The following is a 72,089-nucleotide window of genomic DNA, read 5'->3' on the forward strand; positions in this document are numbered from 1 at the left end:
AGTAATATGTAATGTTATATATGTAATATGAAAGCTCCAGGTTTCAGACAAATGTGAGAAAAATCTTCTTAAAAATTGGCAATATTCACAAATGGAATGGGTTAACTTGGGAAGTATAGAGTCCTAAATAAGTAGAGGTGTCAAATGATATCTCTGTGATCATCTATCAGTAATGTGATAGATAACTCTAAGGATTTTTAAGCCCTTGTTATCAATGATTTCTTTGATTGTTTCTCTCATCCTTACAAGCTGTGGGGACCAATTTTTAATTGGGGAGTGCTAGCTAAGCAGCTCACCACAATATTGGGGCAAGGAAGGAGACTGACAGCCTCCCTCAAAACAGAAGAAGATTTATTTTAACAAGAAGGAACTTTAAAAAAAAAAAAACACAGGGGGCGGCTAGGTGGCACAGTGGATAAAGCACCGGCCCTGGATTCAGGAGTACCTGAGTTCAAATCCGGCCTCAGACACTTGACACTTCCTAGCTGTGTGACCCTGGGCAAGTCACTTAACCCCCATTGCCCCGCAAAAAACAAAAAACAAAAAACAAAAAAACACAAACAGGATCAGTAGGATCAAGGGAAAGGAAATAAAATGGGGAAAGAGAAATTATAATACCTGAAAAAATACTACCGCCCAGGAATCAGCTGAAAATACGCAGCAGAATGCCTGTCACTTTCCATCTTCCACCTAGAATGCCCAATTCTCCTCCCCCAAACCTAGAAACACCCCCACACAGTCCCAGACAATGGGATGGCCGCTCTGACAGTCACATGACTGCCCTCACTAGGCTTCCAATCATTATAATTTTGCCAGGCCCATGTAGGTGGCAGGGAGTGGTGATGACATGAGGTGCCAGAGCCCTGGCAACAGCTACAACCAGTGGGTGGAGCACCGTGGGTTTTGCGGAGCCCCAGGCCAGTGCTCGCTGAGGCATAAAAACCTCAAATAACAATTAATTCTTTACAAAGCCCTTACCTGCTTCTCTTCCTTTGAGAAATGTACCTGAAGAAAATCGTATCATATAGTCTCTAAGCAAAACGACAGCACTGAGAGTTTGTAAAGAACAATCTTCAAACCAACAATAACCAGCGAACTGAAATATAATGTGTCTTGAAACAGGCAAATTAATTAAGTGATGTAATAAATATAATAAAGTGGAATAAAATATAGCAGGCTCCAAAATAGATTTTAAGAAATTTTAAAATCACATTTAATTCTATATCAGTATAAATCCTATTGGAAAGTAACAAATAAGGTACTTGCTCTGGTTACTGAATGTTTATTGTCTGATACAAAGTCCTAAGTGAAGCCAACAGCCTAGGTTTTTTTTTAATCATAAAAGTATTTTATAATTTTCCAGTTACACGTAAAAGTAGTTTTCAACATTTGTTTTCATAAGACTTTTAGTTCCAAAATTTTCTCCATCCCTCCTTTCCCTCCCCCCTCCCCAAGACAGAAAGCAATCTGATATAGGTTATATATGTACAATCACATTAAACATATTTCTGCATTGTCATATTGTGAAAGAAGAATCAGAACAAAAGGGGAAAACCTCAAAAAAGAAAAAAAAAGTACAAACAGTATGCTTCAATCTGCATTCAGAATCTACAATTCTTTTTTCTGGATGTGGAGAACATTTTCTATCATGAGTTCTTTGTAATTATTGTCTTGGATCATTGCACTGCTGAGAAGAGCGAAGTTTTTCACAGTTGATCATCACACAGTGTTGCTGTCACTGTGTACAATGTTTTCCTGGTTCTGCTCATTTCACTCAGTATCAGTCCACTTAAGTCTTTCCTGGTTTTTCTTAAATCTGTGTGCTCATCATTTCTTACAGCACAATAGTACTCCATTATATTCATATACCAGAACTTGTTCAGCCATTCCCCAATTGATGGGCATCCCCTCAAATTCCAATTCTTTGCCACCACAAAGAGAGCTGCTATAAATATTTTTGTACACATGGGTCCTTTTCCCTTTTCTATGATCTCTTTGGGATCAACAGCCTAGGTTTTAAGCAAGGTAAGAATTAAGATCCAGCACCTTCTTTGCCACAGTGAGCTTAGTAATTTTTCTTACATAGCAGCACACTGTTATAAAGATAACAGGGCAGAGTTTTGTTTTCTCCAGACATTCACCAAGTTGGAAAAGTATCAATTCTCCAGGAAGTCTTTCAAGGGAGGTGAGGGTCAATGAGATCCCAGGGATATCTTCTAGGAAAACTTATCTTCTAGGAAAACTAATCCCTGTTGTTCATGTAGGGTGGAAAATTGATAAATACTGTATTTGTCAGACCTGGCTACACACACACACACACACACACATCTGTATATGACCATGTCTTGTATCCTATTCCTCTACCTTCTAAAAAAAGACAGGCATATCAGGCTGGTATGTGGTATTAACAATGTTATTGTGAAATGATATTGTCAGGATGCACTTGTATAGGGAGGTATAGCAAATGTAAAATAGGAATAATCAATGCTTCAGACCAGGAATGCTACCTAAGAATGAAGTTTATTAGTAGCTAAAGACACAAATATCAATGACAAGAAAGAGGAATTATATTAGAAACATATATGGGACCTATTTCCCTTGATTTAAGTGGGAAAAAAAACCTTTGGAACAGAATCCTGACAGGCACTACAATCACCAACTAAGTATAGAGTAAATTTGGAGGGAAGGAATGAGATAGGAAGAAGATGGCATGTGAGCTGGGAAATATTTCCTCATTTAGCAAGAGAGCAGAATTTACAGTCACCCAATTTTCTGCCAGGGGCCTTGTAGAAGTCTTTTTACTAAAGGACTTTAAAAATGGCGTGGTTTAAATGGAGTTCAATTGGGATGGATTCTAGGGGAATGAGTTAGATGATACTGTGGGATTTTTCTCATGTGTAAGATTTTATGAAAACAGAGTCTGGTTCCAAGGTGTCAGCTTGTTTTTTTTAAAAAAGCATACACATCTGATATTAATCTCTAGCAGTCTCATTTCCACATTTGGAAACTGCCACACAATTAAGTAAAGCAGAGTTGACTATATTTAGTTTAAATAAAAAAGTCCCTTTAATGAAGAGCGGGCCCTCTGATCTCAGGGAATGAGCCAAGTCAATCATCTATCTGGTAGAGATAAATTAGGGAGTTATTGGAATAGTATCTCATGTTTTGCTGAGACAAACATTTTGTTACCAATACTACCCAACCTTCAGAAGCTTCAGATTTTCTTAGCATTGTTGTTATTCAGTCATTTTTTATTCATGTCTGACTCTTCATGACCCCATCTGGGGTTTTCTTGCCAAGGATACTGGAGTAGTTTGCCATTTCCTTCTCCAGCTCATCTTACAGATGAAGAACTGAAGGAATCAGGGTTAAGCGATTTGCCTAGGGTCAATCAGCTAGTAAGGATCTGAAGTCAAATTTGAACTCATGTCCTACTGACTCTACAGCAGGCACTGTATCCACTGTGCCACCTAGCTTCCCTCTCTCTCAGAATTAACAATCAAGTAAAGACCTGCATATGATCTGAAAGTTTAACTATTGTCAAATATTGTGTGTCATTTTGTCCCAACCTTGTGATGGATACTTAATTTTCTTGGGGAAGCTGACTTTAATGGTTATTCAGAGCTGAAAAATAACTCAAAAAGCCTAAGACAGCAGACTTTTTTTCCCTTAAAAATAAAAGTACAAAGTGACATATCTCCACTAAACCTCTTGCCAAGAACATTTGTGGCCTTGAGCAACAACAAAAATGACACACATTTGCCAGTAACAGGCTGTGCATTTAAAATTAATATATTAAATCCCTACTGTTGCTCAGCCAAACAATTATTGACATGCGGTATCATCACAATATGCTTGCAATATCAACTTTTATACTGTAAAACAGGATTGCCAGAAAATCAGAGGTTTGTGTTGAGAGCAGCCTCCCTGCCTTTGTTTGCCAACCTCCACTGGCATCCTGGGATAAAATCATCATATGAACCTCCTTGCATTTGAAGTAAAAAATTACTTCCTAAGTACTATCAATTTGTAAATGTCCAAGAGGAATTTAATTTTTTGTAGTGGTGATGACTTATTATGTGTAAGAGGAACTCAAAGGCAAAACTTAGTATAGAATTCTTTATTGTACATGCAGTGTCAAGAAAAATGAGTTATATTGGGTTGGTTTGCCTGCTGAGGCAGATAATCTAATGCAAAGAACATAGAACTTGACTTCAGAAGATCTAAGTTTGAATCCTGACTCTGGCACTTACTTATTAGTTATATAACCCTGGGCATATTATTTAAATAAGTTTCTGAACCTCAATTACATCATCTGTGAAATGGGATTGGTAATCCTGAATAATTTCTCACAAAAGGTCTTTGTGAAGAAAACACTAGGCAAACTGACAAATGATATGTGAATGTGAACTCTTATAATAATTGTCATAAAGTAGATACAATTTAGTGTACTGGATGTAGTGTTAGCCTTAGGACTGGAAAAACATGGTTTAAAGTTGATTTCATATTTTAAAAATCTAAGTATTAAAAATTATGATAAATGAAAACAGGTGAACTGTTATTTTGTGTCTTTGGGGAAAGAGAGAGAGAGAGAGAGAGAGAGAGAGAGAGAGAGAGAGAGAGAGAGAGAGAGAGAGTAAGTAATTCGATATTATTTAGGCACATTATAGCTAGATCCAATTGTCTATATTCACCAAATCAACTTGCTGGGTCAAGTACTTGAAAACAACATTAACTATTGCTTTCACAAAAGATTCAATTTTAAACAAACCACATACAAATATTTCACAGAATCTTAGAGTTGAAAAGAACTTCAGAAGTCATCTAATTAATTAGATACTTTAATAAAGATAATAACATTTACTATATGTAGCTTTAATAATTTTTAAAATCACTCTACATACATTATCTTATTTGAGTCTCACAACAACCCCTAGAGGTAGGTAATACAAGTATTATTCTCCCCATTTTACATATGAGGAAACTGAGGCTGAGAGAGGTTAAATGATTTGTCCATTGTCGTATAGCTAGGGCCAGTGTCTGCCTGACTCTGGATCCATTATTCTTTTCTGCCTATTATATTTCCCTGTGCACTCTTAAACTTTCAGTACATTAAAGTCCAGATCTTTATTGCACAAACTACTATACCACCATGTTTCCCATTTAGAATTTATCAAATTATTTCAACCCAACAGTAGAATTTTACATTTATAGCTATTAAATTTCATCATACTTAGTCTGTTATTTTAGCTTGTTGAAATCTTATTTTTTTGTATTCTGACTCTGTCATGCAATGTGTTAGCTCTCCCTCCTAGCTTTTTGGTACCTGTGATTTGATGAGCTTGTTTTTTATACCTTCATCAAAGTAATTTTCATTCATGCCATTATGTATTTGAGAAAAATGTTGTAGGTGATATATTAGTACTTTTTCTGCTCAGAGCTAGATGTATGACTGTGGAGAAGTTACTTAGCTCCTCTGGTTTCAATTTCCTCATCTATAAAATGAGAGGATGTGTTTAAGTGATTTATAAAGGTTCTTCTAGCTTTGAAATTTAGTGATTCTATGAACTTGGCATTTTTCAACTATTGCAAACGTTTTAGTTGGTAAATTTCCCAGTTTTGCAAGTATTTTTAAAATAAACCACATTGACTTTCCTACTCCTATGTGGGCAAATCTGAATGTGCCTTTTTGTCTGGGGGCACATTTAGAGGTGCCCAATTTCATGATATGGCCAGAGATATTCTTGCCCAATATCTGTTCTGACTAGAATTAATTATTAAGTGGCTTTTTAATCAATGACATTTGAGTAAATTAATATAATATATTAATTAAACTTTCTTGAGAAGAGTAAAAAGGGAATATCAATAGGGAAGAATGACCTATATATACCATTTTGGAAATAAGAGATGGCAAAGCATGGGTTATCCCAATTAATTTTGCCTGACTATAATATAAGTTGACTGATGAAGGTAAATAATTTGAGGAGGAAAGGTAGGAACTTTTGCATGGAGCAGATACATAGAAAAAGCAAACAAGGGATAATGCTCAGTAATTGATACAGGATAAAAATCAGCTAGGCAATAAAGCATCAGTTGTCAATAAACTGAAATGTAAGTTACTTTTAGGCAAAGAACTCTGGCATTTAGGAGAAGTTATGCAATAGGGGATTGATGCATGCCTAGACCATTTAAAATAGCACCATCCACATTGTGTGGAGATTAAGAAGATTCAAGAGACAGTTTCTGGGAAATTTAATCATCTTATTAATAAGGCCTGTGCATTTATTAATAAAAAGTCATTCAGCCATCTCTCTTAGACCAAAGACAATCATGGTGGTGGACTCACAGTTTAAATACTCTTTGAAGAATGGACATACCCCAGAGTGGAAATCAACCATGACTGGTTAACAATTAATGAGAGGGGGCAGCTAGGTGATGCAGTGGAAGCACTGGCCCTGAATTCAGGAAGACCTGAGTTCAAATTCGGACTTAGACACTTGGCACTCACTAGCTGTGTTACCTTGGGCAAGTCACTTAACCCCCATTGCCCCACAAAAAAACAACAACCCACCAAACAATTAATGAGAGAATAAATATTACAATGAGGGGTTGAGAGTGATATCATATCACTTTTGGATAGTTAGACTACCTCTGTAACTAGAGCACCCCCAGCCTTGGGCAATTTAGACAAAAGGGTCTGTCTCAACCAAAGCTTGATTGAATGGAATTCACCTTAGACTAGAGATTCTTTATAAGGTTGGATGAGGTCTGATGGAGAAGGCTAACTCAAACTTCAGAGACTGAGGTCTTGAAAATAGAAAAAAAAAGAACTCTAAATCTCCCTAAATAATTAGTTATTAATAATAACATCTCTCATTTGGAAGGCATTTTTCAAGTGTCACATGAGGCATTTATGTGACTTTTACTACATTTGGGAGGGAGGGTAAAAGCAACTCCTTTACTCACAATTGATGAGACACAATTGGTAAGGAAGAAAACACCAGGGCCTCTTTAAAAAACAAAACAAAACAATCATATAGTTCGGTCCTTTATTGTTAGAAAACTCCAATGAACCATTTAGCACAAAGATATTAGTAAGTAAATTAGCACAAACACTAAAATGAGAAAGATGCTTTCAAAGTTTCACAATATCCAGTGGCTTTCCTTATGGAATCTAGACTGTCTGCATCATTGTACACGTTATTACCGAACTCTAGCTATTTCTGATTGAAAATCCATCCCATTATCCACCTGACATTCTCCCCTATACTTAATCTATTTATCAATACCACTGTTTAGTACATATAGTTTGTATATTATGAATTGTAATTATGTATGTAGTCTTCATAGTTTATCTTACTACTTCAAAATAGTTTGTCTTTGAGTCAACATTTGCAGGGTATTAGAGAATTCTGAGGTCTGGCTCTGAGAGAGTGGGGTCAGAGTCAACCATGTTATACTAGACAATTTGCATGTCTTTAAAAATGTAGAACATATTTATCAACATGGTTTGATACTATCTTGATTATATGACTATCAGGACTTGTTATATAACAAAGGCTATTTAATCATAAAAATCTGGAACCTGTTGGAATTGTTAAGGAAAAGCTTCTTGAGGGCAGCTAGGTGGTGCATTGGATACAGCACTGGCCTTGTATTCAGGAGGATCTGAGTTCAAATTCGGCCTCAGACACTTGACACTCACTAGCTATGTGACCCTGGGGAAGTCACTTAACCCTCACTGCCCCACAACAACAACAAAATAATAATAATTTTTAAAAATTTAAAAGGAAAGAAAAAGCTTCTCAAAAGCGAGGTTGTAAAATCGTCATTACTTTTCAAACATCAATGAAAGTTATTACTGCAGCACTGGGATGGACATAGGGAAAGAATATATTTTACCAACAAAATGGGGAATTTTGTTACTATCATATTAAATTTAATATGCACTTTAAAAAACCTCTATGTAATAGAAGTTCATTTTTTGGTATACTTTTCTTTTAAAGTGTGCTGTAAAAACTATGTAAAACAAGTTCATTATTTTATATAATTTTTTCTTTATATATTAAATTGTTCATGTTTTAAAATTTTAAAATGCTCTATCAGTTGCTACATGGATTCGAAGCTAGGGAATCACAAGCAGGATAGGGAGAAGAAATTCTTGAAGGATGTTTTAATGTGTTAGTAAATGTTACCACAGAACTGTGGACACATAAGAAACAGACTAATATACCAATTAAAAGAATGAGATGATTGCTTTTTTTTTTTTTTGGTGAGGCAATTGGGGTTAAGTGACTTGCTCAGGGTCACACAGCTAGTAAGTGTCAAGTTTCTGAAGCCAGATTTGAACTCCAGGGCTGGTACTCTATCTACTGCACCACCTAGCTGTCCCAGTGATTCCTTTGGATGAAAGTCTGGGACTGATTTTTTTAAAAAAATTTTTGCAGGGCAATGAGGGTTAAGTGACTTGCCCAGAGTCACAAAGCTAGTAAGTGTCAAGTTCCTGAGGCTGGATTTAAACTCAGGTCCTCCTGAATCCAGGGTTGGTGCTTTATCCACTGTACCACCTAGCTGTCCCCCTGGGACTGATTTTTAACTATAGATGCTTTGCAGTAAACCATGGCTGTCTGCAGCTACAAATAAAAGACCAAACTTCATGTCTACATAGTCAGAAAAGGACTTTGGCCCCAGTAAGAGTTTTTGAGAATAATGAGACATTGAAATGTCTATCACTATTATAATTGTTGAATATAAAGAAATATATTTGATTTATATGTATGGAACTAGGAAATGCTGTGAAAAAGGAGCCAATTCCTGTCCGTTAGACATAGAAATAAGTAAGTTCTATATTGACCTTCCTCATGATTTTCAGCTGTTTACATAATGTCTCTTGAACACAATTTCTTAGTGCCCACAAGATTTGGAAGACTGAGTAAAAGCTGCCCTGAATTGTTCCTCCCACTTGATCTCAGTGGGGCTCATGAACACAGAATGAAATAGCTGAAAGGGGTTTTTAATCTAGGAAACAAGCTTCCTGCTGCTATAGCACAAGGGAGTTACAGAAGAGAAAGGAAAAACTAGAAATGAATGTTTTCTATATTTTTAGGCAGGATGTATGAAATAACAAAAAAACTGACATCACTGCATCTACTTGTTCTGTTAAGTAACAAAAATGGTGGGGGGGGGTTATCATTTCCTTTGACTTCTACAATATTTTTCATTAAAAAGTTACAGCTATCTTTTATCATCTTCATTGATAAATTTGTTGCCCCCTCCTTTACCCAGAAATTTATCCCTTATAATAAAGAATTGCAAAAAAAGGAGGCAAAGGTAGTTCAAGAAAATTAACTCTTTATCTTTAGGATCAAGCTTGATTACATACTATTAATTTTCATTTTTTTTGTTGTTGTTCTTTCCATTTACTCAATCAATAGGCAAGCATTTATTAAATATTTCTTACGTACTATCTGCCTTGCTAAGCACTAGGGAGATTAAGAAAAAGTGAAAACAGTCATGTACTCAAGGAACTTAACATTTTAATAGCACATACCCCCTATAAACATAAACATATATTTTATATATATATAATTGTATATACATATACATATAAACACATATATTATATGTGTGCATTTATATATATATATGTATTTGTATGTATACACACACAAGTATAGTCAAGATGCATATGAAGTAGATATAGGATAACCTTTGAGGGGAAGGGGCATCTAGTTGGCACATTGGATAGAGTGCTGGGCCTGGAGTTAGGAAGACTCATCTTCATGAGTTCAAATCTGGCCTCAGATATTTACCAGCTATGTGATCCTGGGCAAGTCACTCAACCCTGTTTGCCTCAGTTTCTTCATATCTAAAATGAATTGGAAAAGGAAATTTCAAACCATTCCAGTATCTTTGCCAACAAAACCCCAAGTAGGATCAAGAAGAATTGGACATGACTGAAATGACTGAACAACAACAAACTTAGAGGGGAATGCATTAGTATCTGGGAGACTGGGAGAGGTCTTTTACTAAAGGTGGTGCTTAAACTGAGTTTTGAAGGAAAGAAGTGATCATAAGAGGTCAAGATGTGTAGGGAGAGCATTGCAGGCATGGGGAACAGTTATTGAAAAGACAAAGAGGCAATGCATAATTGTGCATGGAAAGCAGCAATTAAACTAGTATGGCTGAATGCTAGAGTTCATGGAAGGGAATGATGTATAAAAAGACTCATAGATAGGAAAGGGTTAAGAAGAGTTTATCTTTTATCTTAGAAGTAATAGAGAGCTATGGGGCTTAGTGAATGGGGAAAGGTGGGGAAGGGAATGACATGGTCAGACTTGTACTTTTGAAAAATCATCTTGGCAATTTAATGGAGGATGGAGTGGAGAATAACTAGAGGCAAGGAGACAAATTAGGTATTTATTATAATAGTCCAGGTAAGAGGTGATGAGGACTTGAATTAGGGAGGTGAAGAGAATTAGTGAAGAGAAAGAAACATACAAGAGAGATGATGAATAGACAGAAACATCAAAATTTGTAGCTGATTGGATAGATCTATGAGGGGAGTGAGAATTAAGATTTAAGAATGACTATAAACAGTCATTGAAATGCTGCATAAGTGGAAGGGTGTTGCCCTCTATTGTAATAGAAGAGGAGTGGAGTTGGGGTGAAATATAATGAGTTCTATTTTTGACATGTTGAGTAAGATTAAGAAGGTTGATGGGAATAAAATAGAGTTGAGGTGTGGAACAATGTAAGAAGTGATAGGAGAAGGATTAAAGAGTAGAGGGTGATGTTTGGGGTCAAAAATGGAAAGGAATGTATGCAGACTGAAGGTCAAGGTGAGAATGAAGATTGATTTTAGGCATAATTAGGAAAAGGAAATAAGTTAACATATATGCCATTTTCCTGGTTCTGTTTTCTTTTTTTTTTGTGTCAGTACATATACTTTTCCATGCTTCCCTATGTTCTTGATATTGATTTTTAAAATGATATAGTAACAGTCCATTATATTTTCAGGTACCACTGTGTGTTTAAACATTCCTTAATTGATGAGCATCTACTTAATTTTCATGTTTTTGCTATTTTAAAAAGGTAGGTAGGAAGTTGCTATAAAAATGTTGGTGTAGGGGCAGCTAGGTGACGCAGTGGATAGAGCACCAGCCCTGGAGTCAGGAGTACTTGAGTTCAAATCCGCCTCAGACACTTAACACTTACTAGCTGTGTGACCCTGGGCAAGTCACTTAACCCCAATTGCCTCACTAAAAAAAACAAAAAAAACCAAAAAAAAATGTTGGTGTACATGAGGCTTTTTTTTTCTTCTTCCTTTTGACCTCTTTGAGGTGTATGCTTAACAGTAGGATTTTTAGTTCATTTTAGTTGCTGTCAGCATAATTCCAAATTGCTTTCTAAAATTCTTGGATGAATTCATAGATCCATCAACACTGTATTAGCCTGACCTTCTTTCTGCAACCCCTCCTATGTTGGCTCTTTTTATCTTTTGCAGGCCCATTACAACTTCATAACTTGACTCAAATATATCAACTACAATGACTAAAGAAAAATATATTTGGTCATTATTTTTGCTTAAAATAGTTTGCTGTTAAAATAAATAAGGTAGGTAAGGCAGTTCATTTTAGTCATGTAAGTTATGATTTCTTTTGTATGTGGATATTTGGTTGTTGAAAGGGGATGAAAAACAACATTTGTCCAAAGAAAATGATAAGAATCAACTTGTGAACAAACATACTCTCTCAGATAAAATGACGAGGAAAGAAATAGACTGTCTGAGGACCAGATAGAAAACTGCCTGTTAGATGAATTACTGAGAGAACCTTTCTGAAGTCAGAGCAACATCCAAGGTAACAATGGCTACAGGGCAATATAGTACATTAATTCATTTGCATGTGACTAGTTTTAGAATTTTAGAGGTGGATTTCTTGAGTTGTTTTTCATAAGACCCATTTCTGACCACCAGGAGGTTATGATTTGAGGCACTGAATAATATATCAGAGACCAAATTTTGAGAAGTTATAAGGGGAGATAAACAGAAGAAGCAGAAGAATAAGTTGAGCCTAGGAGGAGTTAAAAGAAACTGAGGACAGAAGATAGAAGGCTTTAAGCTAAGACAACTTACAAACAGTGTATTGGACTCAGAGTCAGAAAACTTGAATTCTAGTCCCATCTCTGAACTCACCAGTTATGTGATTCTGAGCAAAACACTTAACTTCTTTGATCTCAATTTCCTTGTAGGTAAAGTGTCAATAATAAATCTGTAGTTGGAACACTTTGGTTTCTGCTCCTTTTTCTTGAAATATAGACTTCTGAATAAGTGTAATATATTTTCCTTTAGTAATGGTAACACTGATAATACCACCAGTAACTTATTGATGATAATACTAGCTTTCATTTATATGGAGGTTTATACTTCACACAGAACTTTGCATGTGTTAGCTAATTTGATGCTCACAGCTTGTGAGGCAGGTAATATAACTGTTACCACCTGCATTTTGCCTGTGAAAAAACAAAGTAACAGTAAGGGAAGGCAATTTGCTGAATGTCACTAAGCTAGTAAGCAATAGTGCTCAAATCCAGGCCTTCCAAATACAACTCCCATGCTCTCCCCACTACAGTATGTTGCTTCTATTATGACCTGTAACTTACTCAAATAAAGAAATGTTGTTGTTTTTAATAGTCTGATGCCTTTTACCTCAGTCAGTTCAAGAAATAACCTCCTACCCCCTTCAAATCTTACCCTTCCTGTTATAAAGAAAAACAACTAAGCCAAAATACTCAACACACTGACCACATATGACAATGTATACAACATTCTTGTCCAGCATACTTTGAAAGAAGGCTTATAGTAGTGATAACTTCACATGACTACTTATGGGTAAAACTACAAACATCTTAGGGGGCAGCTAGGTGGCACAGTGGATAAAGCATCAAGCCTGGATTCAGGAAAGACCTCAGTTCAAATTTGACCTCAGACGCTTGACACTTACTAGCTGTTTGACCCTGGGCAAGTCACTTAACCCTCAGTGCCCCCCCCCAAAAAAAAACCCACCAAACAAAAAAACCCTAAGCAAACAAAAAACCTACACACATCTTAAATGGCGTTATGCCATTGTTGGTCTTTGTGAATGTCATTTTGATAACTTTGAAAGTCACAAGGTATGGGGCAGCTAGGTAGTGCAGTGGATGAAGCACTGGCCCTGGATTCAGGAGGACCTGAGTTCAAATTTGACCTCAGACACTTGACAATTACTAGCTGTGTGACCCTGGGCAAGTCACTTAACCCTCATTGTCCTACTCCCCCCCCAAAGTGAGCATTTCCACTGTAATAAGGTTTTAACATCCTTCAGTCATTTATTTTCACAAACTTGTAATCATATCCTTGAGTTTTCCCTCTTACTCATGCCTCCTCTCTAATCAGTTGCCAATCCTAATGGAGTATCATCACATACTACTATTGACTAAACCCAGCAATCTAGCATGGAAGAGTGGGGTTGAGTGCCACACTTGAAAACTTGGGCTTACTGTGTGACCCTCACACTTTATGGAGCAAGTTACTCAATCTTTCTGAGACTTAGTTTCATTTTTAAAATGGTGACAATTATCCAGCCTCTCTAAAATCAGTAAGTCTCTTGGCTGACAGACCTGTACTTCCTATTTGGTAGAATTTGCCTGGCCTTACTCTGATTTGGCCTTGGAAAACCAAGGTTCACATTTTTACCATGATGAAACTTCAGTGTAAGGTTTTAATGGAGACTTCATTTTCATCTGAGGGAAAAAACACCTTAACTTCCTGCTTATGAAGGTAGGATTGCATTCAGAAGCACAGAAAGGTTTTGATTGTTATTCAAGGACCTTTTCCACAGGAAACTAAAATCAAAATCATTTCAATGTCTTTTGGAATAGCTTCCCAAGAAAATGAAATAAATTTAGCTTCTCATTCTAGTTAATTGTACAAATTATACTTAAGAAACTGTTCCAGCCATCACTTCAGTTATTACTTTCCTGTTTCTGCTCCGATGTCCTAGATCTTCATCAGTCATACTTAAAATCATGTACTAAATGTCATTAGTTCTGTCCTGAATTGAAATTTTAAATTCCAGACCATCTTTTAAAATTTTAAGTTACTAAGATACATCTCTTAAATTGAAACATCTAGGCCTGGGGAAATACTTGTTCTTTCAAGTCACTTATTTATTATCATTAAAAAAAAATCTTAGTATATCTAGCAGATGCTTCATAATTTTCTTGGGGGGGGCTATTTTGTATGCTTTGTTGAAGACTGGATGTAGGTTGAGCAAGTCTAAAGGCCTATATCATTCTTGATATGCTTAAGTACTTCTATCCTTGGGTTAAAGGGAGTATGGCGAGGTTGAAAGCACAGAGAATATGCCAAATGGTCCCAAAATTTGAATTCCCAAACATCAGGACAAGTCATTTAAGCTGTTTGAAATTCTAGCCCATCTTGAGCAAAGTGCTTTGAAAACTCAAATTAGTTAAAACACATTTTTTTTTTTTTGCTACCTAACCCATAGTCTCTTGGAATGAAGAATTAAGGTATACTATTACCAATGCATTTTTAAAAGCCTTAATATTCTCAATATTAGTCTCATAAAAAGGCCTAAGCAAATGCTGGTTTTAAATTTTAAAGGAAACCTTGCTGCTAGCAAGGTAAATGGCTACCAGAAATTGTATCATCTTTTTTTTTTTTTTTTTTTTGGTTACTGAACTGGAAACCAGGAAGCCTAGATTCACTATACGGCTATGTTACTAATTGGTTGGTTAGCTGTTATCCTTTGATCTCAAAGAGAACCAAAATGACATCACTATGTTAGAATCAAATTACGGTGTCCCTGACTATAGCTGACCAGATCTATATGACTTTGGAATGGAATGTGGTAGCATAGGACAGGTACAAATAGTCCATGTGAATATTTGGGTTGAATTCACTTAATTTGCACATCTAGCATTTCTTTTGAGCTATTTCAATTCTGTTTTGCTTACAATTCACTAACTATAACACATGGAATCAACCTTTCTGGGTCTTGCTTTCCTTTTTTAAAATAAGGTGCTTAGCTTAGGTTAATCTCCAAAATTCCTTTTGAGGGCTAATATTCTACAATTCTCTAAGGTCTACTTTCATGAAAAGAAAAAACTCAACATATTTTACTTTTGGTATATTAGCCAGAGATAATTTATTTTTCAACAGTAGCCCTAAACGATTTGAGATAAATATGCCATGTAAAAGGTTCCTCTTTGTTAAAATCAAGGTGGATAAAACATTTTCAGAAGGTATTAAATGTGGCAAATTTTAAAACTGGAAACTTAGTCATCACAAGAGTCCTACTTGAAGTTCTGAATCACTTATTAAAGAACAAATATAAATGTAATGAAAAAAAATTCACGTTTTGATGTCATTTATCTTTAATGAGAATATGACAGATTAAAACCTAATAATGTAAATTGTTTCATTGCACCATTTTATTTTTCTGTAGCACATAAATGCAAGCATATTTTGTCCTACAAACAGTATTAAAGTATAAGCATAATTAATTGGAATGCTTAGGGTATGGGTCTGTGTAACTAATGGTTAAAGTTTAATTCTTCTAGGTAAAAACCTTTCAAAAATATATGTTTACTTTTTTGTCTAAATTTTACTGCCTTTGCTAAGCTAAACACATTGTGATAGCTAAGTATCTTACTGCACCTTGGTCATAATTAAGATCAATCAAATCTAGCTTTCTAATGTTATATATACCAAAAACATCCTTCAGAAAATACACATGGCTAGATAATTGTATTTTCTCATAAGAATCTTTTGCCTTTTCAATGAGCATTAGGTCAGAAACAGGAACATCATGGGATGATATTACTGTGTATACCAGCTATGTTAAAAAGTAACAAAGAATTTAAGGTGCTTTTGTTTTTGAGCCTTGATTTCATACAATGTATATGAGCCAACATACTAAGTATCATGCCTGTGCAATACATTTTCCTATTACAACCCATTTCCTTTTCTTTTAAGGGTTTATCTCTTCTTTTCCTTAAAGGTTTTTGGAAAGGCAAAGATGTTTTATCCTCTACAGTAGTTAAAAGAGTATATACTTGGCTCTCTTCTGCTGCTTGTTTACACAATCTAGTATTTACTTTTTTCTTCTCCACTCTGTTGCTTTGTTTTTCCTCATTTTGACTCTTCTGGCATTCATTCTTTATCTTTCTGGTTTTTTGTGGGTCATCTTGGTGTTACTTATTTCCTGTATGATTTGCTCCTTTATTTCTCTCCTACCACTCTGATTTTAAATGGACTTTTCTGTTTTCAGTGATCATGGTGCTTAAACTCTATCTTTTTCCCTGTCAGCCCCCATGAACTTTGAGTTCAGCACACTAACAGGTAGATCACGGCACTTTCTTGAGCTTTGAATGATTTCAGGTCTTCTCAATGGTATTCATTCCCTTTCAGACTTCAATTCAGAATTTTCCATATCAAAAGAGCACAATTATATGAGAGTTCTTAGAACACACTCATGAAGGGATGAATTCAGCAACAGATATATTCCCACTAGCAAATTCAATTCTGCAGGAACATAGGTAGACTAGCTGGTGTGAGATATTATTTTCTACTATAAGAATAAGTTCATATTGTTCAGTTGATGGTATTTCTGAGTTAACTGGAAATCCAGTTGTGACCTAGAAAACCCAAATAATAATAAACACAAATATTTATGTGTTAATTTGTTCATCTGATAGTTATTTTAAATTGTATGCAATATATACATATTTATTCACCTCTTTCTATGTTCTCTGGCAATTCTTATTTGTAACTCAGACAAATGATTTAATCTATGGTTGACACATGATTTGAAATTCATGAAATTCTAATTTTCTTATTTTACCAGGAAAGATTAGTTCTCAGTAATATGATCTTTGTATTTTAAAATTAAATCAAAACTCCTTTCATAAATGTAGTGAGGTAGCAGTGGAGAGGTTGGCTTCTTTCTTAAGGCAGCAGATGTTTTATTCATAGGATTTATTCCTTCTTTAATGTCATAAGGTCAGTGTCCTTATAGGAGTAGACACATCAAATTGTAGACAGTCTGAATGCAATGTTACAAAATAAATACTAATGTTTATTTGGAAATATGATGGTAACTTTCCCTACAGCTGAAATTAACAACTCCCAACACGATCTCTAGGAATTATTCGTAGTTCTGAGCCATGCTTTAGGAAAACATTCCCTAAAGAAAAGGAAAAACAAGGTTAGGTATGCATATAAGATAAAGTTTTATATACCATGCTATATAGGAGCATAAGACAACAAGTTAAAATCAAAATTAAAGATTTTATAATAATTAATGAAGCACATTTTAAATCAAAATAATTGTCTAAAACAAATGTCTCATTTTTATTATATTAAAAAACTGATTTCATTTAGATTTTTTTTCAGTTCTTCCCACACTCTCACAGTCCAACATAGCAATTTAAAGCAGAAGTACCAGGAAAGGGAAAAAAAAAACCCCACACACTACAAAATGAAATAAAAAAATTAACAACTTGAATCATGAATGCTTTATGTACGACAATAGAAACCAAACTGAGGAGCAGAAAAATAAATAAACCTAAACTTTAAGAAATATGGAAGTAGTTTAGAATTTTCCGCAATTATGGAATGACAATTTATGGAAATATTTTTATTCATTCCAAATTTTGTGCATTATTGAATTTTTAATGTCATTAAATCAGGCAGCATACTATAAAAATATATGTATATATATATACACACACATACTATATATAGCACAGCTGCTATAGACATTAATACAAATGAACTATTTTTAGTTTAAAATTTGAATTGATTTCTACCAATAACTTTTAACATATCTATACAATGAGGAGAGTATTTTTAGAACTTTCAGTTTTATAAAAAAATGATTCGTTTTGAGCCTAACACTCATCAGAATTGCCTCAAAGACCATAATCTCATGAGAATTGGCTCAAGATGGGAATAACATACACACTCAATTGGGTGGAGTAATCTAACCCTGCAGGAAAATAGGAGGGGAAGGGGATAAGGAGCCAAGGAGAAAAAGAAGGGAGGGCAGATTGGGGGAGGGGGCAGTCAGAAGCAAATCCCTTTTGAGGAGGGATAGGGTGAAATAAGATAAATAACAGAGTAAATATCATGAGGAAGGGAATAGGATGGAGGGAAACAGTTAATGATAGTAACTGTGAAAAAGAGAAAAGGGAAAAAAAATTGTACAAAAAATATTTATAGCAACTCTTTGTGGTGGCTAAGAATTGGAAATCAAAAGAATGTCCATCAATTGGGGATCGACTGAACAAGCTGTGGCATATGATTGTAATGGAATATTAGTGTGCTGTAAGAAATGACAAAGCAGGATGATTTCAGAGAAACCTGGAAAGACTCATATGAACTGATGTATAGTAAAGTGAGCAGAACCAGGAGGACATTGTACACAATGACAGCAGTATTGTGATCAATTGTGAATGACTTAACTACTCATCAATACCATGATCCAAGACAATCCCAAATGGTTAATGATGAAGCATACTATCTACCTCCAGAGAAAGAACTGATATTGAATAAACACAGACTAAAAAAGAAAAAGAGTACTGGTGGACTGTATATTATATAACCTATATCAGATTGATTGCTGTCTTGTAGAGGGGAAAGGAAGGGGAGGGAGGGAGAAAAATTTGGAACTCAATCTTATTTTTTAAGATTTTAAATGTCATTTTAATGACATTTATTTAACTTGAAACTGAAAACAATGGCTAAATGAATAATAATTAAATTTAAATTGTTCTGATTGAATCACAAAGCTTTGTTTTATTCATGTAGTGAGTAACAGTCATTTAAATTCGGAAGAGTATAGAACTTAAACTAGTTAAATGTTTCATTATGTAATGTTAATTATTTTAAATGACTATTGCCAAAAATCGATTATGACGTATCAGACATGCTAACTTTCAACAAACACAATAGCTAGATTTTTTGAAAGTGCAAAACTAACAAAGTTACCTACTAAATTCATTATATTATAAATATAATAATAATATCATAATATCATAATATTATAAATATTATAATATTTCTGTATAAACTAGATCATATGTGACAATTTTTATAATAAATCTATCTACTGGTAGACATATGAATAAACACACACAACTATATCATGTCCTTGCTATGTAAGCTGACATTCTGTTGGACTCTTTAGGTGATAAACAATTGAAGAGGAATTTTATTTAATGTAGAATGTCATGCTTTAGGTATGTTTTCTGTCTTAAAAAATAAGGGGGAAATATATATATGGGAGAATTTGATTAAAAGGCTAAATTCCATCTGTGTAATAATGCACGCAACGAAATAGGTTAATGTGGACAAAGAGTAAGAGTGCTATAAAAAGAATTAATGGTTACAAAATAGTTGTCAAAAAGCATATCTGATATAAATAGAAAGTAAAACTACTAAGCATTTTAAAGTAGAATTTTCAGACACTTACCAGCAGTCTGTGCAGGATTTATTCCTATTCCATCTATAAAACAGTTTTTAAAATCAGATCAAATGTATGTAGTTTCTCTAGTTAGACTAAGTTTCCAAGTATCTGCAATAGATTTACTGCTAAAATAGCTTAAATATGAAAACATAAATGTCCACCTTTCAGGTAATCACCTAACTGCTCAAATTAATCATGATTATAAATTTATAGGTACTGAAGAGTTGGGTCTTCTGTCAATTATAGAAATAATTAAGTTGCACAATAGAAATTCCGAACATCTTGCAATGTACAGTAACAAATCATATATAGAAATTTTATTCCACTTCTAATAATTTAATTAGCATTTCAATATTCCTGTTAAGCACAGAATCTTAAGGGCAAAAGAGATTTCAAAGTAATGTATATCAATTCCATGAATTACAAGAGTGATTTAGCCTTTCCTGAATATTTCCAAAAAAGATTCCACAGTAATATTTGATACAAAGAGTATTTCAACTGTTAGCATGAGTTCTTTTGAAAATCCTTCTAAATGCAGGGCAAACTTTTTCTCTCTTACCCTGTACCCAATGGAAATTAAGTTACCCACTACACTACTTGTAAAATTTTTATGGTATTCTTGAAAACTGGTTAAATACTCCACTCAGCCTTTCTACTAATCCATTTTTGGTAGCTTTTATTCATGCAGCCGTAAAGGACAGAGTGGCAGAAGAAGAACAACCTTCTGACTTAAACCATGATATAGTTTCAATTATGAAAAGAAATGTGTCAAAAGGAAAAATAAGCTTCAGAAGTTTTGCACAGCAACCTTCCCCCCCCCCCCCCCCCGGAGCAATGAGGGTTAAGTGACTTGCCCAGGGTCACACACCTAGTAAGTGCCAAGTGTCTGAGGCTGGATTTGAACCTCCTGAATCCAGGGTTGGTGCTTTATCCACTGCAATCCACACAACCTTTTATCTTCAAATAGTGCCACAAAACATTTAAAAATTGACTGGACTGTGCCAAAACCATGGAAAGACTGACAATTGATAAAATCTTTTTCTAGACTTCTATGATTCCTGTACTTATCCTTTCTATCAAAAAAGAAGACAATTACACTTATATAGATTAGAAGAGTGTATGTTTTAAACCAGTTTAAATAAATTTTGTCTCTTTCTACTCATTTACTGTAGCTGTTATAATACATGATTTTAAAAAGAACTCTTACCATTTGTAATTATAGCACTTGTTGCAGCAGGAACTTTAAACTAAAGGAGAGAAATGGTAAATGTTATTTTTACAAACAAATCATCTTAAAATCTGTAATAATAAAAACTGTAGTGTACAAATAAAAAATCCTGATGATGCAAACTAGAACTACAGAAATTAATAGAGAAAATGCTTTAATTTGCATCTGTCAAGTACTTTTCACATTCTCCAAATATTAATCTTATTGGATAGCTGACATCTGAAAGTTTTAGTTTCAATATCTACTGATTTGTAAGAGTAACTTGTGTGTACACATGTAAAAACAATTAGAACTTTGTAGACTATTATGTACTGCTTTGGAAATTAAAGTTTTACCTAAAAGCAAACTGAGCTTACTATTTGTGAGATGATTTTCTAATACTATACATTTTTCTTAGTTACAACATAGTTTATTTTAAAATTTGAAATTTCAAACAATAAATACTATACAAAAGGAAAAGTCAAAAGTAATTCTAGATCCAATATATAATTAGAATACTTGAAACTTTTTTTGAAAAACACCTTTACGAACTTATGAATGAAGTCACAAAGAAATTTGCTCAAATACACACTTCAAAATCCACTTCAGAGCCTGGAAAGACTTATATAAACTGACATACGGTGAAGTGAGAGAACATTGTACACAGTGACAGCAATATTGTTTGATGAAGAACTATGAATGACTTAACTATTCTTAGTAATACAATGATCCATGACAATCTCAAAGCATACTATCCAACTCCAAAGAAAAAAATGATATTGATTGAACACAGACTGAAGCATGTTATCTTTCATTTTTTTCTTTTATTCAAGTCTTTTAATACAAAATGACTAATATGATAATATTTCACATAATTGCACATGTATACCTATGTCTGCTTACTGCCTCAGGGAGGGGTGTTGGGAAGGAGGGAAGAAGGGATAGAATTTGGAACTTATAACTGTAAATAAAAAAGTTCACTATCAAAAAATAAATAAATGAAAGGTCAACAACTTTTTTAATTTTTGGGTGAGGTAATTGGGGTTAAGTGACTTGCCCAGGGTCACATAGCTAGCAAGTGTCAAGTGCCTGAGTCCAGATTTGAACTCAGGTCCTCCTGAATCCAGGGCCAGTGCTTTATCCACTGTGCCACCTAGCTGCCCCAACAATTTTTTAAAAGGCACTTCAGGTTAAAAAAAAACAACCCTGGGTTATAGAAGAAGCTTAGTACCTTACTGAGTCTCACTTTCTTAAATCACATTCATTTTAAGGAAAGGCCATACAATTTTCTAAGTCACACCAGTGTAGGAAGCTGATACTAGTTCTTGGCAATGTATCCCATAGTTATTAACAGAAAAGCAATCATTGTCATTTTTTTTTCTTTCTGGGAATGAGGTAGTAGCAATCAAATTAAAAAGAAGAAAAAAACCACTATACTTTTGAAGTAATAAATTCATCCTGAATAAAGAACATTTTTATGATTTCTTTCTCTATTCCTTCCCTCCTCTACCTCCCCAGGCCTTTTATTTCCTTTCTTCTTCAAGCTTGACTTAATGATACCACAATCTCTTCTCTGGCTCTCCCAACACTTCTCTGAATCTCCATACTTGATTACAAGAATTTAAACTTCAAAAGACTGGGTGTACTAGCCACAAAACATTTGGGGTTGAGATTTAATGATATCACAAAGACTCCCAAATGATCAGCTACTTGTCCCCCTGTCCCAATTCTTCTGTCATCACCTTAATAGTTTCAACAATTAATGGAATCAGCAGAAGCACATATAAGGATGAAATTATCCAAATAACTCTGAAAGTACCATTTATGTTCCATCCACAGAGCATGGAAGAGCAATCTGCCTTTTGTGACAATCTCCATTAATATTCTATACCTGTGGCATGTCCAAACCACCTCTTCCTGAATTATCGTCTCTATTTTAATCATCCCATCTCCTTCCAAGGTCCCTTCCTACCTACTTTATCTATGTTGTTGTCTAGCCCAGGGTCACACAGCTAGTAAGTGTCAAGTGTCTGAGGCCGGATTTGAACTCAGGTACTCCTGAATCCAGGGCCAGTGCTTTATCCACTGCGCTACCTAGCTGCCCCTCATGGTTCTCTTCTAAAGATATCACACTCCTTACAGTTTGCTCCACTGGAAACCTATTATCCCAACATCTGTGACTCACACCACCAGGTGGGAGGCTGTGTATATTCTTTGTTCTCCATAGCTATTTTGAGGTCATTTCTCTATTAAGTGAACTTTCGTCTTCTGAAGTCATAAAATCTGTGTATAGCTCCATATTTCCATCTTTGTCCATGCCTTCAGAACACTTACTTTAATTACCTCCTCCATCTTACTGAAGCCACACACACTGACACCTTTACATATTAGATTCCATTTAAGTACATTACCTCTTACATGTGGAAATTTGAAATTCTACTTAGACCACAACTTTCTATCTTTCCAGCTCTTTTCCCCTCAAGATCTCACTCACACTAAACCTCCTTTTTGCCCAAATCATGAGCTCCAGGCACTTAATACTTCTCATTCTCCGAGGCCATATCATTTACTCTAATGCCATTTACTTTTATGAGTGGTCTTCATCATTTGGTCTGACATGTTCGTGTTTTGAATTTTCTACTGTCTAACACAGCTCTAGACAGAGTGCTTAAATTGTTGAGGAAATTAAGTTTTGAATTTTATTGTTGTTCCCCACTTAATTAAATAATTTAAAATACATAACAATATCTTCTACTACATGCACATGAACTATATTAACATGGGTTATATATAAGCTAACACTTACATAACACTTCAGTGTTTTCAAAATGTTTTACCTATATTAACTCATTTAGTTTTTACAACAACTCTGTGAAGAAGGTGCTATTATTATTCCTATTTTGAGGATGAAGAGGCTGATTTCAAGTGACTTTCTCAGGGTCACATATCTATTAAATGTCTGAAGCAGGATAAAACTCAGGTCTTCTTGACTCCAACTCCAGCAATCTATCCACTAGCTGTGATATCTCATGTGTCATATCACATAATTCAATTTAACTCAACAAGCATTTACAAGGAACTATGCTGGGTGCTGAGGGTACAAAGACAAACTTAAAATTGTCTCTGTCCTCAAGGAATTAAATTGTATTTTTAATTCAAAGTTTGAAAAAAAAAAAGTTCACTGATTCCAAATCAAATTTGTCATTATCATGAAAATGTTTAGTATTTGAAAACGTTAACACTAGCTAATATCCTCAGTAAAAATGTAATTTAAAATTAATTATAGTTCTTAGATTTATACTGTCAAGACTAATAATTTAATAACTATGGTAAGACTTTATTCCTTCATCAGGTATGAAAATGAAGTAATGGCCGAACCATATTTTAACATCAACTTTTTTTTTTGTGAGGCAATTGGGGTTAAGTGACTTGCCCAGGGTCACACAGCTAATAATTGTTAAGTGTCTGAGGCCGGATTTGAACTCAGGTCCTTCTGAATCCAGGGCCGGTGTTCTATCCACTGCGCCACCTAGCTGCCCCTGAACCATATTTTAAAATTGAAGGACATATAAGTAACTCTAATTTAGGGAGACCATCTTACTAAAAATAATCCATATATATTATCCATACTTTTCTGCTAGGATATTAATAAGTTTTAGTCTTTGGCCAGGATATCATAATGTCAAAAAACAGGTATGAAATTTCAAATATAAAGTATTTAATTAAAGCAACCTCTTTTCCAATCTTAAGGTCAATTCTCATTAATAATCATGATCTTTGATTATCAAAGAATTTTGTGGCTAAAAAGAATCCTAAAGACTGTCACCTGACAAATGAGGAAAAAGACTTAAAAGAGGTTAAAAGACTCATCCATGGTAAACTAGTAATTAGGCAGAGCAGGGACTAGAAAACATAGATCCTTATTTCTTGTTTTTCTTTTTTTTTTTTTTTAGTGAGGCAATTGGGTTTAAGTGACTTGCCCAGGGTCACACAGCTAGTAAGTGTTAAGTATCTGAGGCCAGATTTGAACTCAGGTATTCCTGACTCCAGGGCCAGTGCTCTATCTACTGTGCCACCTAGCTGCCCCTAGTCCTTATTTCTAACCTAGTGCTCTTTCCATTAGTGATAATTTTATTACCTAATTCATAAGATGAAGACAATAATCTGTGCTTCTTAATAACGATTTTATACTTACTTCTTCTGCAGCAAACTTTAGTACTGCTGTGAAAGGAGTATTTTCAGGAACACTGAGTCTGGAAGGAAAGAGCAACAGATTAGGAAAAAAGTGCAGTTCATTTCAGCTGTATATTGAGTATATCAAGTATACTGAGATGGAATTGCTAAGGAGCTCTGCTGAATAATGACTGCCAATACTCCAATTTGACTTCAGTATTCTTTCATTCTAAATAAATTTAAACTTCCCTTATGAAAAAATAAGTTAGGACAGTGGCCCTTGGCCACTAATGATACTTACTTCTTTATTGTTGCAATAAAGCTATTCAAAAAACAGTATGGGGAAGGATAGTCAATGATAAAGCATTTGTGAAAAATAAACCCACAGTAGTGGGCAACTATTTGGCTTTAGTATTAGGTTTCAAATTGTTTAATGTACTTTTTTTTTAGGGTATTCAATTAATCAAGCAATCAAGTACTTTAGCATTTTGGGTACAGCTTAAAATGCAAGATTTTATTCCTAAACTCTGAGCTGGCCTTTACAAGGAAATTTCTGGCACCTTGAGTTCTTAGTTGCAATATAGAAAAGAATTTGGAAATAACTTTGACTTATTAAATTAAGCATCAAATACCTTTTGACTAGGATTCTATCTGTATTACATTAGTATTACTGTTAAATAGAGAATGCTATGAATACATAATGAAACCTTATATGCTTAATGAATACTGCAAATAAATTATCCAATTTATCAAATACTTATTAAACACCTAGGATGTGCAGTGGTTAGGTAGTGTGGAAGTAGTGAAAAAAATGAACCCTCTCTGTCCTTAAGACTAGGGAGAAAAAAGCAAAGGAAAGATTAAAGTTTTATAATATTAGAAGACAGAGTGCACTAATATGTTGAAGGAATCAGAAAAAGCTTCTGTAGGAGTAGCCCTTGAGCTGATAAGGTTTTCGAGAAAAGGAAGTACACTGCAGGATTGGGGGAAGGCCGTGTACATGAGCAGAAATGGAAGACAGCAATATTGATGTCAGTAAACAAATAGGACACTTTGGCTGGAAGGAAGACTACTTAAAGGGGAATAATAACATTCAAGCTTAGGCCAAAGAGGTTGGTTAGAGGCAGGTCTTGGAAAACTTAAATGCAAATCTTAAATTTGCCTTTTTTTCCTAGAGATGATGGGGATCCATGCATTGAAGGTTTTTCAAAATGAAATTTTGTTGATAGTTTATTTTTACATTACATGCATTTCTCAATGTGTTTTGCTTCTTTTCTCCCCTATGTAATGATTGGAATGATGTCACCTGCTGGACACTTACTGTAGGAAAGCTACAACATGAGGAGAGGGCCTCTGAGGGCAGGACCATGTGGCTTTTCTTTGGTGTCAGGAAGTGATGTTGGCTTGTGGGAGGAAGAAGGGGGAGGCTGGCGCTCTGACTTGCTCTCTTTCCTGAGGACTCTGGTGGAAAAGGGAGCTAGAAATGTGCTCTCTCTTTAATAGATAGATGAATCTAGGCCTCTCTCTCTCTCTTTACCAAATTCTTATTCTTCTTAATAAATGCTTAAAAGTCTAACTCTTGCTAAAGCTTATAATTTATTGGCAACCACTCATTAGATATTTTAGACAGTATATGTAGAATTTTTGACCCTTATACCTACCTCCCACCTCCATCAATCTCTTATTACAAAGAATAAAGAGGGGAAAAGTTTTTCAGTTCTGTTTTCTTCTGCTTATTTTAAAAAATGCTACAACTCGGGGCAGCTAGGTGATGCAGTGGATAAAGTACCAGACATGGATTCAGGAGGACCTGAGTTCAAATCTGGCCTCAGACACTTGACACTTACTAGCTGTGTCACTCTGGGCAAGTCACTTAACCCCAATTGCCTCACTCAAAAAGAAAAAAAAAGCTACAACTTTCTTTTCCTTCCTTCCTCACTGCTATCCCTGTTGATAGTCCCATTCTCCTTCCCAAGAAAGAAACCATCTTTAAAAGAAAAAAAAATAGTTAGGCTAAAACTACTTCCAATTGAAGGTTCAGTGGAAGCTCCTCAATTATACAGTTAAATGGACTTTGAAATATGGAAATTTCTTCTGCACTTGCATTGAGATCTGAAAAATTCTCCTGGAACTATAGTTTGAGCTCAGAAAACATGTCCTCTGCAAATCTGTGTGGGAATAGAGATATTCCTTCTTATTTTAACTTTCAACAGGAAAGGAAGTGTATAAAGTAGGTTGATATTATGTAATTCAAATTTGTTGTTGAATTGACTTTACTGTAGTAGCATGAAACAGACTAGATAGGTAGGCTAAACTCAGTCAAAGAGACTCCTAAATGTTTTGGTTGAGGGGGAAGAGGAGTTGCTTTACTTCATCAGGCAACTGGGGACCAGAATAAGAAGATCATAGTAGTTCATCATTAAGATTATTCAATTTAAAAAGTATTATTAAGTCCTTACTACATGCAAGGCACTGTGATAGAACATATAAAAAAAAATTTAAAAGTATCCTATGATCTAAAGGAGTTAACATTTAACTGGGACAGGAGAAAATAGACTGGAATCAGGGAGACCAGTAAGAAGGCTCTAACAGTCCAGACAAGAAATGATGGACACTAGAGCACTGTATCAATGGAGAGGAGAATCAAGTTTTGATATATATTTCTGAGGCTTGGGTAGCTAGCTGACACAGTGGATAAAGCACTGGCCTTGGAGTCAACCCAGACATGTACTGGCTGTGTGACCCTGGATAAGTTACTTAACCCCAGTTGCCTTAAAACATCTGGGGCCATCTCCAGTTGTCATGGTGTGTATCTTGCCACTGGACCCAGATGGCTCTGGAGGAACAAGTAAGGTTGGTGACCTTACATAGCCCTCCCTCACTTAAATCCAATTCAGTGTAAGTCATGACATCCCCAAAATGTCACGGTCCTCTTAGAGAATGAAAGACAAGCAACAACAATATTTCTGAGGTAGAAGGAACAGAGTGTGGCACTCAATTAGTTTTAAGAGCCAACTGAGGATTAGCGCCTGGGATGGTGGTGGTGGTGTGGGGAGAATGAAAACTCCTTAAGGACAACAATGGTTTTCAATCCTTTTGTATCTGTATATCTGAGCAGTCTTGTTACTGGACTCCAAAGACTTTGGAAGAATAAGGCTCATGACTTTGCACAGCCCTGCCTCACAGATCTAATTCACTTTCAAGTCAAGACATCACTCTCCTGATGTCATTGGTCCTCTGGGAATGAAGGATGAATAATCTGTGAGGAGTAGTAGCTGCCCCCCCCCCAGGGACCCAACAGACCAGTTCCAGTTGGGCAATGATGCTATTTCTTCTCTTATCTTCCTCTTCTTCCTCTTCTCCCTCTGTCCATGTGGGGAGTCATACCTTACATGTAGGTGCTCTGTCCAAAGGAAATTTTGATCACTTATATTTCACAAGATACTTTGGGGTTTGGAGGCTGGAATTGTTTTTTCTTCCCTATTTATTCATTCTATCATTTTTTTTTTCCTGGAAAAAAAAAAAACTGGGGCAATTGCCTTGTCTTATATAGTTATCATGTATGATTTCTTGAAATACAGTTCTAGTAAACCAGGCTTTGATAAGGCCCATTGGTATTCAAATGGAGCTATTAGACTATGCTCTTAAATCCAAATTACTTTGGCTTTCACTGACTGGCCAATAGGTCCCGGCCCCAAGGCTCATTTACTCATAGTTTGTGTTTTGATTGTGCTCAGTGAGTGTAAAAAGCAATTGTTTCTGTTGTAGCCCAAAACTCTGAGGATCTTCCCTTCCCAGGCTGATTTTTTGTGAAGAAAGTAGGCCATCTTTTGCCTCCATTCTTACCTAGCCTTTAATCACCGGGAAAGACCTTAGTTTAAAAAGGACAACGTTTCCCACTGCATCCCAGGCCATTTCCAGTTGTCCTAACCTATATCTTGCTACTGGACTCCTATGATTTTGGAGGAGAGAGGGAGGTGGATGACTTTGCACAGCCCTGTCTCACTTAAATCTAATTAACTTTTAAGTGAAGACCACCTCCTGATGTCATTGGTCCTCTTTTAGAACTAATAAGGAACCACAATCTTTGTATATCCAGAGCCTAGCATATGGCTTGAAGCTGTGGTTTCAGTGGAAATTGTTCATCAATGCAAATAACCAACTTATTGGTCTGACAGGTCAAGTGACTTGACTACAGTCACACAGCTAATATGTTTCAGCATCAGGGCATAAATCATTCTCTAAAGAACAGTCTGAAACCTATCTTTATGGTCTCCTTTGAGGAAGTTGGTCAGAGAGGTTGGAGTGTCTCTAGGCATCAATGGAAAGAACGCTGGTTCATGAAGCACTCCCTCTCCCTAAGTCAGATTCTGATGGCTATTTCTGTTACTATACTCTCAGTGTCTGGCATATAGTAGGTGCTTAATAAATGGTTATTGGTAAATTAGACTTAACCTACCTAGGGCTTAGTTTTCTTCCTTGTATGATGAAGGGGCCTGGACTAGTCGGATTCTGAGATACACTCTTGGAGACCTAAACCTAAGATCCCCATCATCAACATCTGGATATAGAAAGGAGGGAGGGTGAGTGTCACAGAACAGGCACACCCAACTCCGCACCATCATCAGCGAGAGAGAGAGAGAGAGAGAGAGAGAGAGAGAGAGAGAGAGAGAGAGAGACAGAGACAGAGACAGAGACAGAGACAGGAAGAGTAGAGTCGCACGGCCCCCAGCCCAACGGCTACGTCACTCACACTTTATACGGCAACCGCGGGTCCGAGGTCAGCGTGATCTTAAAAGAAACTTTCGACCTGCAGAGTAAAGAGAGCAGACGGCGAATTAGAGGACGGCGGCGGGGGCGACGGTTGCAGGGCTCTTAGGGAGGGGGCGGACGGGTCAACTCGTCACGTCACTCACATAGTGAGGCCGTGGCTGGACTTAAAGGAGCCTCACGGCGATGCTCGGATCCCTCAGACAGTTCAATTCTTGGCAGTCTCCTCAGCCAAAGCCGCGGCCCTCGCTTCCTTACTCTCAGAGGGTCCACGTCTCCTGCTGTCACTTGAGGACCTGGGGCTTTCCTCTTAGAGGCTGCCGACAATATTGCCTGACAAGCGGCTGTTAAATCTGCAGCTCCTCAGCCAAGACCAAGGCACAGACCACTCGGGAACCCTCAGTCTTCTGCTTTTAGGGCCATGGTTGGGTCTGTACGGAACGAAATTATCCGCAAGTGAAATACGCTGTGGTTGTTTTAGGTCAGGCAGCTCCGCAGTAGGCTTGAAGAAGCCTGGCTGCCCGGAAGCGGGCCCGAGGTTGGCTCCTCCTAGGGCGGAAGACGCAGAGAGGGAGAAGGAAGAAGGAAGGAAGAAGGAAGTAGTATAGGCTTGTGGAGGGTCAGAGTCAGATCCTCTGACCCACCTCCCAACCAACTGTGTTACTTCTAGGCAGATCCACCCTCCCTGACACGTGAAGCCTGATTGTTTTCCTGACACCAGACTTCCCCAGCGCTCATTGATTGATGCCGAGCTTGTGACCGACCCTTCCATAGTGTGTGTTGGTCATTTCTTTTCCAGCTATCAAATTATGGGATTGTAAAGAAGGGCTAAGACCTTTTCAGTTGTATCTCCCATGGAGATAGCCACCACCTAGAATTGGGCTGAGTTTACAGTAGATCACATGGCCATGGATTCCGAGCTAGACAGCACTTTAGGGGTCCAACCTTTAGGGGTCCAGCACTTTAGCTAGTCCAACCCTCTCATTTTGCAGATGAGGAAATTAAGGCCAGAGAGGTCAATAAATAACAATAAATAAGACCATCTCAAAGCGTTTGCCTCATTTACAACTATACTTTTTATATTTTATGTCGTGAAGGCGGTAGGATAAGCTTATCTGCCAAGAAGACCCGAGTTCAGGTACCACCTATGTGACCCTAACCACTTAATGGTCTAGACAGCTTTTTGAGAAAGTACATAATTGGTATATTGGTACAGGTGGTTCTTTACCTGGGTGTTTTCTAAACCAATTTAATCCAATAAACATGTTAACCACCTGCTATGGGCCATTCACTATGCTAATCACTAGGAATAAAATAAATAAGACAGTCCCTGCCCCCAAGGGGGAGGGAGAGACAATAAACAAAAGAAGACAGACAAAGAGTGTAGGGACCTGCTTGTTTCATGGAGTTATAAAACCAGGAAGAGCACCAGATGCAAAGTGGAAAGAGCTGAAAGTACATTTTCTACCCTCTATACTTTTCTACACTCATCTAGTCTATTACCCTCCTCATTTTACCTATAAGGAAAAAGGCTCCAAGAGGTTACACGACTTGCTCAGTATCACATAGCTATGTCCAGATTTAGAAATCAAATAGTAGAGCCCGGATTTATACCTAGAATCTGATTCTAGCATGCAGAATGAAGCTCAGACATTATGAAAAGACACAACTTTAGAATTTCAGGACATGGTGATTAGTTGATTGGTTCAATCCCAATCTGACAGATTGACACATGATTGTCAGTTGATAAACATTTATTACCTGTGTTACCTTGGACAAGCCACTTAATCTTTCTAGGTTTTAGTTTCTTCACCCATAAATTGAAGCTGTTTAGCAAAAGTTCCTTCAAGCTCTAAGACATGAGCTCTAATGTCCCTGGCAGCACAAGATTTCTATGATACCTAGTTAGTGACTGAATCAGTGCTTATTGGATTGGGTGGGTTTTGTTTTTGTTTTTGTTTTTGTTTCTTTGGTGAAGTAAAAATGCCATACAAGACACCTATGATCAGGAAAGGAAGTGAGCCAATCCTGTAATAAGATCCACCTGGCATACATAAAATTTTATTAAAAGACCTAGAAGACAGCTTTCTTATTGCATCAGGTAGGTCTGTGGAAAGTATAAGGATAAAAATCACTTGGAATGAAAATGTTATCTAGGTTACAATCTATAATTATGGAAGACTTCCATCTCTAAATCTATGATCCTATGATTAATACACAAATCTGTTAGAAGAGCCTGAAAACAAGGCACTGTGTATCAGTGTAATGTCTCCTAATGACATACACCAGAGACTGACCATATCAGTTAGCTTTATCTATTGTATCTCCTATAAATACCTGGCATACTGCTTTGTAAATAGGTACTTGATGACTGTTGAATAAGAAAATTAAAACCATCTGTCCTCAGCACCCCGATGATCTCTTTGTTCACATTTTAAAACCTCTCAATGTTCCCATCCCATATCTTTTCCCTCCCTCTGGTCTCAGGACAAAGTAATCCATCTTGCTGGCTTATCCTTGATTATAATAATGATTACTATTTATAGCATTGTTAAGGTTTGCAAAACAATTTACCTGAAATATTTCATTTGATCTTAACAGTTCTGTGAGGTAGGTACTATAGGATATTATATCAATTTTGTAAAAGAGGAAATAGTCATAGCAAAGTTAAGTGACTTGTAGATGTGGGGACCAATTTTTAATTGAGGAGTGCTAGCTAAACAGCTCGCCACAATATTGGGGCAAGGAGACCGGCAGCCTCCCTCAAAACAGAAGATTTATTTTAACAAGAATGCACTTAAAAACACACACACACACACACACACACACACACACACACACAAACAGGATCAGTAGGATCAAGGGAAAGGAAATAAAATGGGGAAAGGGAAATTATAATACCTGAAAAAATACCACCGCCCAGGAATCAGCTGAAAATACGCAGCAGAACGCCTGTCACTTTCCAGCTTCCACCTAGAATGCCCCATTCTCCTCCCCCAAACCTAGAAACATCCCACACAGCCCCAGCCAATGGGATGGCCGCTCTGACAGTCACATGACTGCCCTCACTAGGCTTCCAATCATTATAATTTTGCCAGGCCCATGTAGGTGGCAGGGAGTGGTGATGACATGAGGTGCCAGAGCCCTGGCAACAGCTACAACCAGTGGGTGGAGCACCGTGGGTTTTGCGGAGCCCCAGGCCAGTGCTCGCTGAGGCATAAAAACCTCAAATAACAATTAATTCTTTATATGGATGATTACACAGCTAATAATGTCAGAAATGAATTTTAATCCAGGTCTCTCTTGACTCCAGGTACAGAACTCCTTTTAAACCATTTTTCAGTTCAACTGTCAACTCTTTCCCTGAGTCCCACCTTGAGTAAATTACGTTTTCCTCTGTAGGTCTCCCATGGTAGTTTGTTTTGTGCCTCATTAATGAACTTACCATATAATTATTTTGTAATTTTTTAATCAGTCTGCTCACCCTGCACTAGATGCTACCCAACTTGTCCAAGTACCTTTGAAAATAAGACTTTTGATTTAAAACTGAAAGCGACTGTGATGTCATCTAATCTAGTATGTATCAATAGATATATGTCTCTTATTTTACTTGATTGTAAGCTCCATGAAGCTGGTTACCATGTCTTACTGAAAAAATTCTATCTTACCCACGGTCTAGTAAAGTGCCCTATGCACATTAAGTGATTAATAAAACTTTTTTGATTTTTTTTGGGGGGAGACAGGGCAATGAGGGTTAAGGGATTTCTCCAGGGTCACACAGATAGTAAATGTCAAGTGTCTGAGGCCACATTTGAACTCAGGTCCTCCTGAATCCAGGGCTGGTGCTTTATCCACTTTGCCACCTTGATGCCCCTTGCTTTTTAAATTTTAATTGAATTTATCTCATCCATTTTCAATTGTAGTGACTGATTGTATACAATCATTTCCAGATCTATATATTCCACCCGACTCTCTCCCCATTCTTCAGTTCCTAATTTCTTGTTATGTGCTTTATATCTACACTTGAATGTCCTTCTAGCACCTTAACTGTGACATGTATAAAAAATGAACTTACCTTTTTTTATTTCCCCCCTTTATTTTTTTCTGAATAGAATTTTATTTTCCAAAATATATGTAAAAAACCCAAATTTTGACATCACTTTTTTATAACTTTGTGTTCCAACTTCTCTTCCTTCTTCCCTTCCCACCCCCCCACCAACAAGAACTCAAGCAATTCAAAATAAGTTATACATGAGTAGTCATGGAAAACATTCCCACATTAGATAGGTTGTGAGAGAAAACAGTTTAAAAAACCAAACTTCAGGGGCAGCTAGGTGGCTCAATGGATAAAACACCAGGCCTGGATTCAGGAGGACCTGAATTCAAATCTGACCTCAGACACTTGACATGTACTAGCTATGTGACCCTGGGCAAGTCACTTAACCCTCATTGCCCTGAAAAAAAAAAAAAACAACAAAAAAAAAACAAAACAAAAAACCCCTGAACTTCAGATTAGGGAACTGTCAAAAAAAAAAAAGTGTTTCCATCTGTTTTCAGATACCATCCATCAGTTCTTTCTCTGTAGATGGATTGCAATTTTCATAAGTCCTTCAGGGTTATATTGGATCATTGCCTTGCTAAAAATAACTACATGCTTCCCAGCAGATCATTTTACACTATTGCTATTATTTTGTGTACAGTACATTTCACTCAGCTTCAGTTCATGTAGGTCTTTCCAGCTTTTTCTGATAGTATCCTATTCATCATAACCTGTATATAGTATCTTTTTTTCTTCCTCTTTTTTTTTTTTTTGGTGAGGCAATTGGGATTAAGTGACTTGCCCAGGGTCACACAGCTAGAAAGTGTCAAGTGTCTAAGATCAAATTTGAACACAGGTCCTCCCGATTCCAGAGCCAGTGCTTCATCCACTGTGCCACCTAGCTGCCACCTGTATATAGTATCTTAAACTTGACAAAGAATGTTCTTCATAATAGCTCAGCAAAGTAGGTATCATACGTTTTGCCATTATAATCAATCATCATAACTATTTCCCTCCATCCTATTCCCTTCGCATGATATTTACTCTATTTTCTATCTTCTTTTAACCTATTCCTCCTCAAAAGTGTTTTACTTCTGACTGTCCCTTCCCCCGCTCTGCACTCCCTTTTTTCACCCTTCCCTCCCTATCCTCTTCCCCTCCTACTTTCCTGTAGGGTTAAATAGATTACTCCTACCACTTGGGTGTGAATATTATTCCCACCTTGAGCCCACTCTGATGAGGTTAAGGCCTTTGAGCTAATTCTGTGTTCTAAACTTTTCTTCCTCCCTCCCTCCTCAACCCTCTGTATGAAATCAAGCAATTCACTATGTTATACTCGTGCAGTAATGCAGAACATCTTGACCTTGAAAGTGTTTTGCATTTTACTGCTCTCTCCCCCAATCTGCTCTTCCCTCCTCCCCCTCTCCCCTCCCCCCCCCACACACATTTATCTCCTTACCCTAGCTCAGGGCAAAAATATATTAATATACCTACTTGAGTATGTTAGTCACACTTTTGGCCAATTCTGATGATATTAAGGTTCACTAAATCCCTCACTCCTTCCCCCACTTCCCTTCCCCTCCATAAGCTTTTTTCTTGTTTCTTTCTCATGAATTACCTCTCCCTAGTCCATCTCTCCCCTTTGCCCTCGCCCAGTCTATTTGTCCTATACCTCAACCCTATTTTAAAGATGTCATCATGGGTTAGTTAGGTGGCACAGTGAACAAAGCACCAGCCAGAGACCCATGAGGCCCCAAGCCCAAATCTGATCCCAGACATGACACCCCACCCTGTTTGCCTCACAAAGAAAAAAACATAAATGCTTTACAGATATCATCACTTTATATTCAGTTCAGACCTGTGTCTTCTGTGAATTCCTTACTGAGAAAGTTCTTATGAGTTTGAAGTATTATCTTCCCATGTAGGAATGTAAACAGTTTGATCTTTTAATAGCCCTCATGAAGTCTTTTTCCTGTTTACCTTTTTTAAAAAATGTTTTTAAAAAGTTATTTATTTATTTTAGTTTTCAACATTTCTTTAGATAAGATTTCCGATGTCAAAATTTTCTCCCTCCCTCTACTAGACAGCTGGTAATCTGATATAGGTTTTATATATATATATATATATAACATTAAACATTTCTGCATTAGTCATATTATATGAGAAGAATCAGAGCAAAAAGGGTAAACCTCAAAAAAGAAAAACAACAGCTCCAAAAACAAAAGAAATAGTATGGTCCAATCAGCGTCCATATTCCACAGTTCTTTTTTTTCTGGATTTGGAGAGCCTTTTCCATCATGAGTCCTTTGGAACTTTCTTATATGGTTGGATAGGTGAGAAGAAACTAGTCTATCACAGCTGATCAACACATAATGTTGATGATACTTTGTATAATGTTCTCCTGGTTCTGCTCATCTCACTCATCATCAGTGCATGCAAGTCTTTCCAGGTTTCTCTGAACTCCTCCTGCTCATATTTTCTTACAGCAAAATAGTATTCCATTACATTCATATACCACAACTTGTTCAGCCATTCCTCAATTGATGGGCATCCCCTCAATTTCCAATTCCTTGCCACCGCAAATTAGCAGCTATAAATATTTTTGTACATGTGGGTCCTTTACCCTTTTTCATGATCTCTTTGGGAAAGAGACCCAAAAGTGGTTTTGCTGGATCAAAGGGTATGTACAGCTTTATAGCGTTTGTGCACAATTCCCAATTGCTCACCAGAATGGTTGGATCAGTTCACAGCTCCACCAAAAATGCATTAGTGTGGGGGTGGCTAGGTGGCACAGTGGATAAAGCACCAGCCCTGGAGTCAAGAGTACCTGAGTTCAAATCAGGCCTCCCACACTTAACATTTACTAGCTGTGTGACCCTGGGCAAATCACTTAATCCCAATTGCCTCAATAAAAAAAATTGCATTAGTGTTCCAATTTTTCCACAACTTCTCCAACATTTATTATTTTATTTTTTTGTCATATTAGAAAATCTGATAGGTGTCAGATGGTACCTCAGAGTTGGGTACCTCAGAGTTGTTTTAATTTACATTTCTCTAATCAATAGTGATTTAGACCATGTTTTCATATGGAAGTAGAAAGTTTTGATTTCTTCAACAGAAAACTGCCTGTTCATGTCCTTTGACCATTTCTCTATTGGGGAATGACTTGGATTCTTATAAATTTGATTTAGTTCCCTATATATTTTAGAAATGAGGCCTTTATAAGAAGCAATGGCCATAAAAATTGTTTCGCAGCTTTCTGCATCCCTTCTAACTTTGGATGTGTTGCTTCTGTCTGTACAAAACCTTTTTAATTTAATGTAATCAGAATCATCCATTTTGCATTTCATAATATTCTCTATATCTTGTATGTTCATAAACTGTTCTCCTTTCCAAAGATCTGAAAGGTAGACTATTCCTTCTCCTAATTTACCTATGCTATCACCTTTTATGTCTAAATCATGTACTCATTTTGACTGTAACGATTGGAATAACGCCACCTGCTGGATACTTACTGTAGAGGAGTTCTGCCCATGAAGGGAACGTCTTTGAGGGCAAGACCAGGAGTCAGGAAGTGACGCGGACTAGTGGGAGGAGGAAGGAAGAGACTGGCGCTCAGTCTCGCTCTCTTTCCTGAGGACTCTGGCGGAGAAGGGAGCTAGAAATGTGCTCTCCCTTTAATAGATAGGAATCTAGGCCTTTTTCTCTCTCTTTACCAAATTCTTATTCTCCTTAATAAATGCTTAAAAACCTAACTCTTGCTAAAGCTTATAATTTATTGGCGACCACTCATTAGATATTTTAGACAGACTAGCTAGAATTTTAGCCCTTAACATGACCTTATTTTAGTATAAGGTGTAAGATTTTGGTCCATGCCTAGTTTCTGCCATACTCTTTTCCACGTTTCCCACCAGTTTTTGTCAAATACTGAATTCCTATCCCAGAAGCTGGAGTCTTTGGGTCTATCAAATAGTACATTACTAATGTCATTTACTACTGTGTCTCCTGTGCCTAGCCTATTCCATTGATCCTCCACTCTATTTCTTAGCCAGTACCAGATAGTTTTGATGACTGCCGCTTTATAATAGAGCTTCAGATTTGGTACAGCTAACCCACCTTCCTGTGCATTTTTTTCCATTATTTCCCTTGATTTTCTTGACTTTTTGTTTTGACAGATGAATTTTGTTATTATTTTTTCTATCTCTATAAAATAATTTTCAGATAGTCTGATTAGTATGGCACTGAATAAGTAAATTAATTAGGTAGGATTGTCATTTTTATTATATTAGTTCTGCCTATCCATGAGCAATTGATTTCTTTCCAATTATTTAGATCTGATTTGATTTGTGTGAAAAGTGTTTTGTAATTATGTTCATAGAGTTCCTGGGTTTGTCTTGGCAGGTAGACTCCCAAGTATTTTCTGTCATCTACCATTACTTTAAATGCAATTTCTCTTTCTATCTCTTGCTGCTGGACCTTGTTGGTCATGTATAGAAATTCTGATGATTTATGTGGATTTATTTTATATCCTGCTACTTTGCTAAAGTTGTTTATTGTTTCAAGTAATTTTTGAGTTGATTCTCTGGGATTCTCTCAGTATACCATTATATCATTTGCAAAGAGTGATATTTTTGTTTCTTCTTTGCCTATTCTAATTCCTTTAATTCTTTTTTCTTCTCTGATGGTTAAAACTAACATTTCTAGTACAATATTAAATAATAGAGGTGATAATGGTCATCCCTGTTTCATCCCTGATCTTATTGGGAAGGCCTCTACCTTATCTCCATTACATATGATGCTTGCTGATGATTTTAGGTAGATACTCCTTACTATTTTAAGGAAAAGTCCACCTATTTCTAAGCTCTCTAGCGTTTTTATTAGGAATGGGTGCTATATTTTGTCAAAAGCTTTCTCTGCATCTATTGAGATAATCATATGATTTTGGTTAGTTTTCTTATTGATATGGTTGATTATGTTAATAGTTTTCCTAATGTTGAACCAGTCCTACATTCCTGGTATAAATCCCACCTGGTCATAGTGTATTATTCTGGTGATCACTTGTTGCAATCTCCTTGCTAATATTTTATTTATGATTTTTGCATCAATATTCATTAGGGAAATTGGTCTATAATATTCTTTCTCTGTTTTTGCTTTGCCTGCTTTTGGTATCACCACCATATTTGTTTCATAAAATTAATTTGGTAGAATTCCTTCTTCAACTATTTTTCCAAATAGTTTGTATAATATTGGAATTAATTGTTCTTTAAATGTTTGGTAGTATTCACCTGTAAATCCATCTGGCCCTGGGGATTTTTTCTTAGGGAGTTCGTTAATGGCTTGTTCAATTTCTTTTTCGAATATGGGCTTATTTAAGGATTTTATTTCCTCTTCAGTTAACCTGGGCAATTTGTATTTTTGTAAATATTTATCCATTTCATTTAGATTGTCAAATTTATTGGCATACAGTTGGGCAAAATAGTTCCTAATTATTGCTTTAATTTCCACTTCATTGGTGGTAGAATCACCCCTTTCTCTTTTGATACTGGTAATTTGGTTTTCTTCTTTCTTTTTTCTAATCAAATTAACCAGTGGATTATCTATTTTATTGGTTTTCTCATAAAACCAGCTCTTAGGTGTATTAATTAATTCTATACTTTTCTTGCTTTCAATTTTATTAATTTCTCCTTTAATTTTCAGGATTTCTAATTTGTTCTTTTTCTAGCTTTTCAAGTTGCACGCCCAATTCATTGAGCTCCTCTTTCTCTTTTTTATTGATGTAAGCATTTAGAGCTATAAAATTTGCCCTAAGGACTGCTTTGGCTGTATCCCATAAATTTTGTTATGGTTTATAATTATTGTCATTCTCTTGGATAAAATTATTGATTGTTTCTATGATTTGTTGTTTGACCCACTCATTCTTTAGAATGAAATTATTTATTTTCCAATTGATTTTCAGTCTACCTTTCTCTGGCTCTTTATTATATCTAAGTTTTATTGCATCATGATCTGAGAAGGATGCATTTACCATTTCTGCCTTTCTACATTTGCTTATGATGTTTTTGTGCCCTAATACATGGTCAATTTTTGAATATGTGTCATGTACTGCTGAGAAAAATGTATATTCCTTTCTATCCCCATTCAATTTTCTCCAGACATCTATCATGTCTAACTTTTCTAGTATTCTATTCACCTCTTTCTTATTTATTTTGTGGCTAGATCTATCTAATTCTGAGAGGGGAAGATTCAGATCCCCCACTGGTATAGTATTACTCTCCATTTCCACTTGTAGCTCATTTAACTTCTCCTCTAAGAATTTGGATGCTATACCACTTGGCGAATACATGTTTAATATAGATATTACTTCATTATCTATAGTACCTTTTAGCAAGACGTAGTGTCCTTTCTTATCTCTTTTAATTAGATATATTTTTGCCTTTGCTTTGTCTGAGATAAGGATTGCTACCCTTGCATTTTTGACTTTAGCTGAAGCATAATATATTTTGCTCCAGCCTTTTACCTTTACTCTGTGTGTATCTCTCTGCTTCAAATGTGTTTCTTGTAAACAACATATTGTAGGATTCTCATTTTCAATCCACTCTGCAATTTTCTTCTGTTTTATGGAAGAGTTCATCCCATTCACATTCACAGTTATTATTACTAGCTGTCTATTCCCTTCCATTCTATTTATCCCTTTTGTATTTTCCCCCCTCCTCCACCCAATTCCTCCTCACCAACGTTTTACTTCTTACCCCTGCCTCCCCCAATCTGCCCTCCCTTTTTATCACCCCACTCTCTTTTCTTTACCCTTTTCTCCCTTGCTTTTGCCCTCCCTTCTCTCAGTTCCCCCTTTCCCCTTACCCTTTTACTTCCCTAAAGAATAAGCTAAGTTTATTTATCAAAATGAATGTATATGTTATTCCCTCTTTGAATCAAATCTAGTGAGAGTAAGGTTGAAACAATGTTCACCCCTCCCTTCTTTCCCTCTATTATAATAGGTTTTTTTTCACCTCTTCATATGATGTAATTCACCTCATTCCACCTCCCCTTTCCTCTTCGCCCCATAAATTCCCTTTTTAAGCCCTTAATTTTCTTGATATCATCACATCAAAGACAGTTTATATTTATACTCCCTGTGTATAATCCTTCTGTCTGCCCAAATACATATACCGTTCCAAAGAGTTATAAGTATTATCTTCCCATATAGGGATGTAAACAGTTTAACCTTATTGAGTAACTTTTTTCCCCTATGTTTACCTTTTTAAACTTCTCTTTAATCTTGTATGTTAAGATTGATTTTATATTCAGATCTGGTCTTTTCATCAGGAAACCTCGAAAGTCCCCAATGTCATTGTATGTCCATCTTTTCCCCCAAAAGGGAATGATCAGTTTTGCTGGGTAATACATTCTTGGCTGCAATCCAAGCTACTTTGCCTTCCGGAATATCATGTTCCAAGCCTTGCAATCCTTTGATGTTGAAGCTGCCAGGTTCTGAGCAATCCTGACTGTGGCTCCATGATATTTAAATTGCTTCTTTCTGGCTTCTTGGAGTATTTTCTCCTTCACCTGATAATTCTAGAATTTGGCTACAACATTCCTTGGAGTTTTCCTTTTGGGATCTCTTTCAGGAGGTGATTGGTGGATTCTTTCAATGATGATTTTATCCTCTGATTCTATAATATCAAGGGAGTTCTTAATATTTTCCTGAATATGGCATCTACACCCCTTTCCTGATCATGGATTTCAAGCACTCCAATGATTCTCAAATTGTCTCTCCTGGATCTGTTTTCCAGGTCAGTTGTCTTTCCAATGAGGTATTTCACATTTTCTTCTATTTTCATTCTTTAGATTCTTCTGGACTTATTCCTGGTGTCTCAGGGATTCATTAATTTCCAACTGTCCAGTTTTAATTTTAAAGGCATTGTTTTCTTCAATGATATTATGTGCCTTTTTTCCATTTGGCCAAATGAATTTTTTAAGGCATTGTTTTCTTCAATGAGATTATGCACCTTTTTTTTCCCATTTGGCCAGATGAATTTTTTAAGCAATTGTTTTCTTCAGTCAGTCTTTGTGCTTCCTTTTCCAAGCTGCTGATTCTTTTTTCATAATTTTCTTGTGTTGCTTTCATTTCTCTCCCCATTTCTACCAATTGATTTTTAAAATCCTTTTTGTGCTCTTCCAGGAAGGCTTTTTGTTCTTGAGACCAATTCATCTTCCCTCTTGAGGCATCACATGTAGGCAATTTGGGAGTATTGTCCTCATCTGAGTTTGTGTTTGCCCATTCCCTGTTGATACAGAAGTTCTCAATGGTGAGAGCACTTTTTTGTTTCTTGTTCATACTGCAGCTTTTTTTTTTTTAAAGTTAAGGTCTGCTCTGGGGGTATCAAGATCCCTGTTTCAAGCTTCTTGTGCTGGGGTATAGTGGTTGTGTCACTGGCTTTCTACACTGAGGCCTCTATGGCTTGTGGATTTCTCCCAGCCCTGGACCTGCTAGCTGCATACTGGGATCTGAAGGCCTGGTCAGGCCTGTCATATAGGTGGCTGCCCAGCTGGCAACCTGCCTTCCCGGCTGGTGCAGGTGGGTTTTGCCACTGTCCTGTTGCACCACCAGCTTGTTGAGGCAGGATCTAGGGGCCTCAGTTGCTTAGCTGTGGCTCACAGCCTCCTTTTGACTTGTCCCAGCCCCTCTGTGCTGCACTGAGCCTCCCTTTTGTCCCAATGTGACCAACCTTTCCTGAATTCATCTAAATTATCTCTGGTTGGAAGGCTGTATCTCTGTCTCTTTGCAGGTTCTCTAGTTTCAGAATCTGTTTAGAGGCTTGATTTAATGTTCTTTTTGAGGGAACAGAAGGAGAGCTTAAGGGATTTGCTGACTACTCTCAGCCCCCACCCCATCTCCTTTTTATTTTTTATGCTTTTCCAGGGTCTTGTATTTGAAAGTCAAATTTTCTATTCAGTTCAGGTCTTTTCATCACAAATGCCTGAAAGTTCTCTTTTTCATTGAAGTCCCATTTTTTCCTCTGAAAGTTTATACTCACTTTTGCTGGGTACATGATTCTTGACTATAGTCCCAGTTCCTTTGTCCTCTGGAATATCATATTCTATGCCCTCCAGTCCTTTAATGTAGATGCTGATAGATCTTGTTTTAGCCTTATTGGAGCTCCACACTATTTGAATTCCTTTTTTATAGCTACTTGCAATATTTTCTCCTTGACCTATGAGCTCTGGAATTTGGCTATAATATTACTGGAGGTTTTCCTTTTGGAATCTCTTTCAGGAGGTGATTGGTGGATTCTTTCAATTTCTATTTTTCCTTCTGCTTCTAGAATATCAGGGCAATTTTCTCTGACAATCTCTTGCAGGATGGCTTCTAAGCTTTTATTTTGGTCATGGTTTTCAGGCAGTCCAATGATTTCCAAATTATCTCTCCTGGATCTGCTTTCCAGGTCAGCTGTTTTTCCAAGGAGATATTTCACATTGCCATTTGCTTTACTGTGTCTTGGTTTTGCATAAAGTCACTAGCTTCCATTTGTTCAATCCTAGTTCTTAGGCAATTATTTTCTTGAGAGAGCTTTTCTATTTCTTTTCCCATTTGGCTTTTCAAACTGTTTACTTTTTTCTGATGATTTTCCTGCATTGCTCTCATTTTTCTTTACATTCTTTCTTCCATCTCTCTAAATCTTCCTTCTATCTCTCCTACTTTCTCTTTAAAGTCCCTTTTGAGTGCTTCCATGGCCTGAGACCAATTCATATTTTTCTTGGAAGCTTTGAATATTGGAACTTGGACTTTATTATTATCTTCTTCTTCTGAGGGTTTATTGTGGTCTACATTTCCCCCAAAGAAGTTTTTGATGGTCTGCTGCTTTCTTTGCCTACTCATCTTGGCCTCCTATTTCTTGTCTTTTAACTGCTTCTTAAAGTGTAGCGCTACTTCCAGGAAACACTGTTTGAGCTACAGAATGGCCCATGGGGTGATTTGGCTTCTTCTCAGCCTGCCTGGCCTGTGAGTAACCATGGCTGCTTTCTCTTTGACCCAGAAACAGAAGTCTGATTGAACTTTGATTCTCTATTGTCAGAAGCTTGGTGTGCCTGTGACCTTCCCCCACTGGGCCACCACCACTTGATTCAGCCCACTGGTTCAGAACCAGCGAGCTTTGCCCCAACTCCAGCAGAGACTGAATCTACTTCATTTGAGCCTACCACCAAAGTCCCTCACCCGTTTGTGATCAGAACCTTAGAAGCTGCTGGTGCTGAAGACTCTGAGGCATTCTAGAAGCACTGTCTGTTCCTGGCTGGTTCCAGACTGCTTGCTGAGCTGTTCAGCCTGATCAGTAGGTAATCACAATTGCTCTCTTTTGCTGAAAAATAGTCTCACTCTGTTCTTATGTGCATTAGGCTGCTCTGTGTGTGTGTGTGTGTGTGTGTGTGTGTGTTTTTAACCGCATTATTTGGGAATGAGTAATGAACAGGTTTATCTGGAACTTGTGTGAATCACAGCCTCTCCTCCAACATCTTGGCTTTGCCTCTCCAACATGAACTTATCTTGACCTCAAAGCTCCCCTGTCATCTAAATTCTGTATTTATTTTAATGCCATCACCATCATCACTAACACACAAGTTTGAAACCTTAAAGCCATCTTTAACTTCTCCATTGTCTTCCATTGTTATCCAATTAATTTTTTGGCCCTGTAGCTTCTACCAAAATATCATGTCTCATATCTGTTCTCTACACTCAAATTGCTACTATTTAAGTTCAGGCAATCATCAGTTTTCCCTGGATTATTAAATAGCTTTCTACCTGGTTTTTCTGCCTAGTTTCTTATTTCTCTACTTTTGACACAGTTGCTAAATAATCTCTAAAGCATCCCAGGATCTAAGATCTGGAAGGGACACCAGAGAGCATTCAGTTCAATTTGTTTCTGAAGAACAACAAAAACTTCTCTACAATATCTCACATGAGTGGTCATCTATTTTCTGTTGGAAGACCTTTAGTGTAAGTGAATGCATGATCCCAAGATAGTCCATTCCACCTTTGTATAGTTTTGATAGGAACTTTATTCTTGCATGACACAGAATTATACTTTTCTGAAAATTTTTCCTTTTGCTCCTAGTTCAGTTCCTTAAGGCAAGAAAAATAAGTTTTGTCTTTCTACATAATAGTGTTTCAGTTGTTGAAGATCATGTTATTGCTCTAAGTCTTCTCCAGGCTAAACATCAGCAAAGCAGTTCTTTTACTTGATCCTTGTATGGCATGATTTCCATTTTAAAAATAATCTTGGTCATCTTTCACTGGATGATATCCAGCTTTTCAGTGTATCTTCCTTATATTTATAAGACTTTATATTTAAAAAATATATAATATTTCCCCCCAATTACATGTTTAAGCAATTTAAAAAAAATTTTTTTGGTCAACTGGACTGAACCAGTCTTTAATCTTTGGATGGCTGGAGCCAAAAAGAGCAGGCTAGAGACCGGAGAATCAGGAATCAAATAGAAGGTTAATTTCAAAGTGAGGGAAATGGCTTGCAAGGATAGAACTAGACACATGTGCTGCCTTTCCTCTCCACCCCCCACCCCAACCCCTGCAGGTATATATTGGAACAAGGTGCTCTGATTCTAAATCCAGAACACCAACATAACATTCAGGATTGAACCCTGGATATACCTTGCCCAGGGCAGAATCCAAGAAGACTTTCACCTCCGAATTTCAGTATATTATACACAGAAGCAGACTGGTAAATATTTAGCAACTAGCTCGCCAAGAAAATTGTACACATCAAACACTTTTAAATTTAATCTGTATTATTAACTTTTCATCATCATTAGGTAACATTTTATCTTGTCATTAAGTCATTAACATTTTCTTTATTAATTCTAGACAATCAACAAAATAATAAATCAAACCCTGATTTGTAGCATTTGCCAATTTCTGAGGTGTAAGTGCTCGCACTGAAAATTAAAACATTGAAACACTGACTCTTAGGTGCTAGAATGAGATAGCTCTAGCATATCTAGCTTAGGCCTGTCTTAATGATTTATAAAATTTAATTATTTTATTTAGCTGCCATATCACACTTGATATACTAAAATTGTAATCCACTAAAAATCCAACACTTTTTGTATACAAACACTTCTAATAAAACTTCCTATGTCCTGTGCTTGTGAAATTGATCTTTCAGAACTCAATGTGTAAGATTTTCTCTCTTTTAAACTTTATCTTACTAAAATTAATAAAGCAAGGTCTTTTTGGATCCTGACTCAGGTATTCAACATATTAGCTCTCTCTCAGTTTTGTATTATCTGCACATTTGGTTAAGTTTGGCATTCATACATTTATCTAAATATTGATAAAAATGTTCAATGGTGCAAACCAAAAACAGATACCAGGGACACTCACTTGTAAGGCAGCTCTCAAGTTGACATTGAGCCAATAATGACCACTTTTTAAATCCAGCCATCCAACCAGTATAGAATCCTCCTATTGGTACTATAATCTAGCTGGTATCTTTCTTCTTCACAAAGATGTTATGAGAGACTTTATCAAATTCTTTGTGTTTGTATAGGTATAAAATACATTTATTTTAAAATTCCCTTGATCTACCAATCTAGTAACTGTCAAATGAGGTTAATCAGTTGCAGTGTATTCTTGATAAAACCATGCTGGCCTTTTCCAATCACTGGTTCATTTTCAAATGCTTACATATAATTTATTTAATATTAGGTTCTAGAATTTCTCCAGGAATGGGTTAATATGGCTTAGGGTTTATAGACTAGACTACTTCCTTTTTTGAAAATAAGAACATTTGCCTTTTTCCTGTTCTGCAGCACCTATTTTGTTTTCAGATGTTACCTATAGCCACTCAGAAATCTCACTTGCCACTTCTTTTGGAACCCTGGAATGTAATTCATATGGTCTTCATTGCTTGATCCCATATTCTTAAATATACATGTGTGATCATATCATTTTACCATTTAAAAACCTTTGGTGACTTTCCTTTGCTTATGAGAGGAAGTACAAATTTGTTAGCCTAGCTCCAACTAACCTATTTAGCCTTATTTTACTCTATTATGCTTTAATACCCCACATTGCCAAAATATTGAACTATACAATTATTTCCTGATTAGATTCATAGAGTTATAGCTGGAAAGACACTTAGATGCCATCAAGTTCAACCTTCTCATTTTACTCATTAGGAAACATACACACACACACACACACACACACACACACAGAGAATGATTGTTCCAGGGTCATACAGCTAGCAAGTGTCCCGAGTAGGATGTGAACCCAAGTCTTCAGGTCTCCAGGTCCAGCATTCTCTTCATTACACAAAGATACTTAATTTTGTTCTACTCTCTTATTCCTCTAACTTTGCCTTATATATGATAGGCACTTAATAAATGTTTCTTGATTGGTTGAAATACATCAACACAGCTGTTAACCTCTATGCCTGGAAGATACTCTTGTCACATGTTTTTATCTTGTAATCTGTTTCTTCCTTCTAGGCCTAATCCATATGGTATCTTCTCTCTGAAGCTTTCACCTTTATAGGACTTTTTCTAGATCCCTGTTTTGTCCTTATCAATTTTTTCCTTCTATTATATTTGTGTGATTATCTTTTCATGGCTCATAAATTGTAAGATGCTTGAGAGCAGATAATATTGTTTTTCTTTTTGTATTCTCAGGACCTAGCATAGTGCCTAATGCATAATTAGCTATTCAATCAGTGGTATGCTGGTAAATGTTTAAGAATATGCTCTGAAAAAAATTATGGATATAATATATATATATACATATATATGCCACACATCATATCTACACATATCTATATACTTATATAAGTGTATCATAAAATTTTTACTTTACAATTCATAAATAATTATATAATGTGATTTATTGTAAATCCCATATAGCCAATTTATTCTTTCACAATGCTTTCTTTGATTTTTGCCAAAATCATATCCATACGCAAATTATGGTTGTAAATCAACCATAATTTGACAAATGAAATTGCATCTCAATCCACTGTCTTTTCCCAATAAACTTATTGGCATTCCACTGGACATAGGATTTATTAGCTTTTTTCTCATCCATGTACAAATCATATTCATTGCATTAAAGACTCTTTCAACTTCAGCACTCCAGATAGCAATAGTGCTCACTAATTTTTAGCTTTTTGTATAGTTGAAGAGATTGGATTGATGATTCTACATCATTATTCATAAAATCCAGAAAATAATTTAAATCAATTTTATTTTTTATAATTTCACTTATAATATATTTTTCATCAGTTATCCATGGTGAAATAGGTTCTTCATGAGGTCAAGTAGATGTTTCTAATAAATCAGAGTAATTTAAAAATGCTTTTGTTGTTGTTGTTTCTGTCTAATAAAAAGACATAAGTTCATGTGTTAAATTATATTTTCTTGTAACATATTCCTAAGAAGACCACTAAATTATTATTTCTAAGTGAAAGATCTTTATATTTATCTGACTTAATTAGATCTTCAACTTAAGACTCATGCTTTCTAAAACCAATCTTTAAATTTTCCAAAGATCTTAATGGTATATTTGATTAATTTCTATACTTTCTGAATATAACTTCATCTTAACTACAATGCAAATGAAGGTAATGAAAATTTGCCCAGAATGTGAATAGCAAGGTCTAGTAAGAAATTACTATTAGCGAAGAAAGGCAGTAAGCATTCGGAGCTCCTGACAGAATCACTCCAAAAAACTCCAAAGAATGCCATAAGACAATTTCTGGAGCAGTAGATCCAACAAAAGAATGGAGTGAGACCATTTTCAAGCCAAAGACAGCTTAGAAGTCCCACAGAAGGGTTCTTCTGTATTGGGGTGGGAGTGGAGCCCAACCGTGCTGCTACACTGAAACATATCAAGCCCCAGGCCATGCCAGAGAGACTACTGGAGCCTCTGAATTAATCTGCTGCAGCTGTGCCAAACTCAGCTCACAGTCTGGTGAGAAGGTCAATCAGTTGGCCAGGGAGATTATAGGGTTCTCTGCTGGCATTGAGGTGGAACTCTGATGTTTTGCCTGGGCCCATATTCAGGACACAGTCTTGGGTGGCAGTCCCAGGTGGTGAAGGGGTGCAGGCACAGCTATGTCTGAGAATGTGCCTCTCCTTAAATATTACCACCTGGGACCCCCTGATGTTTGGGATAGTGCATCCTAGAAGCAGTGTCCCGCTTTAAGAAGGAATTGTAACACCTTTGACCTCCTGAAGCTCAGGATAGTGCATCCTGGAAGCAGTGTCCCACTTTAAGAAGGAGTCAAAAGTCAAGAAATAGGTTGGCAAGATGAGCAGGCAGAAAGTTTCTTTGGTGACAAGGAAGATTGAGGTACACCCTCCCAAGAGGATAAGAACATCAGGGCTCCTACATCCAAAGCTTCCAAGAAAAAATATGAATTGGTCTCAAGCCACAGAAGCATTCAAAAACAACTTTTAAGATAAAGTAAGAGAGGTAGAGGAAAAAATGAGAGTGATGCAGGAAAGTCATGAAAGAAAAGCCAACAGCTTGAAAAGCCAAATGGAAAAGCTCTCTGAAGAAAATAAATGCCTGAGAATTAGGATTGAAAAAATGGGAAGCTAGTAACTTTATGAGAAAAGCACGGCACAATAAAGTGTGGCAATTAAAAGTTTATGGGGTACTCTATAATTGCCCCAAGTGTTATGGAACTTAGCTGGGATTTCTGATATATTGCTACTTAGAAATTAGAGGCTAAAGCTCCAGTTCGGGGCATTAAGCATTTATTAAAGCATATTAAATATTAGTAAAGATAGAGCACATGGCTCAGAAAGTTAAGAAGGCCTATCTAGGATCGAGAGTAAGTAAAAACGGGGCAGCTAGGTGGCTCAGTGGATAGAGCACCAGCCCTGGATTCAGGAGTACCTGAGTTCAAATCTGGCCTCAGACACTTAACACTTACTAGCTGTGTGACCTTGGGCAAGTCACTTAACCCCAATTGCCTCACTAAAAAAAAAAAAAAAGAAAGAAAAAGAGAGTAAGTAAAAGCACCTTTGCTTACCTCAGCATTCCAGGGGGAAGAGCGACGTCACAGGTGTAAGTTTGATGAGGTCAGGAGGAGAGTCAGCCCTTCCACACTGCTCAAGGCTAATTGGCTAGCACTATTCAAATCTATTGGTTTACTGGACTTGAAAGTGGTTTGGCACAGAACTTGCTGATGTCAGAGTACAGAGGATAGACCCTCTGAGGGGAAAAGCCATCAGGGAGGTGTGGTTTTAATCTCTTTTGTCTGTATTCACAGTCCAAGGACCAACCTGACTGACTCTAGGCTGGTCTTAAAAGTTTAGGAAAGGCTCTCTGGGTTAGGCCCTCGAGTGGAGACCTCTGGGAGTCCCAAAACTCCATTATTTTCTCACAAAAGCAAATCCAAATGAATAAAAAATAGTGGGCAATGTAAAATATCTTCTTGGAAAAATAGCTGACCTGGAAAATAGATCCAGGAGAAATCGTTTGAAAATTATTGGACTACCTGAAAACCATGATAAAAATAATAACTTAGACATCATCTTCCAAGAGATTGCCAGGGAAAATTGCCCTGATATTCTAGAAACAGAAGGTAAAATAGAAATTGAAAGAATCTACCAATCCCCTCCTGAAAGAGATCTCAAAATGAAAACTTCCGGGAATCTTATAGCCAAATTCCAGAGCTTCCAATTCAAGGAGAAAATATTGCAAGTACCAGAAAGAAACAATTCAAGTGCTGTGGAGCCACAGTCAGGATAACACAAGATTTATTAGCTTCTACATTAAAGGATCGTAGGGCATGGAATATAGTATTCTAGTGGGCAAAAGAATTGAGATTTCAACCAAGAATCACCTACCCAGCAAAACTGTGTATAATCTCTCAAGGAAAAAATGGGACTTCATGATGAAAACACCTGAACTGAATAGAAAATTTGACTTTCAAATACAAGACCCGGGATAAGCATAAAAAGATAAACAGGAAAAATAAATCACAAGGGAAGTTAAAAAGTTAAACTGTTTACATTCCTGCATGGGGAAAGGATATGTCTAACTTATAAGAACTTCAGTATTAGGGCAGATGATAGGAATAAATTTAGACAGAAGGCACAAAAGGGAACTGCTTATGAAGGAATAATATCTGTTAAGCATTTATTTTTGGGGGTTTTTGGTTTATATATTTTTTTGTGGAGTGTTCAGGGTTGGGTGGCATGCCTGGGGTTGCTGAGTTGGTGAGTGTCTTGTGTCTGAGGCCAGATTTGGGCTAGGGTCTTCTTGGGTCCAGGGTGGGTGCTTTGTTCACTGTGTTACCTAGCTGCTGCATGATGACATCTTTAGGGCAAAATTGTGGGGCAAGAGGATTGCACTGGGGGAAGGGGAAGGGGAGAGGTAGAATGGGGTGAAATCTCACATGAAAGAAGCAGGAAAGGGCTTATGGAGTGGGGGGAGAGATAAGGGAGGATTGGGGCAGTGAATGAGCCTTACACTCATCAGAATTGGCTCAGAGACATTACTCTCATCAGAGTTGGCTCGAGGAGGGAATAACATGCATACTCAATTGGGTGGAGTAATCTATCTAACCCTGCAGGAAAGTAGGAGGGGAAGGGGAAAAGAAATGAGGGGTGAAAGAAGGGAGGGCAGAATGGGGGATGGGGTTCATCAGAAGCAAAACACTTTTGAGGTGGGATAGGGTAAAAAAAGATAGAATATAGAGTAAATATCATGGAGAAGGAATAGGACAGAGTGAAAGTTAACAATAGTAACTGAAAAAATTTGAAGTAGAGGCAAGAGTAATGTAAGATGTTTATGATGATTAATTCATGGATTGATTATGATTGGAGGAAGTTGAGGATTGATTGATGAGGACTAGGATTGAATGATGAAGATGAGGGTTGATTGATGATGATGATGATGACGACAACAAAATATATAGTACTTTTCTGGTGTACTGTGAAGAAAATTCTTTGTCAGGTATAAGGCACTATATAAATGTTCTATTACTGTTGTTGCAATAATCAACCTCATGGGTTTATTGTAAGGAAATCTCTCTTTAAAGTACTATATGAATGTAGTTTCCAAAAAATGATGAGCAGGATGCTATTAGAAAGTCCTGCAAGGACCTGCATGAGCTGATGCAAAGTGAAATGTACTGCATACAAAATAACAGCAACATTGTGAGATGTTCTGCTGTGAATGACTTGGTTATTTTCAGCAATGCAATGATCCAAAACAACTCTAAAAGACTTATGAAAAAGGTAATCCATCTGCAGAGAAAGAATTGATGGTATCTGAATAGAGAACGAAGCACATTTTTTTGTTAGTTACTTTATCTGAAGTTTTATTTTTGTCTTTTTTCTTTCACAACCTGGCTAATGTGGAAATGTTTTGCATGACTTCTCATCTATAGCTTGTATTGAGTTGCTTGAGTTCTTGTGGGGAGGGGAGAGGGAGAAAGAGAATTTAGAACACAATGTTTAAAAAAAATTGATGTCAAAATATGTATTTTACATGTAATTTGGGAAAATAAAATTCTAAATATAAAATTAAAATTCAAAGCATGAATTTAGGAAACACTACAAATGTGATAAGTGTATTAAGTTAGTGGTAAATAGAAGAAATTTTATCTATAATATATTTTTAAATGATTAACTTGTTTTATTTCAGATAGCCAATCATCAGGTGATAATTGCAATTAATTTAAACAATACCAAATTCTGATTTTAGAGAAACATATTTTAGTGACTTCATGGATTTCCAGGTTTTCTTCCCAGCATTTTAGTAGTACCATCAGACCAAAACACAATTAAGTTCCCCTTCAAATATTTATTACTAAAGCTTCAATCATTTAAAGTAAGCAATGATATATTGAAAATACACTCCATTATGATTGATATAAATTCTTTTAAAGTAACAAATAACATTACTTTTGCAAAAGGTGATTTGTGATTTGCAGAAGGTGGCCATGTTTAACAACTGACTTGCAAAATTCTCCAGCACATCACCTTTACCAAATGTTTCTTGAATTGAATTGAAAGAGTGACTATTTCCCCCACATTCACACCTCAAACTTAAAAGACAGCAAACTCTTATAATAGTGACTACTCTTACCCCCACAGTCTGAAGACTAGGTTTTACACCTCCCCCTTCCCTCAGGTTCTCTGGTATTCTTCAGGGATTTTTTTTAAGTTGGCTCCATCCCTCACTGATTATGTTCTCTTAATTTTAGGATGCCTTCCTCCCCCAGTATAGTTCCATTTAAACAATTAACAGTGAGATTAGTTTTTACTTCCTTTGTACTTCCAGCACTTAACATAGTGCCTGACACATAGTAGGCACTTAATAAGTGTGTATTGAGTTATTGAAAACAAGCACATTGATGCACTGTTGGATCTGTGATGGGTAAAGCAATTTGGAATTATATACAAAAAGGTACTAAATAGTGTATATCCTTTGATCCAGCTAAACCACTGAAAGGCCTACCCCAAAAAGATCAAAGAGGAAAGGGTATTTTATGTAGAAAAATATGTATAGAAGCTTTTTTTTGTGGTGAAAAAAACTAACCTAAAAAACTAATAGGATTCCCAAGAATTGAAGAATGACAGAAAAAGTTGTAGTATATGAATGAGACATAATATTATTGTGCTGAGAGGAAGAAATAGATGATTTCATAATTCTTATTTTGCTTTTAAACAATTCTGGGGGAAATGGATTCAAGATGGATTAGGGAGGTACTTAGCTGAGTTCTCCAAAATTCCCTTCCAAAAGCCTCCAAAATAAGGCCTCAAATTGAATTTTGGAGTGGCAGAACCAACAAAAGATCAGGTAAAGCAATTTCCATCCAAACACAATTTAAGAGGTTGGCAGGAAAGGTCTCTCATTAGGGTGATAGGTCTGGAACACACCACAGACTCACAGTTGAGGCCATATCTCAGCATCAGAAATAGTCCTTGAAGATGGCTCCATTGGTGGCAGCAGCAGATTTGGGAACAATCAGCCCATGAACTGTGGGGAGGGCAGGACAACTGGTCAGAAGGATATTACAGGGGATCCTTTGTTGGCACTGGGTTCAGGACTCAATTGCATTACCCATACTCAGTTCCAGGGTCAAAAGGAGCAATAGAACTTATAGCCACAGAAGAGCAGGAGGTCCTGGTTGAGGTTCCAGGGCAGAGAGGGGTGCAGAAATAGCTTTTGACAAATACAATATTCACTATTGCTAAAACACTAGAAAGCATAGGAATAAATTAAAAATAAAATTCCTTAAAATGATTAGTAATATCTATTTAGACCTCTTAGGAGCATTTTCTGTAATTTTGATGAGGTAGAAGCCTTTCCAAGAAGATCATAGGTGAAGCAAGAATACCCATTATCACCACTATTATTCAATTAAAAAAAAATTGGGGGGCAGCTAGGTGGCGCAGTGGATAGAGCACTGGCCCTGGAGTCAGAAGGACCTGAGTTCAAATCCGGCCTCAGACACTTGACACTTACTAGCTGTGTGACCCTGGGCAAGTCACTTAATCCCAATTGCCTCACTAAAAAACAAAAAAACCAAACCAAAACAAAACAAAAAATTTTGTTGGGTAATGAGGGTTAGGTGACCTGCCCAGGGTCACACAGCTAGTAAGTGTCAAGTGTCTGAGGCTGGATTTGAACTCAGGTCCTCCAGAATGCAAGGCCAGTGTTTTATCCACTGCGCCACCTAGCTGCCCCCCCATATTGATTTTAGAAATGCTATCTATAGCATTGACAAGAAAAATAAATTGAAGGAGTAACACTAGGCAATGTGTTATGATGTAGGGGCCTTTAATCTTTTCTACAGTCATATCTTTCCAGCCTGGACACTGTGTTATAAAATATTTGTGGATTTCTGGCAAGGATTGATGGACAAATTTATTAAGAACAATATAGGAGTCCTTTAAATATAGTGGGTCCAGTCTTATAAATTGCTTAGCAGCTTCACAAAGTCTATCATAAAATCTATTAGGTTGTTCATTAGGCTCCTGAGCGAGTTTTAAAAATTTTTGCCTGTTCTCAGTTTTCTCAGGACAGGATTCCATTCCTTTCAGTAGTGTTTCTTTAGCATCTTTTAATACTTGGAATTGTTGTATGTCATTATAATTCCAATTTGGGTCCTGGAGAGGCCATTCTTTAGTAGCTTGGCCTGAAGTTACCAAGGAATTTCCTGCTGTGATAATATCTGTAATCTCACTTGGGGATAGTATAGTTTCCATAAGACAAATAACATCAGCCTAAGTGGGTTGATATATATTAAACATAGTCCTTAACTGTGAAATTATAGTCTTTTGATTTGGATCAAATCTAGGGATTATTTTCTTCCATGTGCTCAAGTCTCTTGGGCTAAATGGGCTGTATTTTCTAAGCTGTACTGCTGTTCCCTTGCTGGTACATCCTATAGCATCCTGCAGGGGGAGAAGTTTCCGCTGATCTGATTCTAAAGACTGGTCAAGATCTGTTTCTGAACTCAGGTCATCTCCAGCAGACAGAGCTATCTTAGTGTCTCTCTGAACACATGGCCTAATATGGCCACACCCTTTTTTCTCTTTCCACATTTTTATGAGAAAATACCATGTCACAATATTGCTAATAGAGAGAATAAAAATTATAATCACTAGAGCTATGGTTATACCATCATGGTAAGGCTAAAATTTAGTTATAATGCTTTCAGTAACATTAGACATGTGTTTGGTGAGGGGCACAGAGTCTTCCAAAGGTTTCATCCTACATAGATGAGGAGAAAGCCTGTAAAACTACGAGAAAATACTGAGTAGGCCATCTGTTTGAACTTGGACATTAAGTAGTCCCAATATACTCTAATGAGGAAAAAGCATGAGGAAAAAAAAATATTCAATCATGGTGCCCTTCAAAATGGACTGGCTTTTCTCCTGAGGCTTTTAAAGTAAGGGAGATTGGTTAAATGCAGGAGGCAGTGGGGGAGGGATCCACCATATTAGTTGCTTCCTGGCCAAGTAATGGGTGGGTGGGGAGGGTTAAAGAAATCCACCAGATTCTTTAACTCCTGCCTTTGCTCGCCAAAACTGTAGGGAACAAATTTCATATGGGGAGAGTTAATTGGGTGGCTCGCCATAATACTGGGGTTCAGAAAAATAATGAGGGACCTCTAGATCCAAAATATCCTCCCCTCCAAACTGCCTTTTTTAGTTATTTCTCCCAGGCCAATAAGAAAGGAGATTAACAGCCTCTTTTCCACAAACAAATCAGGTTTTATTAATGGGGATAAAATACACAGCAAAAGTGAAATTAATTAAGTCAAGGACAAGAGAAATAGGGAAAGAGAAAAATGGACAAGCTCCCTGGCTCTACCAAAGACTGACACAATCCCCTAACTTGTTTCCATCTTATCTAATTCAAAGAGCTGGGCCCGTTTTTATTAATTCACCACCTGGGGTCCATAGTTTCAATAGAAAATAACTGTGCAGCCTCTCAGCAGTCTGGTCCCAGAAGCTCACCAACAGGAAAAAATGAGTTCCCCTCAGTGAGCATTCCCTTTTCTACTTTTACTCTCCCTACTCCAAAAGGGAGGTCCTTCAAGCTGGATGTCAGAGAGCGGTTGCCCTGCTGACGTGAGCAGCATACATCAGTCAGGGCAGGCCAGGTGTGGCCCATATCCAAACATCCCTAGCCAGTTTTCCAAACATTACTAGATCATTCAGGTGGGACCCCTGGGCTTTTGCCAAATTCCATTATTTTATCACAATGATATACATACAGAATCTTAGAGAATCAACTAAAAATTAGTTGAAATAATCAACAACTTCAGCAAAATTGCAAGATATAAAAGAAACAAAGATAAATCATCAGCATTTTTACATATTACCAACAGAGTCCGGCAGACTATATAAAATACTAGGGAGTCTACTTGTTAAGATAAACCCAGGAACTATATGAACACAATTATAAAACACTTTTCACATAAAGTCAATTCTAAACAGTTGGAGAAATATTAATTGCTTATCATTAGGCCAAGCCAATTTAATAAAAATGACAACTCTGCCTATATTAATTCATTTATTCAATTCCTTACCAATCAAATTGCCAAAAAATTATTTTACAGAGCTAAAAATTTTAAAAACAAAATTCATCTGGGAGAGAAAAATGTCAAGAATATCAAGGGACTCAATTTAAAAAAAATGAAGGAAGGTAGTTTAGCAGTACCAGATCTCAAACTATAATATAATCATTAAAACAATCTGGTACTAGCCAAGAAACAGAGTGATGGATCAATGGAATAAATTAGGTACACAATACACTGTAAGAAATGACCATGCTAATCTAGTGTGATAAACACAACAATTCAAGGTTTTTTGGACAAGAACTACCTAACAAAAATTTGTTGGAAAACTGTAAAACAGTTTGGCAGAAAGTAGGTATGGACCAACACCATACATCTCACACCATATACCAAGATAAAGTCAAGAAGGGGTATATGATTTATACAGAAAAGGTGACATAATAGCAAATCTGGGAAGCATGTAGTATTGTACCTATCAGATTTATGGAAAAGGGAAAACTTTATGATCAAACGAGAGATAGAGTGATTATGACATTGCTCCTTAATTTAGGGAAATAAGACTTGCATTTAAATAACAATAAAATTAATTAAAAAATGAAACATAACCAAGAAGTTAAAGAAAAAAAAATTAAAAAGTATTTAGAATGTTCTGAGAAGGTCGGGATCCCTCAGAATTGTGGGAGAAAGAGGGTGGGAAATCAGACAGATGAGTATGAGTTCTCCTTAATAATAATGCCATTCTCATTCCTTTTCACCTCTAATGATCATGAGTTTAGGGACTAGTCTTTAGTGAACCTAATCCCTTTTAGCCAAACAAAGCAAAGCACTAGATATTTCATTTGCTAAAGTCATTGGAGGTGTCCTTTTCAATGCTGCCTTTTCAGAAATAGACTTATCAGGACGAATATTATGTTTTCCTGTGATTAGTGTTTTATTTGAAAGTGAGGTGGCTCAATGAATAGAGTACTGGGTCAGCAGACAGGAAAATTCTTCCAAATTCAAAATTTGGCCTTTGAGTGACCCTGGGCAAATTATCTATTCATTTTTTCCTCAGTTCCTCATCTGTAAAATGAGTTGGAGGAGGAAAAGGTAAACCACTCCAGTATCTTTGCCAAGAAAACACTAAAAGGGTCATGAAGAATCAGACACAACAGAAATGACTGAACAAGAACATTTCTTCTTGGAATTGAACTATTTTGATCTCAGAAATGCTGTCCTATGCAGTTACTAGAATTTATTTTTGGTCACTGCTGGCATAATCATCATTAAACCAACAGGCAGAGGTTAAGGGTTGTTCATTTTCTCTATCTATTCCTAATCATAATTAAATATACCCAGCTGCATCAGTTCTAAGTTATTATTTTAAACATCAATAATCCAAAAAAAAAAGCATAAGACATGAGTCATGGTCACTAGAATTTAGCCCCTTCTGATTATGTCCAAATTTCTTAAGTGGTATATAACATTCTACCTTTTACTTAGTGACATCATTCACTGTCTCCTGAAACCTGTGCAATTTGTTTACTAACATACCCACCCTAGTGAAAACAGATGAAGATCACTAGTGACCTCCTAATCTTTAAATCTAGTAACTAATCTCAGGATTACAAAACAGTAATTTTGAAGATCTTAACTATTCTGATTGATTTTCACTGGATCCTTTCCAATTTATCAATGTCGTTCCTAAAATGTGATGCCATTGAACTAAGCTTTGGAGAATTGCATAGGACCATCAAATCTCTAGTCCTGGACACTGTCTCTCTGCATTCTTCTCCTTAAACTCTGCAACTTTTGACCTTCTTGACTACTCATTCTCCTGGACACTGTATCTTTCCTAGCTTTCTTACAAGCCATATTCTATGAGTCATCTTCCTATCTGTCTAATTTCTTTTCCTCCTTTCCTCTTCCTCTTCCTCCTCCTCCTCCTCCTGCTTTTTTATTTTTGTGGGACAACGGGGGTTAAGTGACTTGCCCAGGGTCACACAGCTAGCAAGTATCAAGTGTCTGAGTCCAGATTTGAACTCAGGTCCTCCTGAATCCAGGACTTATGCTTTCTTTATCCACTGTGCCATCTAGCTGCCCACATTTTTATCTATCTATCTATCTATCTATCTATCTATCTATCTATCTATCTATCTATCTATCTATCTATCTATTTATTTATCTATTCATTCATTTACTCATTCATTCATTTATTTATTCACTCATTTATTTATTTATTTATTCATTCATTTATTTGTTTGTTTATTTATTTTTGTGAGGCAGTGGAGGTTAAATGACTTGCCCAGAGTCACACAGCTAGTAAGTGTCAAGTGTCTGAGGCCGAATTTGAACTCAGGACCTCCTGAATTCAGGGCCAGTGCTTCCTTCCTTCCTTCCTTATCCACTACTCTACCTAGCTGACCCCCTTTTCTTTTTTTTTTTGTGGGTCAATGAGGGTTAAGTGACTTGCCCAGGGTCACACAGCTAGTAAGTGTCAAGTGTCTGAGGCTGGATTTGAACTCATGTCCTCCTGAATTCAGGGCCAGTGCTTTATACACTGCACCACCTAGCTGCCCCTCTTCCTCCTTCTTCTTCTGCTTCTTCCTCATCTTCTTTCTCTTCTTCACCTTCCTTTTCCTCTTCCTTCCCCCTTCCTCTTCCTCCTCCTTCCTCTTCTTCCTCTTCTACTTCTTCTTCTTCTTCTTCTTCTTCTTCTTCTTCTTCTTCTTCTTCCTCTTCTTCCTCCTCCTCCTCCTCCTTATCCTCTTCATTACTTAGCAGGAACTTTAGCTAATGGGGGTGAAAGAATCAAGCGAAAGTTTTTTGGAGGATGGAGGAGACAGGGGAAAATTTGTAGGTAGCATAGAAATAGCCAGTATATGGAAACATTGAAGGTTAATGAAGAAGAAAGGAGGAAATCTTCTGGAGAAGATGGGATAGAATGGGATCACTTGTGCATATATAGGAGGTTTACCTTGGCATTGAGAAGGGTCAATTCTGCATGTGAAACAAGGGTACAAGAGGAGATAAGGACAGGAGTCATCTGCATCATGTGGAATGAAAAATAGGGAAGAAGAGGAGGAGAATGCCCTTAAGTTTTTCAGTGAAATATGAGGCAAAATTCTCAGATGGGGGGAGGGGTGGAGATCCATTGGAGGGATGAAAAGCTTTGCAAAAGGTGCTATGGTGAATGGGATAGAAAATTGAATAGGGAGGTATAAAAGGATTGTCTTACTACATTGAGTGTTCACTGGAGATTATACAACATAAATTTCTAGCGAAGTCATTCGGTATAGTTTTATGATTTGTATGAATACTGACCTCTGCCTGTACAACCACTACATGATGAATACTGTATTGATCTTCAGTCTCAGGAATCTGATCATGGAGATATATCCAGTCAATTATCTTATTATTCTGTTCTACTATAATCACCTCTCAAACAACAGTTCTGAACATTGCCATCATAGCCATGGTGAATAACACTGGCTGACATAATCAATCCTCTGTTTCTAATGAAAGTCATTCAGAGGATACTTCAAATACTGGGGTTATTGGCATATTATTTTCTCTTCCTTCCTTCCTTCCTTCCTTCCTTCCTTCCTTCCTTCCTTCCTTCCTTCCTTCCTTCCTTCCTTCCTTCCTTCCTTCCCCTTTTCTTCCTTTCTATCTTCTTTATCTATCAATTTTTTTATTTCTGTCAGAAAATATGACTATCTATTCAGTTTAATATGCAGTTCTAGGTAATATGAGTTAGTAAAATCTTTGAGGAAAGGTACTAGGTTTTGTTCATACTTAGTAACTTCTAAAGTGTTTACATTCTAGTGTGTGTAAAGATGAAAAATATACACATTGGGGCAGCTAGGTGGTGCAGTGGATAAAACATTGGCCCTGGAGTCAGGAAGACCTGAGTTCAAATCCAACCTCAGACACTTAACACTTACTAGCTGTGTGAACCTGGGCAAATCACTTAACCCCAATTGCCTCACCAAAAAAAAAATATACACATTTAAATGCACTTCAAATTCATGTAAAATGAACTTTAATACAAAGAGCTATGAAATAATAATCATACACTTTCAAATAGCACTTTAAGTTAAAAATAGATACATTATTGGATTTGAATTCAGATAATGGAAAGATCAGTTCTGGGTATGGGCATAAGGGATAACTTCACAGGCATTTGGACCTAGAAGCGTGGGTAGGGTGGCAAGCTTAGAAGGAAGGAAATGGGCATTTCAAGGTATAGTTAACAGTATAAGAAAAGGTCCAGAGCAGAAAGCAATAGGCTTTGGGTTTAATGAATAGCCTATTAGGCTATTATTATTCCTATTAGTGTCAGATGAAGAAGGATTATGGTATAAGATAGGAAAGGTGTAAAGGAGCCATTCACTGTGAAGTTAAGATTTAGATTTTATTTTGTAGGCAATAGAGAGACCTTAAATGATTCTCAGCCATAAAATGGCAGAACACAAGGAAGGTCTGAGAAAGACCTGTGACAATAGTAAATAAATAATAACTTAGGAGGAAAGACATTATAAAGACATGATATTAGCATCTATCTTATATTAGGACAGTCTAATCAGATTATAGCGTATGTGCTTTACTTTCAGTGATTGCTTCCTGAAATTGAGATAGAATTTAATTATACTCCCTTTTTTGAGAATGAGTAACAGCTTAACTAGGTGTCATAATGGATGTAGTGCTGGGCCCTGAGTCAGGAAGATCTGAGTTCAAATCCAATATGAGATACTTACTAGCAGTGTCAGCCTAAACAAGTAACTTACCTTCTCTTTGCCTCAGTTTCCTCAAATGTAAAAAGGAGGTAATAAAAGTACCTATCTCACAAGGTTTTGTGAGCATCAAATGAGATAATATTTATAAAGTGATTGGCCCATAGTAACACATACATTTTTACTTTTGTGTTGTTTAAAAATCTAAATGTGGGTTCTAATCTGTCTCCACTAGTTTTGGGGGAAAACTGGCTAAAATCACTGATAAATTCACCAAGAGTTCAGGCTTTTAGGGATTTACTAAAAGATATAAGATAATAAAGAGGAAGATTGAGAACAGATTTCTTATAGCATGGAAATCCTAGCCTTCCTAACCTCCCATGTAAAGTCCTGCCACCAAGCCCATGTCTAGAATCCAAAGAGGAAGAACCCCTCTGCCAGCCTCCACTTCCTACTTCGTGTTCTCCTCCCAGAAATGGGAGGCTCCTCAAGTTGATTGGCTGGTAGCTTTGATAGACAGTACCCACAAGCAAGTGTCACTTCCTGACGCCAGGGAACTTGACCACATGGCTTGCCCTCAGACACCTTCTCCTCATGGTGGAGCTTTCCTACAGTAACTCTCCAGCAGGTGGCATCACTCCAATCGTTATACTTTCTTCCTTCATATATTACTCTATCTTTGCCTCTGCTATTTTTATATTTTTCTCTCCTATACAGGAAAGGAGGATAAGACCAAGTTTACTGGCAAATGTATTTCCCTGAGTGGATGAAGGCTTGGGAAGGGAGAATTCTAGGATTTATAGATGTGAAGGAATTTTTAGTGATCATCTAGTTCAAATTATTCATTTTGCAGATGAGATAACTAAGGCCTAGACAGTTGGAATGAAGTGTTCATGGTCACATAGGTACCAGAAAATAAAAGAATCTCAGAACAGGAAGGTATACCAGCATCCATGTAGTTCAACCTATAGTAAGTAGAAGAGAAGATTTTTGAATCCTGGACCTGAGACTCCAAATTCATTATTTTTTCCCTATACTACAATACTTCTTTCATACTTCTGTTATTCTATTTTGAACTCTCCAGAACTGGATGAACTCTTGAATCTTCCACAAAGGGACCATCTAAAATGAGATTTGCATGTCTTTCAGGTTCCTATGTTTGATTGGAATCCAGAAATCCAGGGGATCAGCCTCAGTTTTGCTGGCTATGGCTTTATATTATCAGTAGTACCAAGTGGGTATTTAGCTGGAGTTCTTGGAACAAGAAAAACATTAGGGCCTGGAATAGTAATGAGCTCCCTTCTGACAATTTTAATACCATTAATAGCATCTCAGAGAGTGATTTGGATTATTCTGACTCTAGTGATACAAGGCATCTTCATGGTACCAAGATATTTTCTATTTAACCTTGAGAAGGATGTAGAATTACTCAAATCTATTTGGGCATGAAAGATTATATTAATTATTATTTTCACTTCAGGATCTTTCAATTTCATCTATCCCTTCTTTTTGGTTGAAATGGGCTCCTCTCAAGGAACATAACCAATGGTTTGGAATTCTTTCTTGTGGTAAGGATCCAAAGTTACCAGGGTTTTATTGCATTGCCATCCTCTTCAAGACTTTTTCATATTTATATCACTTTTAATAAGAATCTTCAAGTGTGGGATATGCTTGAATCTGCATATTTAAAAAAAAGTCTTTTTCTCAATTAATCTTAATATTGTGTTATTAAACAATGATAGGTATTCACATCTGGATTGGTCTATAGGAAGTTACATTATCTTTAACCTATAATGCCATAACTGTGTTCTCTATCTTACTTGTTTCCTACAGCTTTAGCTTCTTCATGGGTAGACTCATCTCTCACTCCCTAACCTGGCCATATATCTTCTATATCTTTGATAAGTTATTGCCTTTCATATCCAACTTTTCTTTTTCTCCAAAGATATTTTCAGATATATTTTTATATAATAAAATTTTTATTTATAGTTTTGGGTTCTAATTTTTATCCCTCTTTCCCTTCCTCCCCTCCCCCAACCACAAGACAGCAAGCAATCAGATATGGGTTATACATGTGCAATTATGTAAAAAATTAACATATTTGTCATTTTGCACAAGAAAACTTGATTAAAAGGGAAAAAAATGAAAGAAAGTGAAAAATAGCATGCTTCAGTCTGTTCCATCAATATCGGTTCTTTCTTTGGAGGTGGCTAGTATGTTTCATCATGTCCTTTGGGATTGTTTGGATCATTGTATTGTTGATAAGAGTCAAGTCATTCACAGTTCTTCATCAAACAATATTGCTATCTCTGTGTACAATGTTCTCTTGGTTCTGCTCATTTCACAATACATAATTTCATTCATGTCTTTCTAGGCCTTTCTGAAGTCATCCTGCTTATTATTACTTTGATTTCTAATTTTTAGCCACCACAAAAAGAACTTCTATAAATATTTTTGAACAAATAGGTCTATTTCTCCTTTGGGGGATGTCTTTGGGATATAAACTAGCAGTGGTATTGCTGGATCAAAGGGTATGCACATCTCTATAGCCCTTTGGGCATAGTTCCAAATTGCTCTCCAGAATGGTTTGATCTTTTCAGAACTCCACCACCAGTGGATTAGCATTCCATTTTTCCCACATCCCCTCCAATATCCAATATTTTCCGTTTTTGTTATACTTGTCACTCTGAGAGGTGTAAGGTGATACCCGAGTTATTTTAATTTGGATTTCTCTGACCAATAGTGACCTAGAGTATTTTTTTCATATGATTATAGATAGCTTTGTTTTCTTTGTCTGAAAATTGTCTGTTCATGTCCTTTGACCATTTATCAATGGTGAATGACTTGTATTTTTATAAATTTTACTCAGTTCTTTATATATTTGAGAAATGAGGCCTTTATCAGAGATATTGTTTCAAAAATTCTTTCCCATTTTTCTACTTCCCTTGTAATCTTGGTTATATTATTTTCAGATATCTTACATAATGTCTAGAATTATCCCATGTGAAAATGTCATTAACTCTTGAAAGGACTTTAGAGATTTTTCTTTTCAGCCTTTGAGATTGAGAAAATAAAGTATGCATTGATTCTTTGTTGCTTATGCTAATTTTGGCCTAATAATTTACACCAAGAAAACAGAGCTTCTCCACCAGCCAGCACCTCACCATCCATACACGGAACCATTGCTTACTGCAAATGAAGAAATAATGAATGCTGTGGCTAGTTTCACTTATCTTGGTGGTATACTTTCCAGCAATGTATACATACATTATGAGATTGATGCATAGATTTCCAGAGCTAGCTCAGTGTTTTTGATACTCTGAAGGTTAGTGTGGGAGGGAAGTAAGTGGTATTAAGCTGCCTACCAAATTGAAGGTCTACAGAGCTATTGTGCTGATCTTGTTGTATACCTGTGAAACCTGAATAGATACCAGGGGCATGCCTGAAAACTGAATTGCTTCCATCTGAATCATCTTAAAAAGAGTGTAAAGATCATCTGGCAAGATAATCACCAGACACAGGTCCTTTTCTTGAACAGAACTGCCAGACATTCAAACTATTTTAGAGAGCACAACTCCATCTCTAATTCTAAATGAGCACTGGTGACATTCTTTGAATGCCAAGTATATTTATGCTTAAAATGAATTTATGAAGAAATCATATAAAATGAGTACTCACACAAAGGTTAGGAGTGACATGAGGATCCTCTCAATGTCTCCCTGAAGAGATTTGGAATCAATTGCTTAATGCAATATAGTACTGCCCAGCATGATGTACTCCATGATTGAAAGAGAATTGCAGTAGCTCAAAAGAAACATGAGATATACAAATTTAGCAAAATCTCCACTCCAAATGTTCGCAAGGACTATTTGTGCCCAAAATGTAGTAGAGCCTTTTTAGCTCAAATTGGATGACTAATCGTCCAGAATCATACACCCTGTACCTTGACTCCAACATAGTGATGTCATTTTGGTCCTCTTTGAGAACAAAGGACAACCAACCAGAGATCTTGTTCAGCCCCCTTAGTTTATAAATGAGGAAACAGCTTTTGTGAGTTAACGTGATTGGTCTGATCATACATTAACTTCGTAGCAAATTGAGCATTAGAATGCATGCTTTCTAACATTGAATCCAAAACTCTTTCTTTGATATCATAGAATTCTCTTATACATTGTATTTTAATATATTATATATTTCTCTCTTTTTCACAGTTGTCTATAAGGCTGGACTTAAGTTAGTGCTTGTAGTCATGTAGCTACTTTAAATTCCTTCAGCCATTAGAGAAGACTCACAGAGATAAGAGATCAGATTCATGCCATCTCTCCTACCAGAACCTGGCAACATTAAGCCAATGTCTTTATCAGAGACCTTTTTTAAGGAGCCCACTTACAAAAGTGACTTCCTGAAAAGATCTGTGTATCTTAAATGGTAGCAAAAGTACCTCAGGTTCTTATCATACATGGATTGAAAACCTAGCTCCATACCAGTGGCTCTGCTCTGATGAATCTAGGCAAAAGTTATCAGTCCCTCATGATATTTAGCCTCAAGAAAGGCATTGTTATGATTTCCAAATAGTTTCCTCTGATATGGGCATGAGAAATTAAAGTCCAAGGGATGTGCCAACAAGGGAGCCTTTGTTTTCCCCTCACATACAGTGTTTGTGGGTAAGGATACTGATGTTTGCCTTTTCCAACTGCATTTTTAGCTATTATAAAGGCTGGGCATAACAAAACTTTACTCCAACTTATCATTGTAGGTTACTGTACTGAAATGAAATATTTACTACCACATAGATCTCCTACTGTCTTTGGCAACTTTTAGTTTTGGTGTAAGAATATTGTGTTGAATAATCAAGAGAAGGTTATGATATGAAGAGAGAAGGGATTATTCAGATTCAGTTGATTTTCCATAAGTAAAGATCAGCCTTGGGTAGGTGAAATCTGAGATACCACAATAAGAAGGTACGAAGGAGGATGAAGAAGAGAAGGACTACAGTGAAAGGAGAAGATATAGATCAGAAATTAGGAAAGGATTTGAAGTGGAGGAGAACTTGAAGGGGATGAGGAAGAAGAAGATATTTAGGAGGAAAAAAAAACTTGAAGAGTAGAAAGAAATTTATAAACTCAAGAGTAGGGATTGTTTCATTCTTTGTATTTGTATCCCCAGGTCTGCCCCAAGATTTAGCAGACAGCAAGTATTTCAAAAATGTTTATGAGTGTTGTTTTCAAGAAGCTAAGTAGGTTTAAGTTACAAACTGTAAACCAATTTAAGAAAATAGTCAAAATTTGAGGATGGGAAAGATAACTTGAAAGTATTATAATTGAAACGAAGATAAACTGAGGCACAAAGGTTCAACATGTTCAATTTATTAGTAAACATGAATTCACCAACACATAGTATTTCAGGTTCCCCAGCAAAGTTAGGATCCTGAATGATGAGGACAACTCTCTTTTATAGTTTTGGGGAGTACAGACAATAGGAAGGCTAACATTATAGATATAAGAAAATATGATTGGATGGAAATGGGAAATGACTGCTAGCAACAACCCTCTCCTCTCTTGTGACCAAGAAATATTCACCTTTTGAGTCCAGCTACATTTGCCAAAACAGAGATAGCAAGCCAAACTTTGGATTACATACCAGACATCCTTGAAGGATAGCTTGGTGGCATAAAGATACTAGACCAGACTGACTCCCTGGTATCCACTTGCATCCTTTAAGAGTAACAGTTTTCTTTGACACAAGAATAGAACAACAACTAACAGGAGAACTGGATTTTTAAACCTAACTCATTACAGGCCAACTAAATTTCTGAATTAAATTCAGAGGCAAAGAATCATGACTTACATAGTTACAGAACAAGGATCAATTTTTAAAAAAGACACAATCAATATGATTATTTCAATATCCCACTTTGATCAATGAGAGACACAAGTGTCTCATTAGATCACTTATGTATAGGCTAATTCTATAAGATTAAAAAAAACATATCATTCATCAAAAATATCATCATCATTAGTATTATTATTAGCCTCTTTAATAAATGTTCATTGATTCACTGATTGAAGGAAAAACCTGTACCTTAAAGAATTATTTTCATCTGGGTGGCAGGGCTGGAAATTGAGTTAAGCATCAAAGACTGATCTCATATATATAAAAATACCAGTTGAAACAATGAAGAACCAGTTGCATTTCCATGTTGCAGTTGTTCTGGTTGTCATGATTTTCATCTACCATTAAGAAAAACAAAATTGTACCTTAAACAACTTATGCTCAGAAAGCATAAATAAACACGTTGTTGATGGCAAACCATTGAAACATCAGTAGCAACAAGTCATGCCATTAGAAATGCACCTTACAATTTCCTCTTTTACAGTCACACCATTATTTTCAAGGCCAATGACAATGCCTTCACCAGTCCACACCACACCCTTTGATTTACATTGCCTGTTCATTCCATTAAGCTGATATTCACTCACGCCCAAGCCCCTGCCCTCCCCCCCCCAGTCCCTCCCCATTAAAACTCTGTCTTGTTTGTCAAAGTCAAAAGCAGGGGGAGAAAGAATGACAAAGGACTTTATAAATTAAAAGTATTTTCACTTGGCTAAACAAAGGCATGGTCCCTGCCACTCCAAACCAAGAGCAAGAGAACAATTTAAATGTTTAGCTACCAGTGCTTTTAAGGACCAAACTGAGACATGTTGGGCAGAAGTAAGATTTCCTTGTGATGGATATTGCACTTCTTTCTTTTACCACTAAAGAAAGCTCAAGGCCCAGTCACTTTTATAAGCAAAACAACATGATCAACTGCACTTTGAATCAAGGCAGAATTAAACTATGCTGTTGATAAGTGGACAATTTAAACTAAGGGTCTGCTGCCATGGAAACGGAACTCCCTCCGCTATTATTAAATTTTGAAGTTACAGTTAAAAAAGGTCAATGACCTGGGGCAGCTAGGTGGCACAGTGGATAAAGCACTGGGCCTAGATTCAGGAGTACCTGAGATCAAATCTGGCCTCAGACACTTAACACCTACTAGCTGTGTGACTCTGGGCAAGTCACTTAACCCTCATGGCCCTGCAAAAAAAAAAGAAAAAAGTTCAATGACCAGTCCACCAGGTTCTAACCCCTCCCTTACCCCCTCCCCCATAAAATCTCTTGTTCCCATTCAATGACTTCAGTTCCACCTTTGCTAGAAAGGTCAATTCTGTTATCAGGAGAGAATAGGACTCCATGTTCTTTCTGCCTTTTTAGCAAAGCCATGCAACATGACTCAGAAGGTCCTGTATGTGAGAAACTCTTTCATTTTCTTAGAGATTGGCAGTGCTAAGACATGGTAAGTTGTAGAGAAACTACAGGGTGCCCAGCATAAGTGCTTCAGTCATGATAGGACCCTGAGTGCTGTCCAGAACTGGACATGGACATCTCTTGTCACTGTGACAATAGTTCCACTATGTGGAAAAAACATGCAGCAAAGATCATTGGTCATAGGAATAGATGCAACTGGTGTTCTCAGTTCTAAATCCCAAATCCTGAGCAGTCTATTATTAGCCACTGTGGTAAAGTACAAGTTTTCTGGAGAGAAGTGCACTGACCTTAGCAAGCTGGAGTGGACCTTGCAGGTATAATTCAACTGAGAATCTGAGAGGTGCTGGTGTCCTCAGTTTCTCTCCAGTATAGGGATCCACTATGATGACACTGATGTCATGGGAAGCTGTAACAAGCAGTGCAGTCAGGTGAGAAGTCACAGGAAACCACATTGCTCTGATGCCCCTCTAGCTTCCTATTAATGTGTAAGGCTGCATGCTCCAGAGAAGAATGGACTTCTCTCCTGCTGCAGAATGCAACTTGCTGCAATCTGGGGAGATGGAACAGCAATAAACCCACTGCAGATGACCAGACAGTACCTCAATCTGTTTACCATCTTTATTTAGGTCCCAGATTCGAAGAGTTTTATCCCTTGATGCAGAAACCAAAATCAAGTTTCTGTTGGGTGTGAAGCTCATATTTCTCACCACATCCTGGTGGTCAGACAGATTCAAAAGCAGTCACCCTGTCTGCGCCTCCCCAATTTTGATCTGCAGGTCATTGAGTCCTATCAAAGAATAAGGCAAGAAAAATCCAGTACTTTGAGGCAAACCCATGACCAGGGCTTTCTATTGGGCAGTGACTACCACCAGCTGAAGGCCAAACCCTGGACAATCTGACCACAGTCCAGCGTCTTTTCCTTTGGGATCTGTTTTGCTGCTTTGGCTTTTAGGCTCAAAACCTCTGGGGATGAATTATTCCTCAAGGGGCTATGGAATCAGCTTGACAACACAGTGTCCTTGTGACTAGGCAAATCAGGAACAAGAGGAGAAAAGGCAGCAGTCCAGGTCTCACGACTTGATTTCCAATCAAACTGGTGCGGCACCCTGGCAGAGGCTTCTGGGCTGGTGCTGGGCCTGGACCAACACTGCTCCTTATCCTCCAGGTCATCCTCAGCATGGGCTGCTGGCCAGCTCCCTCCCGCCTCAGCAGGAGCAGCCATCAGCTGGGGCACATTCATTATTTTTTTTATTTATTTTTTTTATGGGGCAATGGGGTTAAGTGACTTGCCCAGGGTCACACAGCTGGTAAGTGTCAAGTGTCTGAGGCCGGATTTGAACTCAGGAACTCCTGAATCCAGGGCCAGTGCTTTATCCACTGTGCCACCTAGCCACCCCAATATTTCTTTCTTTCCTTTTTTATTTTTGTGGGGCAACTGGGGTCAAGTGACTTGTCCAGTGTCACACAGCTAGTAAGTGTTACCTGTCTGAGGTCAGATTTGAACTCAGGTCCTCCTAAATCCAGGGTCAGTGCTCTATCCACTGTGCCACCTAGCTGCTCCCTCACATTCATTATTAATAGTATTTAATGACCAGTTTTTCTGGTGCAACTTTAGAATAGGCTTTATTGCAGCAACTAATGCAAAATCTAAAGAGAATAAATTAGAGGGCAATAAGAACCCATTTAGCAAGGGTGGCTAAAATGCTGTTTTCCTGTAGCCAAGTGAACCAAGAGAAGGGATTCCATCAGGGTTCACGTGAGGGAAGTAATTGTGTTTCTGCTACAACTAGTTGGATCCTCTATAGATTTGTGACAATTTCTATAGTAGAACAACAAGATTGATTAATTACAGCACAAATCCTTCCATGATTTGCAGAAGATTATCTGAAACCATGGACTAATTCTAGGTGGTTGGGGGGATTTACATGTCCTCAATGTAACCAAGAAAACTCAAGAAACATAAATACCGTGGAAAAAAACTAGTTCAGGTAAAACAATAAATATCATCAATATTTACTAACATCATCTCCTTTTAACTTAGTAACCCACTCCCAATGTCTACATAATCAACACATATATAACATGCCAGATGTCCTATGTAGTCATCTGGTCATTGGCAACATCTTTTGGACATTCTGTAGTAAGTCACATTCTCAGGGAAGTTAGGGTTTTTTTTTTGTTTTGTTTTTTTTTGTTTTGTTTTGTTTTTTTTTGCGGGCAATGGGGGTTAAGTGACTTGCCCAGGGTCACACAGCTAGTAAGTGTCTGAGGCCGGATTTGAACTCAGGTACTCCTGAATCCAAGGCCAGTGCTTTATCCACTGTGCCACCTAGCCGCCCCTTTCAGGGAAGTTCATAATAAGGTTTCTCCTTGAAGATCTGCTTCTCTGTTTCCAAGTTACTTTCAGAGATTCCCGAGTAATTCTCCTAGACTCTGCCAGTAACAAAGCACAGTACAATTTAGTAAAGCCTTGTAAGGGGCTAAAATTGTAGTTAGTCTGTCTAAAATATCTGATGAGTGGTCACCAATAAATTATAAGCTTTAGCAAGAGTTTATACTTTTAAGCATTTATTAAGGAAAATAAGAATTTGGTGAAGAGAGATAAAGAGGCCTAGATTCAACTGTCTATCTCAGGGAGCCCACATTTCTGCTCCACTCTCCATGAGAGTACTGACCAAAAAGAGAGAACCACACCTCCTTCCTCCCACAAGCCTCCTGTGAAACTGGGGACGTCCTGTCCACATGCACACACAACTCCAAGCTAATTGGCTGGTAGCTTTGATAGACAGTACCCACGAGGAAATGTCACTCCCTGATGCCAAGGCAAAGCTGCATGTCTTGCCTTCAGTGACCTTCTCCTCATGGCGGAGCTTTCCTACAGTAACTCTCTAGCAGGTGGCATCACTCCAATCGTTACAGCCTCTTAAATTTTGCTTTCCTGATAATTAATTCATGTGGTGAAAGCCAGTTTGAGCCTTTTGGTTCTGAGCTTATTAATAATAATGCTATAAGAAGAATATCAAATTAAGAATCCATAATTTGCCTGAAACTTCAGAGAATTTCAGTCTTTCCCTAAGTGATATAAACACTGCCAACAACATACTGAAAGAAGAATCTTAAAAAAGAAATTCCTGAGTATTTGACTTATAAAATGAGTCCTTTCTTAAAATGATCAGATAGATACTTCAAGTAGAAAAACAATTTTACCCTCTTTACAATTATCAATGCAATTTTACATATAAAATCCTTAATACTTTTAAAACAGTATATAATTAGAAATGTTAT

At 36.8% G+C, this 72,089-nt stretch overlaps 1 protein-coding gene and 1 pseudogene across 1 annotated transcript; both read right to left on the reverse strand.

Moving 5' to 3' along the window:
• Window positions 1-17,113: 17,113 nt before the first annotated feature.
• On the reverse strand, window positions 17,114-30,202 carry UFM1 (ubiquitin fold modifier 1). Its single transcript, XM_043996202.1, has 6 exons — window positions 29,829-30,202; window positions 29,666-29,722; window positions 24,935-24,992; window positions 20,740-20,779; window positions 19,539-19,571; window positions 17,114-17,249 (listed from the first exon to the last, which is right to left on the reverse strand). Coding segments are annotated over exons 1-6 (258 nt in total). The 5' UTR covers window positions 29,831-30,202; the 3' UTR covers window positions 17,114-17,181.
• Window positions 30,203-68,769: 38,567 nt separating this feature from the next.
• Window positions 68,770-70,044, reverse strand: LOC122747971 (annotated as a pseudogene).
• Window positions 70,045-72,089: the final 2,045 nt, after the last annotated feature.

The sequence above is a fragment of the Dromiciops gliroides genome, chromosome 3 (assembly GCF_019393635.1).
Source record: "Dromiciops gliroides isolate mDroGli1 chromosome 3, mDroGli1.pri, whole genome shotgun sequence".
NCBI classification, from domain to species: Eukaryota; Metazoa; Chordata; class Mammalia; order Microbiotheria; family Microbiotheriidae; genus Dromiciops; species Dromiciops gliroides.

Coding starts and splice junctions, on each gene's coding strand:
- UFM1 (XM_043996202.1), bottom strand. Junction 24,993..29,665: donor CCGCGGTTGCCGTATAAAGT/GTGAGTGACGTA, acceptor CTTTCCTTCCAG/ACTCAGTGTTCCTGAAAATA. Junction 17,250..19,538: donor AAATCCTGCACAGACTGCTG/GTAAGTGTCTGA, acceptor CCTTTTCTTTAG/GGAATGTTTTCCTAAAGCAT.